This window comes from Bidens hawaiensis, unplaced genomic scaffold (genome assembly GCF_021521415.1).
Source record: "Bidens hawaiensis isolate Kalapana, Puna unplaced genomic scaffold, B.hawaiensis_p1.1 tig00002839_1, whole genome shotgun sequence".
Taxonomy (NCBI): Eukaryota; Viridiplantae; Streptophyta; class Magnoliopsida; order Asterales; family Asteraceae; genus Bidens; species Bidens hawaiensis.
In genome coordinates this window covers 2,588,149-2,650,887 of record NW_027491153.1, presented here as the reverse complement: position 1 = coordinate 2,650,887, position 62,739 = coordinate 2,588,149, and the positions used below count along the sequence as shown (strand labels likewise).

The window sequence follows — 62,739 nt, the reverse complement described above, 5'->3', positions numbered from 1 at the left end:
GAAGAAACACTAGGTGAACCCACGGACAGATTATAGATAATCTGGGGGTTAAGTAATGTTTCCCACGAGGATGAGGTCCAGCAGAGAAGGTTGTTCTTCAGGGGACCTGCAAAACAGACACCGTAAGCTCGTCACTGAGAAGGGGGGGGGGTTCCTCCTTGTGACCACCCTCCGGCGTGAGAATCAGACTAGATTGCTCTGAATATAAGTGTATATTAAGAGATTGCTAGATAAGATTGAGATATCAGATGATGTCCTTACCATTCCAAGGTGTTGGAGTATTTATAGCCGAAGGTAGGTTTCCTAGAAGGTACAGCCGGCTGAATAGTATTCCTGTTCTACCAACAGTGGACTACGCACAGGCCATGCTGGTTGGTGGATAGGCTACGGCCAACAGTAAAGGTCGGCTGTATACTGTTCCTTTACTGCCGGCTACGCACTGTTCCACCAACTGTAGGCTGCGCGCGTCCCATCGTAAGGGTTGGTGAGTAGGCAGCGGCTAATAGTGACAAACAGTACTAGAGGGTGCTCCTCCTCGTATTGTTGTCGGTGAGCTGTCACCCTGTGATTGGTTCATGGGCTGCTCTGGTCAAATTGTCTGTTCCGCCCATACCTTAGTAGGTATAGTACGAAAGACCTTCCAGAAGCATACGGACTGGCTCATTTAGGCGGGAGTATTCCCGCCTTGCTCATTCCTTCATGTGACTACTGAAGTAGCGAATGCCTTGTGCGTGTAGCCTTGCTGTTAGTGCGGGTAGCCTTCCCTGATGGCTTGTATCCGCAGCTGCGGGAACAGGCGGGGTACTTCGCCATTGGGAGGCTTTCCCTGCGGGTACAGCTGGCGTACTGCGCGTAAGGTTCTCTGAGCATGGTGGGCCCTGCTGGAGCAGTTGGTTATTGCGCAGACGTCCCTATTCAAGGTGAGTCTTGCGGGTCCAACTGGGCTCTGCTGGGACCTACCTCTTCAAGTCCCCCCAGTCCAATGTTCTTCTCATGAATTATTAATAAGTGAGGTGAACTTTTGGACTTAGCAAGGAGTTTTTGAAAAGGGTTTAGTTTTTCGGTTTTCCGTGGTGATTCTTCCCGCGGTTTTCCTGATGTCACGCAGAAATTCCCGACTTTTCTGCTTGATCTTTGGGTGTGAAGCGGGTAGGTTTGTAACCTCCTCGTACGTCAGGAGCGTTGAGTCCTACTTGTGTGGATTCTCCGTGGGGTTTTGGTAGTTTTCAACATACTGATCAATTATGCTAAAACCACCAATCCCATCATGGAGTTTCGAACAATATAGTTCTCGACGTTCCCGTCATGCGGGGATGTTATTCCCGTTCCCGCCAGCATGGCCCAGAAGATCCTTCTTGGTTTGAATTCCCTGCAGAGTGCTAAGTATGTGAAGGGTTTTGCTTTGACACTGTACCCGCACTTGTCTTACGGTTACTTTACTTCCAAGGTATTCCTGGCGTCAATTCCCTGCGGGTGCTAAGTATGTGAAGGATTTTGCCTTAACACTGTACCCGCATCCGTCTTACGGTTACTTGGTTGCCGAGGAATTCTTGGCTTCAATTCCTTGCAGGTGCTAAGTTTGTGAAGGGTTTTGCATTAACACTGTACCCGCACCTGTCTTACAGTTACTTGGTTGCCAAGGTAAGGGGTATTTTCCCGCTTACTTTTGAATCTTTTTGAATTTTGAATTTTGAAATTCGAAGAGTTGGTGGAAGGATAAGAACAGTCCAAACCTCTGACACGTCGTGCGACGGTTTCTTCTGACTTTGTCAGGACGTGCAGGAAGTTATGGTGACGTGACAGTACATGGTCATTCCAGACGCTTTTTCAGGCGCGTGGGCGCGATTTTTCGGGCGCGTGGCCGCGAAATTAATGGTATGCGTCCTGTCAACAGCTGTTGCCAGCTTGCTTTTTGCCACGTGTCATAGTTTCATTGCACCTTCGTTTTCTCTCTCTTCCGCATTAATTTCATCGCATTAATTGCGATTAGTATATAAAGGGGGAGAGGGTTCTTTGTAATCCACACTTTCACTCTTCTCTTCATCTTCTTTGCGATTTCCGGCGAATACTCACCTTTTCAGGCAAGCATTCTCCCGAAATCGTTTTCTTCTTCTTTTACAAGATGTCTCGTGATCTCGAATCTGCAGTCGATGACAAGAGTACTGCTGGCGAGTGCCAGTGTGCTCTGCCTGGCGATCTGTATCGGTACGTCGTCAGGAAGTTCATGCTCGAGTCTCTCGAGCCTGAGTTTCCTGAACCCCACCAGACGGTGTACGATGCCCCCAGAGGCAAGATCGGGGTATATGCTGCATTCTTTGTCTATGGGAATCTTAGGTTCCCATTGACAAAGTTTGTTTACCGTGTCCTTGAGAGGCACGGTGTTCATTTGACCGAGTTGCACCCCATGGCGATCGCCAAGATTCGCCACTTCGAGTGGGTGTGCCGGATTTTGGGCGTTGAGCCCTATGTTGACCGCCTGATGGCCTTCTACACTTGGAGGTGCATCCAGGGGTGGTATACCCTGACAACCCGAATCAAGGGTTTAAAGATCTGCGCGACCGAGCGCAGTCTTCGCTCGTGGAAGCGGGAGTTCTTCTTCATATCCGCTCGCGCCATCCCCATTGCCATGAAATTCAAGAATGGGCAAGCACTTCCCAGCCTTCACGCCTCCAACTACCAGGAGGCGGAATGGTTTGCGAAGATATCTCGGGTCCAATCTCCGGTTTACCGGTTTGCGGAGTCCGGGATGGTGATGCTGGGGATGAGCCGGGTGTGGAAGGCTGCGGATGCGCATAAGATCCCAATCGTCCTCGAATACGGTTCGAACTCTGTTCCTTACGGTATGCTTTCTTTCTTTTTGTTGATTTAGAATTTCTTCTAACTTTTTTTCCTGTTTATTTCAGAGGGGAACGACTTGCAGTCGCTCCTGAACCCGCGGGAGGCTGACGGTCCCGCACGGATGGGTACTCGCGCTCTAGATGAGAACGAGTTGCCCATCCTAGAACAAACGGCGGATCGGTTCGTGGAGGTCTATCCGCTAGGCCATGAGATCCTTAGCGCCCGTCGGCCAGGTAAGGCGCTCTTCGACCCTCGACCCCTCAATGTTGAAACCTCTGCTGGAATTCCTCTAATCGTATGTTCTGATGAGGAATCCGCAGATGGTCCTCCGTTGGTGCGGAAGAAGAAGGCTGCCGGCGGGAAGGGGAAGGAGAAGGTGGCCTCCACAGCCGATCCAGCGCCTCGGTCTGACTCGGAGACCGAGAGCGAAGAGGTGGCGGGGAATCCCGGTGGTGACAAGATCACCATTCCGGAGGCTGTGACAACTGTCACCGAAGAGCCCAAGATGACAACGGTGACCGGCGTGAAGAGGCCGGCTCCATCGGGTTCATCCCCGCCCGTCCGTACTTTCAGGCTCAAGAAAACCCGTAAGTACAAATTTCCTTTAGCTTTTATCTTCATAGCTTAATATCATTTAACACTTTTCTTTGTGCAGGCGTGGATGTTGACGCATTCCAGGGTAGAGCGCAGAGGAGTACCTCCCCGCCAATGACGGTAGGCCCGGTCAGCCTACCTGAGGCGACGACCCAGGCGGCTGCGCCTGCGCCTGCTTCCACTGGTTCAGTTGCTCACTCCGTTGAGCCGACTGTTCCAGTTGTGATGACATCACCGCCGGCTGTGAGTGCTATTTTTACAGCATCTTTCACCGAGCCGGCGGTAACTTTTGCTGCGGATTCCGCGGCGGCGACCGCGGCGGCTGCTACCATGCCCCCGCCATCGGCAACGACGGCCGATCCATCAGGTACGCATGGGGCTTCTCGCCAATCTCTGCCACCTTCCCATCTGCCTGACCTCTTGGATGGATTTCCGTTGGGTTCAGGTGATGGGTTCGGCGGCTATCGGCCTGTAATTGACCCTACAGGTGCGTAGGGTTCTTTTGGCCCATTTATATATATTTTTTCTTTATCATCTTTTCCTAACTGCTTTATGTTTTTTGCAGTGTCGGATTCCAATGAAGTGTATGTTCCACGATGGAACATTCGCCGAGGAACAACCCTTCGCACCCCTGTGAAGTGCGTGGAGTGGGCTCGTCACGCTGCTCCTAGTGGTGCGTTGGGGGAAGCCATGGCTAGCTACCAGGAGGGTAGGCTAAGCAATGAGCTTCGGGTTCTCCTGGCCCGGATGCAGCCGCGCGTCGAGCTGCTTTGTCGTGAAAACGACAAGTTAAAAGCAGCTCGCCTTCAGGAAGTAGCTCAGGCGCGGGCTGTCCGGGAGGAGAATAGGAGGCTTTCCGCCGCGGCGGCGGAGAAGGAGAAGGCGTTCAAGGCCCTTGAAGTCGAGGTTCGGGCCCGTCTCGAGGCTCGCTCCAAGGCTGCCCAAGCTGTTAATGAACAGCTTCGGCTGGCTAAGGAGACTGCTAGGAACGCGACTGAAAGGGCCACCAAGGCTGAAGCTGTTGCCGAGCCTCTACGAGTGGAGAATGAAGAGCTTAAAGCCAAATTAGAGGCTCTCCAGCAGGCTCATGATGCTTTGGCGATGGAGGACGCGAAGAAGCTTCAAGAGATCCTGGACCAGAGGGGCGTGCTTGACCACACTGAGCGGAAGCTAAAGGGCGTCGAAGAGGCTGCTGCAAAGGAAGTGTTGCTTGCCAACCTTAATAAAAGTGAAGCCGAACGCGCCTGTACCCAAGCTCAAGCCGCCCTCCAAGAAGCTCTGGTTGCCAAGGAATGGCTTCTTCGAGAAGCGTTGTCTCGGGTAAGTCTAGCTTCATGTCTTCACGCTTTTCTTTATAAATAGAAAAGGTTCTGATACTTGTATTTTTTCTTTGTAGATTGTGCATCGGGTCTTCTCAGAGACGTCTTATGACGAAGCTATGAGCGCAGCCCTCAACGCTTCTCATGAGGATGGGGAAAAGGCCGGCTTCCTGCTTGGTCTAGGGTTCGTTGAGAAAGGCATCCCGCCTTCCAACTTCCCTTTGTACGATGTGGATACTGAAGCTATTTACGACAAAGCAGTGAACCAGTATGCCGCCTTCTCGCATCCTGTGGTGGAGAAGGTGAACGAAGTCGCTGCTGCTGATGATGGGCTAGCTATTCTTAAAGCCTTCCTTGAACCACCACGCTCTACTGATGGAGCGGGTCCAAGTGGAAGTGGTCCTGAAGCTTGATTCTGAAGATCCCTTTCCACCATTAGCATAGATTTTTGCTTTTGTATAGCTTTGTAATATTTGAATTTGGTGAAATAAAGATTGTGTTTGTTCTTTGCCTTGTTTATTTTACGCATGTTTTGATCTAACTTAGTAATTTCTTTAGTACTTAGATAAGTTAACTTTTTAACGTGGTAAATTATAAGTTTGTTTCGCTTCCTCTTTCATGATTGTGCGGGTATGACCGTCACTTACACTTAGTAGGATGGCTTAACTTTACTTATATCTGACATGCGTGGAAGTTTTCCTCATCTTTTCTGAGGATAAGTTAACCTTTGAACGTGGTAGATAATAGGTGTGAAGTTTTGCTTCCTCTTTCGTGATTGTGCGGGTAGGACCGTCACTTGCACTTAGTAGGATGGCTAAACTTTACCCATATCTGACCTGCGTGTAGGTTTTTCTCATCCTTTTTTGAAATTTCTAAGTGTTTAGGATAAGTTAACCTTTGAACGTGGTAGATAGGTTAAAGTTTTGCTTCCTTGCTCGTGATTGTGCGGGTAAGACCGTCACTTGCACTTACAAGGATGGCTAAACTTTACTTACATCTGACCTGCGTGTAGGTTTTCCTTATTTTTAGCGTTGTGTTTATGCGGGTTTTGCCGCCTTCCACACGTAACGACTTACTTCTTCCCCCATTTATGCGGTGAATACCGGCACCAGTATGGGAAGTTCATAAGTATAAAGGTAAGGCTATCAACACATTGTGAAAGGAGAATCATTTCCATTAGAAGTGGCTCTAGGCCTTTTCTTTACAAGTTTGGAATTGATCTACATATAACATTTGCGTAATTGAGCTCCGTTCCATGTTCTTGGGATGGGAGTGCCATCGAGCCTTTCGAGCCGGTATGCGCCCTTTCCCAGGACTTCTTTGATAATGTATGGCCCTTCCCAGACCGGGGCCAGCTTTCTTGGGCGTTCTTGGTTCGAAGCCTCGTTGTTACGCAGTATGTAGTCTCCTACATTGAAGTTGCAGAGTTTTACCCGCGTGTTGTAGTACTTTTGCATTTGTCGCTTGTAGTTCTCTTCACGCACTGCGGCTAAGTCTCTGCGTTCCTCGGTTAGCATAAGGTCCAACCGTCTTTCCGCATCATTGTCTTCTGGCTGAATCAAGACCCTTGGTGAGGGTAAACCAATTTCGACCGGGACCATGGCTTCAGTGCCATAAGTGAGGCTGAACGGGGTTTCTCCCGTACTGGCCTTCTTCAGCGTTCTGTTTGCCCAAAGGACGTGCGGAAGCTCGTCCACCCAGCCGGATCTGTGTTCCAAGAGTCTTTTCTTTATGCCTTCGACGATGCTCTTATTTGCTCTTTCCACCTCACCATTACCTTGCGGGTGTGCCACTGAGGTAAAGGTGTGGGTGATTTGAAGTTCTTTCAGCCACTGTTGTAGCTTCTTGTCAGCAAAGTTGGTGCCGTTATCGCTCACCAAATTCTGTGGAAGTCCAAAACGACAAATAATAAATTCCCAAATAAATTTTTTGATATGTTTCGCGGTTGTTTGGGCTAAAGGTTTTGCTTCTATCCACTTGGTGAAGTAGTCGATGGCTACCACTAGGAACTGAACATTTCCTGCTGCTGTAGGAAATGGGCCTGTCACATCGATGGCCCACTTCTGAAATGGCCATGAAGAAGTGACTGGAACAAGTTCATTCTTCGGTCGGTGCGTGTTGGGTGCGTAAAGCTGGCAAGACCTGCATTTTCTGATGTATGCCAGTGCATCCGTATGCATCCCCGGCCAAAAGTATCCCGCGTTGTTTAGCTTAGCTACAACAGCGCGGGGACCTGCGTGTACTCCACAGATGCCTTCGTGTACTTCCCTTAGGAGGTAGTCAGCATCTTGGTTGTCCACGCATCTTAAGAGTGGGCCAAGAAAGTTACGTCTGTAAAGGATGTCATCGATCAGTTGATAATTCAGTGCTTTACAGCGTAGTTTTCTTGCCTGTGTTTTGGACTCCGGTAGTGTACCTGTCGCAAGGTATTTTATTATTGGTGTCATCCACGTTTCCGTGCCGGTTTGGATGACACAAATTTCCTTGTGCGGGACCGAAGGTGTCTCGAGGAGTTCAATGCGGATATCCTTTCCTAAGTGGGTGAAGGCTAATGATGCAAGCTTGCTTAACGCATCCGCAGATTTGTTTTCACTTCGCTTGACGTGTATGACTTTGCAGTCATTGAAATCGCGCATAAGGGATTTTGCTTGTGCGAGGTACAGGGCCATTGTGTCGTTCACGGCCGTGTACGCCCCGTTGATTTGATTGGCTACTAACATGGAATCCACGTGGGCTTCCAAGTTTTTCACTCCCATCTTACGCGCAATTCTCAGCCCAGCCAAGAATGCCTCATACTCGGCTTCGTTATTCGTACTTGGAAAATTCAGTCGAATAGCGTAAGTGTATTCTTGGCCCGCTGGGTTGGTTAGCTTTAGCCCTGCGCCTGAACCCTCGTTATTGGCTGCCCCATCAGTGTAGAGTCGCCAGACATCATTGATGTCTTGTGCTGGAGAGGGTTGAGCCTCTTCCTGGCACTCTTTTTCCCGCGATGCAGGCACTTCTGCAATAAAGTCGGCCAGAACCTGGCCTTTTATGGCTGGTCTTGGCTTATACTTTATCGCGTATTCTCCCAACTCAATTGCCCATTTGGCTAGGCGTCCCGATAACTCGGGTTTACCTAGAACGTTTGCAAGTTTGAAGTTTGAGAGAATGGTGATTGGGTGACCCTGGAAATATCGTCTTAACCTGCGTGAAGCGTGTATAAGTGCTAAGACTAATTTTTCGAGGGTAGAGTACCGGGTTTCTACGTCTGTTAGGATACGGCTGACATAATAGATTGGCATCTGGATGCCTTTTCGCTCTACTAGCAGGACTGCCCCGGTTGCTCTATCAGTTGCGGAAAGGTATAGGATTAACTCCTCTCCCGCTTCTGGTGCTGTGAGTGTAGGGAGTTCGATCAAGCGTGACCGAATCTCCTGAAAAGCTGCTTCCGCTTCTGGTGTCCAGCGGAAGTGCGTTTTCTTCAAACAGTTTCTCAACGTTGACACGAAGGGAAACGACTTATCCGCGTGGTTTGCCAAAAAGCGATTAAGTGCCACTAGTCGTCCATTCAGTGTCTGAGCCTGTTTGATGGTAGTAGGTGATTCCATTTTGATAATGGCTTCGACCTTTTCAGGGTTCGCTCTGAAGCCATCTTTAGTGACGATGACCCCCAAGAACTTCCCTTCTTCCATTCCAAAGGCACACTTGCTCGAGTTGAGCTTCATGTTTATCTTCCTGAGCATGTTGAAAGTTTCTTCGATGTCTTTCAACATCGCTTCTGGGTCAGGGCTTTTGATGACCAAGTCATCCATGTAGACTTCCAAGTTCCTCCCAATTTGGGTATGAAACTGGATATCCATCAGGCGTTGGTATGTGGACCCGGCATTCTTAAGTCCGAATGGCATCATTTGGTAACAAAATGTGCCATCGGGCGTCCGTAAAGCGGTTTTGTCCTGATCATCAACGGCCATGTGGATCTGATGGTACCCCTTATACGCGTCCAGGAAGCATTTAAGGCGGAATGGTGCCAACGAGTCCACCTTAAGATCAATTTCAGGTAACGGATAACAATCTTTGGGGCATGTTTTGTTCAAGTCTTTGAAATCTATGCACATGCGCCATTGTTTGTTATTCTTCGGTACCATAACGGGATTTGCAACCCAAGTTTGATATCTACTAACGCGTACGATGCCTGCGTCAAGGAGTTCCTTGACTTGGGTTCTACACGCGTTAGTTTGTTCTGGCCCCATTACTCTGCGCTTTTGTACGATCGGCGTAACAGCCGGATCGCATTTGAGCTTATGCTCTGCCTTACTCCGGGGTACACCAGTCATGTCAGCTGGTGTCCACGCGAAGATGTCGGCGTTCCTTTGTAATAAGCGCTTAAGTAAGGTGCGTGTGGGATCAACAATTGTTGGGCCAATGGAGACGGCCTGGTCCGGGTACTTGCCGTTGAAGGCCCATCTTTCTGGTTCGGTGATGGTTGGTTTAGCCATCTTTGGTTTGGGTTTAGATGAGACAGATGCGATGCATACCTGGGGAATGCCGGTGATCATCGCTACACCCTCAGCTGTTGGCCATCCCATCATGCCGTGGACTGAGGATACCACGGCGTTGAATCTTGCCATCCCGTCTCTCCCGAAGAGAATGTCGTATGTGTGGTGTGGCTTCCTCATCACGACAAAGTCCACATCTTCTGTGCGGGAGTGTTTCCCATCTGTAAGAGTGACGGGGAAAGATAGGATACCCAGGGGGGTGTTTGTGCTGCCATCAAACCCTTCCATCGAGGCGCAGATCGTTTCCAGGCGTTCCTTGTCTTCGTCATCTAGCTTGTCGAAGAACTGCCTGTACATCACCGTTGACGAGGCGCCGTTGTCAGCAAGAGTGCGAGAAGTGATGTAGTGCCCCAGCTGGCTTTTGATGACGATAGGGCCTTCTTTGCTGGGTCCTCCTGGCACTCGCGGGAAGCGCACCTCAGCTTCCTTCCACGCACATGGTTCTGGCGTTCGCCTTTTTCTTCCTCTGATGTTACCATGAACCATGTTGATGCTGATGTCAACGGGCTTTCGTCCGTTGCCTCGGTACCGGTTGTCGTTCCGTCCTCCCTTCTTGATTGATGCCACCAGGTGTGCCAGTCTTCCATCCTTGACGAATGCTTCAACAATATCCTTCAAGGATGTACACTCTTCCGTACCATGACCTTTTGTCCCGTGGAAGTCACAGGATTTGCTCTGATCCGCATTAGGTCGGTGCCGGATCACTGGAGCTTTTGGCCACGGTAGCTTTTCAGTGGCAAATATCTCCGTGACGCTTTTGGTGAGTGGCGTCCACCGGTGCTTTTGGTTTGAAGGGTGTGTGTGATTTCTTCCGCCAACAAGAGGGTGAGAGCTGGATGAGGTGTCAAAGTTTACCCTTGACTGCCAGATACCTAGCTTCCTCTTTTTGTTCTGCCGGACGATCCGGACATTGTTCTCTCTTGTCCTCTGCGTGTAGAGGTGTGTACTCTGGGGAAGATCCCTTCCCAGTTGCTTCTCCGTCTCGGCAAAGCGCTTGGCCGTCGTCATGATGGCATCCCATGTTGATGGCATGCCATCCTTACCCGTCAATGTGCGGATAAGCTCCGGGTATTCGGCGCCTTGGATGAAAGCGGCGCGAACAAGATCTTCACTTACGTTGCCGAGACTTAGCTTTTTGGAGTTGAAGCGGGTGATGAAGTCTAATAAAGATTCATCCTCCTCTCTAACGCAGTTGAGGATCGTCCACTGTTCTTCAGTATATTTCCTCTGTTGGCTGAAGTGCTGGCTGAACTTGTTCTGAAAGTCCACCCAGTCATATATGTGGTGGACCGGTAAACGATCGAACCATGCCCTGGCCGCTCCAACCAGAGTCATCTGGAACATATAACACCACGTGGGTTCCGTCCAGTTACTGACGGTTGCCCCCGCAATGAATCTGTTCAAGTGGTCGTCTGGGTCGGATAGACCATCATAAGTGCCAATGTTGGACATTTGCTTGGCACTTCTCGGGGCGATTGCTTCCGCAATGTCCCTTGCGAACTTTGACTTTCCTGCATTTGTAGCAGTTGGCCTAAAGGTTTTTGAGAAGTCACGCGGGTTTCTCTCCGCATTTGTTGGTTTAAAAGCTTCCCCAAAATTCCTTTTTGGCTGGAAGTCCGTTTCCTTACGCTTCCCTTTCGCCTTATGGCGAGGGTTTGCGTCGGTATCGGATTCTTCTCTCTCCTCGTCTGAGTACTCGCACTCGCTGTTCATATTGAGCTGTTGGCGAGTACTGCCGAATTCGTCAGCCTGTTGAACTGAACGCAAGCGTTCATCCAATTCAGCTTGGAACTCTCTTTGACGTGCTTCGGCCCAAGCCTTCACTTGATCTAGTGTTTGGCGAGGGGCCCTCGTTCGTTTTTCCAACTGGGCATCAGTGAACCCCAGTGGAATATTTACTGCACTTGCCCCGGCTTGGGTAGTCGGGGTAGTGTTCGTAAGATTTGTATAACCGCCGGTGTTCCCCCCAGTTGCTGGGGTTGTGGTTACCGGGGTTTCTTGGTCGGTTACTGGCCTTGGGACCGGAGTAACGTTAACCATTTCTTCAGAAATTTTGAAAAAACTAAATTAGTTCTAGCTTTTATGCACGGATGGCGCCAATGAAGAAACACTAGGTGAACCCACGGGCAGATTATAGATAATCTGGGGGTTAAGTAATGTTTCCCACGAGGATGAGGTCCAGCAGAGAAGGTTGTTCTTCAGGGGACCTGCAAAACAGACACCGTAAGCTCGTCACTGAGAAGGGGGGGGTTCCTCCTTGTGACCACCCTCCGGCGTGAGAATCAGACTAGATTGCTCTGAATATAAGTGTATATTAAGAGATTGCTAGATAAGATTGAGATATCAGATGATGTCCTTACCATTCCAAGGTGTTGGAGTATTTATAGCCGAAGGTAGGTTTCCTAGAAGGTACAGCCGGCTGAATAGTATTCCTGTTCTACCAACAGTGGACTACGCACAGGCCATGCTGGTTGGTGGATAGGCTACGGCCAACAGTAAAGGTCGGCTGTATACTGTTCCTTTACTGCCGGCTACGCACTGTTCCACCAACTGTAGGCTGCGCGCGTCCCATCGTAAGGGTTGGTGAGTAGGCAGCGGCTAATAGTGACAAACAGTACTAGAGGGTGCTCCTCCTCGTATTGTTGTCGGTGAGCTGTCACCCTGTGATTGGTTCATGGGCTGCTCTGGTCAAATTGTCTGTTCCGCCCATACCTTAGTAGGTATAGTACGAAAGACCTTCCAGAAGCATACGGACTGGCTCATTTAGGCGGGAGTATTCCCGCCTTGCTCATTCCTTCATGTGACTACTGAAGTAGCGAATGCCTTGTGCGTGTAGCCTTGCTGTTAGTGCGGGTAGCCTTCCCTGATGGCTTGTATCCGCAGCTGCGGGAACAGGCGGGGTACTTCGCCATTGGGAGGCTTTCCCTGCGGGTACAGCTGGCGTACTGCGCGTAAGGTTCTCTGAGCATGGTGGGCCCTGCTGGAGCAGTTGGTTATTGCGCAGACGTCCCTATTCAAGGTGAGTCTTGCGGGTCCAACTGGGCTCTGCTGGGACCTACCTCTTCACTTCTTGATTTTGATCAAACTCTAAAATGAAAAAAAGTAGTAATTAAGTTTATGACTTGATGAAACGGATTGATATAGATTTAGCTTTAATTCACTGTTTGACACTAAAACAATTAGTTTTAGTTTGCATCTTAATTTTTAAGGTACAACAAAGAGAGGGATCTTCTTAAAAGGAATGATATGTTTGCCTATGAGGACACTCTATAATTTGGAACGACAACATGTCGTAACCGTAACAAATATCTCTGAGTGTCAACTTTTAATTCACTTGAGATTTTTTTTTGTTTCGTTGTATATTTCAAATGTTGAGTTTGTTGCACAGTTTCTAAGTAACCACCGAGTTCTCTACCCAGCGCAACGCGCGGGTCTAAGAACTAGTTATGTTTTAAAATTTAACTTAATATTTTATCCCCCCCCCAACCCAACCCGACGACTATATTTTAAAATTTCGAACTCCACCCAAAATGATATAGTTTCTATATTTATGCAAACATATTTCTAGGGGCAGATTTAAGGCTTAGGTACGGTGGTGCCCACCGTACAGTTGTAGGAGTGTCGGATTTACAGGTAGGAGTTAGTATATGAGGAGTTAACAATCAGTCAGTGTTGACCGGATATGCTGCTTTGGCATGTTTATTAATATAGCGTTGGATTGAGAATCGTAAATTTGGATCAACCTGCTGCAACTGCCGTGACGACAACGGATATATACATAATACACCTAGGGTTTAGATACTGGGAATATGAAAGTGCAACATGTTATAGCTTATTTCAGGCCCATTGGGCCTTTGTTGGACTAGTTCCAATGACACATTATAAATTACGTTTCCGTCAAAAGGCTAATGTGTGTGATCTTTTATTAATGTTTACTTTCATTTTAATATTTATTAAAAAAATGTATTTGTTATTTGTATTTAGATTACATGTATAATATTAAAATAAAAAAAATGGATGCGATAGTGTTATAAGTTAATAGGGGTTAAATCATCTCCTTGAGTGAGGTGGATGGGTTAAACTTTTATAGTAGGTGATGTGGAGCATAAGTGAAGTTAAGGAGGGTTAGAGTGTACCTCCTTACCGTCAATTACAGGACAATTTGAAGAGCAAACATATATAGTAGTTAATAATATATTTTTTGGCCGGTGAGTCAGTGAGATGCCTTTGAACTTTGAAGAGAAGTATAGTGTGACCATCGATTAAAAGTTTTTTAGCCTTACTCTCTTTGACCCAACTAATTTTTTTTATCGATCAATTTTTGTGCCCGCTATAGCAATAATTTCTAGATCCGCCTCTGCATATATCATTCATTATCATGTTCATTTTTTTATAATTTCATCCATCAATATATCTTATTTCTTTTATGCTTTTTACACAAAATGAGTTTAGCTGGTAATGGAACTTTGCCCATTTCACCTCGGGGGTTTGCCATTTATAAAATTCATGAATGTGGCTTAAAAAGAAATGATTAATGATGATGTCGACAAAGCATTTTTGGAAGTGATGAAGGCTCATGTTGCTCAAAGTTCTCAAAGCACCAAGAGAAAACTTAGAGCTATACAAAGGGATCGTGAAGATGGCGATAAGCGTCGTTGAACCGACTACTATTCTGGATCGGTGTATCCTGAAAGTTATTTTAGACGATGGTTTCGGATGAGCAAACAACTTCTCAATCGAATTGTGAAGGCATATCAATCATTCTCTATATTTTCAACAAAGATATGATTGTAAAGGAAGAAAAGGTCTTTCGCCTATACAAAAATGCACCGTTGCTAATGTATATAAAAATGTACATCTTTTTAGCATCAAATAATCCTTAAAAATTACAACTTATATAATAAAATATAGTTCAAATAACTACTTATCATGTTAAAATGTATTTTTAGGTGAATTCAAGCCTCAAACGAAAAAACAAATGAAAAGAAAAGGAAATATTTAAGAAAACCCAAGAAAACAGCAAAACACACCCGCATGTTTTCCCGTGCAAAACACACCCACACCCTATGGACTTTATCACCAAATTACCCACCCCATTCAAAAGAAAAATGATAGTATTTGGGTAGTCGTTGATCGATTAACCAAATCGGCTCACTTCATCCCGATCCGGGAGAAGTACTATGTCGAACAAATCGCTCATATCTATGTTTCTTAGGCCCATTCAAAATCCTTGAAAGGAGGTAGTTCGTTTTGGAAAGAAAGGAAAACTGGCCCCTCGTTTCGTAGGCCCATTCAAAATCCACGAAAGGATAGGAAAAGTGTCTTATAAGCTCGATTTACTGCAAGAACTTACCGGTGTTCATCCAACCTTTCATGTCTCAAACCTCAAAAAGTGCTTAGCCGAAGGTAATCTTCATATACCTCTCGACGAAGTGCTTAGCCGAAGGTAATCTTCATATACCTCTCGACGAAGTGCGTATCGATGAAACCTTGAAAATGATCGAAAAACCCGTTGAAGTCATCGACCGCAATGAGAAACGAACCAAGCGTAGCCACATCCGTTTAGTTAAAGTCCGTTGGGAATCACGGCGTGACGCTGAATATACTTGGAAACGAGAAGACAAGATGAAAGAAAAGTACCCGCATTTGTTTATTACGGATTCTTCCTAATTTCGGAAAGGAATTTCCTAAAGTAGGGAAGACTGTGACATTCGTCATTTTCGGTTTAACTTGTATTTGTTTTTGTATTGGAAACCCGACCCGTTTTGGTCTTTCAGATCCTTCGTTATTAATAAAATGTTGGGTTTTATGTTCGTTTATGTTACACAAATGTCGGATCAAGAAAACATCCTTTTTGGTATGTTAAAACACCTCTGTATGGCTAAAAACGACTTAAAACAAACTTAAAGGACTAATTGTGTCAAACACTTCTTGTTATTTTGTGCATTGTTTGACCATTTTTAACCAATGAAATGAAAGTATACCCCTTATGAGTAAACTATACTTTTTCCACTATAAAAACAAGTCCCATGCACCCATTTTGGTTTGCTCTTTCTTCTCCAAACTCTTTTCATCTAAGATCCAAGTATTCCATTCTTCAAGTTCTTATAGTTTGACTCTTCAAGGTCAAACTAATACTAATATTTGTTTCTAACTAATTCTTGTTAACTAAATCTTGTTATTATAACTTGTCTAAAACATACTCCCCTTGTTTCCTTGGCTTTCCCTTCTCCGTCCATGTCGGTTTAGGTGTATTGCTAGGCAAAGCTTCATGAAGGACTATTATAGTCTTTGTTAAACACTTTAATTTATGCAAGCTTACTAATGTTGTTTAGTTTCTAATTACTTTAGTTTCCAAATCATTTTAATGAGTTATATGGTATGGGGTATGTGGCCACCATTCTCGGTTTCATTCCGAGTCAAGAGCCGAACCAAAACCAAATTTTTGTTTAAATACTTTATTGTTAACATATTGTATGTAAGACTTGAGTATTATCATTTCTAAGTTTGTTCTAATGAGTTATATGGTATTGGGTATGTGGTAACCATCCTCGGTCTTATTCCGAGTCAAGGGCCGAACCAAGATCGAACTCTCGTTTAGATGCTTTATATTTAAAATGATTTAATAATATGTTACATGTAAGATTTATATATTATAAATTCTAAGTTCATTTTAATAAGTTATATGGTATTGAGTATGTGGTAACCATCCTTGGTCTTATTCCGAGTCAAGGACCGAACCAAGATCGAACTAAACCGAGTTCACTCGCTTAAGACACACTAGTTGTGTTTTGGGCCACCGAATCTCGTATATTTCTCGAAAACTATATTATAAACTAATTTTAATTATTTTCTCAAAATACTTGGCATGTCGGATCCATCTTGATCTCATAACAAGTTTGGACCGACAAATCCAAACACTCGCTTAATGGACTTCGAGGTTCTCCTTAATAGAACTACACACTTGGTAAGTTTCCTTTGATTTCATTGAGTTAGCTCATAACATTTGTTACTTTGGAATCTTGGCTTCGAGCTTGACCAATTATCAAGACTCGAACCGACAAATCCGAACACTCGTAAAATCTCGTTTTGGTATCTATCTAACAAGGATCTTGCAATATTTCAACCTTACCCAAATATTTACTTAACAAATGTTAATTAAAACTAATGAATAGAATACCAAGACTCGATTTCGAGTAAACTTACTTTTCTAAAACCATTACTTTAATTCTTATGTATTTACACTTTAACTCTCAAACTTTAATTATTTATTTTACCTGTCAATTTATTTTATAAAGCTTTTAAAACCATCTACTAACTCAAGACCCTTTTTAATCTAGGTCTTGCTCGTTGAACTTACCCTTCCCCGTTTTATCGCAAACTATCCTTCAAGTTACTTATTTCACATGAGTACATTTCATCCCCCGTTTTCTTTTTATACTTTGTGGGTAGAATGCATACTTATTCAAAACAAGAATGATTTATAACACTCTATCCTCAAACCACAAACTCTAGGGTGTATGATACTTAGAATACTTGCTTTATTGTGTGTTATATGTTTCATATGCTTTACGTGCACGAGTGTTTATTTTTATGTTGTTGTGGAGCCTCAATAAGTATGATCATACGCACCCCTAACTACTTTAGCCTTGTGCTAGTAGAATAGGGCCTCATTATCCGAGTATGTCAGTTGTTACCGATTAGAAAGGATCCTCATTTAGTTATGATTTATATACCACAATTGTTGCTTTTCTTTATAGTCTCATATACGTTTATGGATTTCGCCTCATATTATATATACTCAAAACTATGAAATTGCTCACCAACATTTATGTTGACAAATATTATTTTATGCATTGTTACAGGTTTAATTATTGGTTGATTGGAGTTTGAAGATGCTATCTTATTTGAGACCGTTTAGGTTATTAGAAGAATGAACAATTAAATTCTTATATTTGGTGTTATTTGTATGAACAAGATGTGTACTTTTGGTGATTGAATGAAATTAATGAGTTGTTTAAATATTGTCACTTTAATAGTGTCTTGTGTTCATGGGCAATCCGTTGCACCCCAACATGTTGCGCCGCCTTCGGTCGAGGTGTGACAAGTGGACACCTGGACACGGGGGCGTGCCTCATGGAATACGGGGCCGTGCCTGGGCTCCCAGATAAGTTATAAATATAGGAGCATGTTGTATTCACTTGGTGTGCTTGGAGAGAGTTCTATACGGGTTTTACTTATAAAAAACCCACTTTACACTCGTATTGAAGATATTGTGTGTCACACCTCAAATCACGGCCTAGGAGTATGACGCATATGTTGGTACCCCATTTGTAAATAAATCAGAGTTACGTTCAATTAGCGGAAGTCTTATAAACACGTGGATTTAACTTATAAATATTTACATACAAAAGACGGGATATAATAGTTTCCCGTTTAGTGTTTAAAAGATTACTTGTTTTATACAAAACCACCATTTTTAATATTTTAAGTTTATACAAAACAAATCCGAGCCATTGGATATTCATATCACTTCGTCACTCCAAGCGCTATCCTTGTTCACCTGCAAAATGCAAATAAAATACGTCAGCAACGAATGTTGGTGAACAAACTGACGTTAAAATATTTTCTTTTACTTTATTACCCCTCGAGACTACGCCTGCCTCGGCCCATCGTGGCTTAGGAATAACAAAGTTAAAACAACACATTTATAAACTCGAGTATCTACACTAGGTCACCTCAGCAAACACCGCAGCGTTCGACTTAGTTAAGTACCCGTATGTATACACATGGTCATGCTTCCTATAGGAAAGCGTCCTACGACCAAGCGCACATATGTAAGGATCCAGACAAACGTATACTACAGCCTGAGGGCTAGGCTTATACTCTTATTTATAATGGTTTTAGGAACACGTAGTCCCTTGTAAATAATTTTCATATAACACGTTTGACTTGTTTAAAATAAGTTTGTAAAAGTTAGGGGGCGTATTCACCTTTTCACTTTGGGATCGGCTTCAATCACCGTCCGAAGGTCTTTCCCTTTTTATCTCGCACCTATAGTACGAGTATAAACATTTGTTAGTCGGATATACAATCTAGCTTAAGACCTTTAGTCTTATTTTATAACCTCTACCCCGATGAACCTTTAGTTCATAAATCTCTTTTACTTGAAAACCTTTAGTTTAAAAGTAATTATAAAACTTTAGTTTATTTATAAAAACCCGATGTTTCTTCTTCTCTAAGAAACGTATTCTTTTCTTTTATAATTTAAGAATAATCATTATCACTTAAATAATATTTTCATAACAAAAAATATATACTTACACACATATAAATTTATAAATACTCATATTCTTATTTTTGTTTCTTTCTTTGTTATGTTTTCTTTTCTTTTATCGAGGTATCGAGTATAACCTCGACTTAAGGTTTAAGCCTTTATAATAATATTTTATTATATTCTTTTGTCGTTACGCCTTACCTTGTTGGTGTTTAGAAACCCTAAGAACTCGAGCATCACTCCAACGCCGCTTGGTCTCTTTTGTCGTTTTGATCAACGTCCCTTCTCGTCGCCAAACGATAATACCAATCTTCAACACTTGTTGGCACGCTTCTCGAGACTCATCGCCATGATAACAAACGCTTTCTTGGTTGTATGTGTGTGGAGGGTGGCACGAACTTCGAGGAAACGTCGGTACACAAAACGAGGAATCGGGGCACGCTTATCGAGGAATTATGGCACGTTTATCGAGGTGGATCGAGGGCACGAACTTCGAGGTGTAGAGAGATGTTAGAGAGATGATTTATATGTGTGAATTGGTGTGAAATCAGCTGAACCCGTGGCCTTCTATTTATAGCCAAATTTTGGAGCCCATCGCGATACGCGATGGCCTTCTAGGCACCCGTCGCGTATCGCGACGTAGGCCATCAGTGTCACCACGTAGGCCGTCGTGAACTTCGAGGAAACGTCGGTACACAAAACGAGGAATCGGGTCACGCTTATCGAGGAATTATGGAACGTTTATCGAGGTGGATCGAGGGCACGAACTTCGAGGTGTAGAGAGATGTTAGAGAGATGATTTGTATGTGTGAATTGGTGTGAAATCAGCTGAACCCGTGGCCTTCTATTTATAGCCAAATTTTGGAGCCCATCGCGATACGCGATGGCCTTCTAGGCACCCGTCGCGTATCACGACGTAGGCCATCAGTGTCACCATGTAGACCTGCCACGTGGCGACACGTGGCAGGCGTTGTGCCGCATGGCGACACGTGGCGGACGTGTGGCCACGTGGAGACACACTGTGCCACCGTCTGCCACGTGTCACATTGTGTCAGACCACATCATCGCGATACGCGATGACGTTGGTTCAATCAGCGATCGCGTATCGCTGTTGACCCCCTTCCAGAAGTTTTGACCAAGCCCTTCGCGATACGCGATGGGCTTGTGTTTTGTCTCGTCGTGTGACAAAACACAAGCCCATCGCGATACGCGACGGGGCAAAACACAAGCCCATCGCGTATCGCGAGAGGACAAAAAAACAAATTTTTCTTTTTAAACCCTAAAGTTTGGAATTTGACAAGTTTGGTCCCTATACTTTGGAAAGTTTGACATTTTGAACTCGAAATTATCATAATGTTACATACTCCCCACCTTGAAATAAATCTCGTCATCGAGATTGCTTTACAAGAACAAGTGGGGGTATTTCTTTCTCATTTCCGATTCGAGTTCCCATGTATACTTGGGCCCTCTTCGCGAGTCCCATTTTACTTTCACAATTTTCAATGTTTGTCTTTTAAGTTTCTTTAATTTTGAATCTTCGATTTGAATTGGTTTTTCAACAAATTTTAATTTTTCATTAATTTCAACATCTTTTAACGGCATCGAAAGAGATTCATCAGTCAAGCATTTTCCCATATTTGAAATATGGAATACGCCGTGTATCCCTTGCATATCCTCGGGCAGTCGCAATCGGTATGCAACAGTGTCGACTCGTTCAAGTACCTCGAAGGGTCCAACGAATCGAGGACTTAATTTTCCTTTCTTACCGAAGCGAACGACGCCTCTCCAAGGCGAGACTTTCAAAAGAACTTTGTCACCAACTTTGAATTCCAACGGCTTACGACGGATATCGGCGTAACTATTTTGGCGATCACGTGCCGTCTTAAGTCGTTCTCGGATTTGAAGAATTTTGTCGGTGGTTTCTTGTACTATTTCGGGTCCTATTAATTGATTATCTCTGGTTTCAGACCAACACACGGGTGTTCTACATTTTCGACCATATAACGCCTCGAATGGTGCGGCTTGAATACTTGTGTGATAGCTATTATTATACGAAAATTCTATTAGGGGTAAGTAGTCATCCTAACTTCCACCTAAGTCAATCACACTAGCCCGAAGCATGTCTTCCAAGGTTTGAATGGTCCTTTCGCTTTGCCCATCGGTTTGCGAATGATAGGCGGTGCTAAGGTTAAGCTTTGTGCCTAAGGCTTGTTGGAAGCTCTTCCAAAAATGAGACGTAAAACGACTTCAGAGATTATAGATAACGGTACTCCGTGCAAAGCAACGATTTTGTTCACATAAATACGCGCTAGTCCATCCATTGAGTATGATTCATTGATGGGTATAAAGTGTGCGGACTTTGTTAAGCGGTCCACAATTACCCAAATAGCATTATGTTGACGAGTCGTTTTAGGGAGTTTGGTAATGAAATCCATGGTTATTAACTCCCACTTCCATACGAGAAGTTCGGGTTATTGAAGCAATCCCGAAGGCTTTTGGTGTTCAGCCTTGACTTTCAAACATGTTAGACATTTCGCAACATGCAAAGCGACATCCTTTTTCATCCCATTCCACCAATAGTTAGATTTGAGATTATGATACATTTTGTCGCTCCCGGGATGCATCATATACTTGGACTTATGGGCTTCGTTTAAGATTTTCTCACGCAAGCCTCCAATGATTGGTACCCATATCCTATTACCGAGTCTAAGGATACCATCGTCACCTTTGACTAGCGAGTCAACGGTGCCGTTACGTTTTTCGTTGGAGATTTGATTTTCATCGATCGCTTGAGTTTGAGCCGATTTGATTTGTTCGAGTAGATCGATTTGGAGTTCTAGGCGCAACGCTCGGACTCTTATGGGCTTCTCATGTTCCTTGTGACTTAAGGCATCAGCTGCGACGTTGGCTTTGCCTTCATGGTAAACGATCTCACAATCGTAGTCATTGAGTGTCTCCATCCATCGCCGTTGGCGCATGTTAAGCTCTTTTTGATCGAAGATGTGTTTTAGACTTTTTTGATCGGTGTACACGGTAAATCTTACTCCATAGAGATAGTGCCTCCATATCTTTAGTGCGAAGATTATGGCGCCTAACTTTAGATCGTGAGCCATGTAGTTCTTTTCGTGTACTTTGAGTTGACGAGAGGCGTAATCGATTACTTTCTTACGTTGCATTAGTACACATCCCAAGCCGGAGTGAGATGCGTCACTAAATACCACAAAGTCCTCAGTACCTTCTGACAAGGCCAGTATAGGTGCTTGGGTGAGCTTTTGTTTGAGTATATCGAACGCCTCGTGTTGCTTTGTTCCCCATTCATATTTGATATTCTTGCGAGTTAAGGAGGTTAGGAGAACATCGATTCGAGAAAAGTTTTCAATGAACCTACGGTAATAGCCGGCCAAACCTAAGAAACTTCGGATCTCGGTTGGCGATTTTGGGATCTCCCACTTAGAGATAGCTTCAATCTTAGCGGGATCGACTTGAATACTGTTGACGTTGATGATGTGACCAAGAAATTGTACCTCATGTAACCAGAACTCGCATTTTGAGAATTTGGCATATAACTTCTCGGTTCTAAGAATTTCAAGCAAAGTTCGAATGTGGACTTCATGATCAGCCTTAGACTTAGAATAAATGAGTATGTCGTCGATGAATACGATAACAAATTTATCCAAGTAAGGCTTACAAATTCGGTTCATCAAGTCCATGAATGCGGCTGGAGCATTAGTAAGTCCAAACGGCATGACCGTGAACTCATAATGTCCATACCTTGTTCGAAACGCAGTTTTCGGAATATCCTCGGTTTGGACTTTTAGTTGGTGATAGCCGGAACTAAGATCGCTTTTAGAAAAGAAGCTAGCACCTTGAAGTTGGTCAAAGAGATCATCGATTCGAGGGAGTGGATAACGATTTTTGATTGTGACTTTGTTTAACGCACCCTTCTTCTTGACGAATAAGATTGGCGCTCCCCAAGGTGACGAACTCGGTCGAATAAAACCTTTCTCCAGTAGCTCATCGAGTTGTTTATTTAACTCCTTCATCTTAGTTGGCGCTAAGCGATACGGAGCTTTGGCGATCGGAGCAGTACCGGGAATAAGATCGATCCTAAACTCTACTTCGCGATCGGGAGGAATTCCGGTGAGTTAATCGGGAAAAACATCGGAAAAGTCGGAGACTATAGGTACGTCCTTTATCTCCTTTGGCTTTGATTCTTTAGTGACGTAGGCCATGAATGCAAAGCATCCTTGATTTAAACATTTGTTAGCCCTAATCATGGAAATTATGCTAACTTGGCCAGTGTCTTTATCCCCTTCAATTCGAATTGTTCGTTTATCGGGGGCTTGAAGTTCAACGGTTTTGCTATTGCAGATGATACGAGCATGGTTATCGGATAACCAATCCATACCAAGTACAATATCAAAACCAGCAAGTGCCATTGGTAAGAGTTGGATAGGCAGAATATAACCAGCTAAATGAATTTTTTCGTTTTCAAGGGCTTCGGAGATCTTAACGATTTCGCCACTAGTAGTCTCGACGCATAGAGTTTTATTTAACTTTGTTAAAGGTTCGTCACTCCAAGCGCTATCCTTGTTCACTTGCAAAATGTAATAAAATACGTCAGCAACGAATGCTGGTGAACACACTAACGCTAAAATATTTTCTTTTACTTTATTACCCCTCGGGACTACGCCTGCCTCGGCCCATCGTGGCTTAGGAATAACAAAGTTCATAAATCTCTTTTACTTGAAAACCTTTGATTTAAAAGTAATTATAAAACTTTAGTTTATTTATAAAAACCCGACGTTTCTTCTTCTCTAAGAAACGTATTCTTTTCTTTTATTATTTAAGAATAATCATTATCACTTAAAAAATAATTTCATAACAAAGAATATATACTTACACACATATGTATTTATCAATACTCATATTCTTATTTTTGTTTCTTTCTTTGTTATGTTTTCTTTTCTTTTATCGAGGTATCGAGTATAACCGCGACTTAAAGTTTAAGCCTTTATAATAATATTTTATTATATTCTTTTGTCGTTACGCCTTACCTTGTTGGCGTTTAGAAACCCTAAAAACTCGAGCAGCACTCCAACGCCGCTTGGTCTCTTTTGTCGTTTTGATCAACGTCCCTTCTCGTCGCCAAACGATAATACCAATCTTCAAAACTTGTTGGCACGCTTCTCGATACTCATCGGCATGATAACAAACGCTTTCTTGGTTGTATGTGGGTGGAGGATGGCACGAACTTCGAGGAAACGTCGGCACACAAAACGAGGAATCAGGGCACGCTTATCGAGGAATTATGGCACGTTTATCGAGGTGGATCTAGGGCACGAACTTCGAGGTGTAGAGAGATGTTAGAGAGATGATTTGCATGTGTGAATTGGTGTGAAATCAGCTGAACCCGTGGCCTTCTATTTATAGCCAAATTTTGGAGCCCATCGTGATACGCGATGGCCTCCTGGGCACCCGTCGCGTATCGCGACGTAGGCCATCAGTGTCACCACGTAGACCTACCACGTGGCGACATGTGGCAGGCGTTGTGCCGCGTGGCGGACGTGTTGCCACGTAGTGACACGTGGCGACACACTGTGCTACCGTCTGCCACGTGGCACACTTGTCACATTGTGTCAGACCATGTCATCGCGATACGTGATGACGTTGGTTCAATCAGCGATCGCGTATCGCTGTTGACCCCCTTCCAGAAGTTTTGACCAAGCCCTTCGCGATACTCTATTGGTTTGTTTTTTGTCCCATCGCGTATCGCGATAGGACAAGAGTACAGATTTTTCTTTTTAAACCCTAAAGTTTGGAATTTGACAAGTTGGTCCATATACTTTGGAAAGTTTGACATTTTGAACTCGAAATTTTCATAATGTTACATTGTGGAGAGTTTGAAGGATTGGAGGTCATCATCATCATCATCCATCACCGTTAAAGAAGGAAGATTCATCCATATTTGGTTCAGAGTTCATTGCACTTACTGCATCAACAATATTAAATGGTGCACATCTGACTCGCAACTTTTTGTTTATAAATTCAACAAAAGGTTTCCTTTGTATCCTCTCAGCTAGCTTCTTTCCTTTAACAACTTTCTTATTTGGTTAATGAAAGTTCAAGTCAGAGGTATTGTCTTCTACATCTTTCCGCTTCTTTGTTAACAACTTGTTGATTGGAGCTTCAAAGTCTGAATCAGAGTTTGCTTCAACATGTTTTGTTAACAACTTTCTTCTTTGGTTGTTGAAAGTCCGAGTTAGAGGTACTGTCTTCTACATCTTTCCGCTTCTTTGTTAACAACTTGTTGATTGGAGCTTCAAAGTCTGAATCAGGGTTTGTTTCAACATGTTTTGTTCTAACCTTTTTCACTCCGGCATCAACTTGTTCAGTATTCTTATCAACACATTTTCGTTTAACATCATTCTTTTTATCCCCTGCCTTCTTAGCTTTACATGAATCACACACGGAACGCTTAATAAACGCCTAAGACTACATTAATATTAATTGCATACATCAAGATGATATAATCATCCCAAACGCTAATAAAACGCTTACAAACATATCCAGAATTAACTCCATACATCAAGATGATATAATCATCCCAAATGCTTACAAACATATTCATAATTAACTCCATACATCAAGATGATATAATCATCCCAAACGCTTATAAAACCCTTACAAGCATATCCAGAATTAACACCATACATCAAGATGATATAATTATCCCAAACACTTATAAAACGCTTACAAGCATATCCAGAATTAACTCCATACATCAAGATGATATAACCATCCCAAATGCTTATAAAACGCTTACAAACATATCCAGACTTAATTGCATACAAGCAAATGATACAATTATAATAAAACGCTTTGTAGACGCTTAAGAATATATCAATATTAACACCATTATAAAACGCTTGTACCACGCTTAAGCCCAAAAATAAAACATAAATTCACTAGAAAAATATAGAATGATACAAAGCAATACAAACGCTTGTCAACACACTTACAAAATCAACGGTTACATTTTTTACAATGATTAAACCCTAAAACGATTACAAGAATCATAAAAACCACCCGATTTGTTAGTAATCCGAGGTCTATCTTTATTTTCTTTTGATCTTCTTTCCTTTCGCAAAACTGATGATTTAGGGTTCTTCGATTCCTCTATCTTCGTTCTTCGTCTAGTGTGGTTCAGTTTATTTTTAGGGTAGTTACTGAGTACGCTTAATCGTCGCCGAGTTCAGTTTGATTTATTTTAGAGTGATTTTAGGGATGTTTAGGGAGATTATTTGACAATATTACCATTTTAGAAAAATTCAGGCGCGTGTTTTGAAATTTTTGATCGAACGCTTGAAGTTCTCGCGTACCTATCGTACGATAAGACATTAGCGTACAATAACCGCTCTCTCTCTATATATAATTTAAAATGTAACTAAACCACAGGCTCTTGCATAATTCGCGGACGACGTTGATTTATTTGTTTTGCTTTCGCTATTGACTAAGGCACTCATTATGTTTTCTTTACTCTTAGTATTCCATTTTATATGTTCGGTGTCAGTCACTTTGTAGTGCAGACTTTTCGTTACTTCTAGTTATAGCTTGAGTTTATTTGGCATGTTATGCTTTATATTTATATTTTGTACTCGTTATTGCATGTTCCGTTGGTAGCATTTTTAGTTGCTTGTGGATTGTTTACATTACCTTAGCTTCTGTACTCTGTCACCCGAGCATGTCTGAATTGTTGTTGGGGCGTCAACGGCATTGCACTTATCGTGACAGTGCATAATGAAAGTTCACGTCGTCTCTAGGTCGTGCTTGCGTAGAACCTTGGCCCCTAGAGGCGTATAGATCGATCTTAGCTCCGAGTTTGCGTTTGTTGTGTGGAGATGGAATAATGGGTATACACCATACTCACCGTCTCATGGGTGCACATACTAGCTAATTGTGTACCGGTCTGTTTAGGGTCGTTGGTGCTTCCCTCTCACGTGACTTTGTTTCTTATTATATAGAGTCGCGTGGTTTGTTGTATGTATGTATGTGTTCAAATATTATATTGATGTGCTTCTATATGGGTCTGATCATGTCCTGATCAAGTATCGGGTTATGCATTAGGATACGTTTAGTATTTGTTTGCGTATAAGTTTGGTTTCGAGTTCGAAGCAAAGTTCGTAAATATATTTTCATTCGACCGTCGTTACTTGTACTATTGTTATTTTCGTTACTGGCAAATTTTTGGCTCAACCGTATTTTCTTTGTTATGTTTTCTTATTTGTTGACATGTAATCGCCGAAATCAGGGGAATCAGTGTGAGAGTGATTAATGAAGTTCAAGATTTTTAAAGACATTTTTTTAATTCTATTTAATAATTTGATTTAGGATATCTTTCGGTTCGTTTTAACTTACTGGTTATCCTTGGATTTTATTCTTTTTTTAATGGATTGTGTTTGGATTATGATATCTGTAATAGTGACACGTCAACCTATTTCGGGTTGGGGTGTTATAATTAACTCCACCTAAACATCATAATCAGGTATGTTATGTGCAAAAATTGTTGAGTTTCTACGCAGTTTGACTTTAATTGTTATGTTTTCACGTAGATTGGGAGGCCGAAGAAGAGAGTGAAGAAGGCACTGGGTGAGAAGAAAAAAATGGCAACTAACAAGAAGAGGAAATGAAAATAGATGAGGTCCAACAAGTGTTTTCAACAGGATGCAGACTAACTAAGGTGAGGCATTTCAAGAAATGTTAAAAATGTGGAGAATATGGACACAACATTAGGACTTGCAAGCCATAATCAGGTATATTATGTGTATAAAATTGTTGAGTTTCTAAGCAGTTAGACTTTAATAGTTATGTTTTCACATAGATTGGGAGGCAGAAGAAGAGAATGAAGAAGGCACTGGGTGAGAAGAAAAAAATGGCAACTAACAAGAAGAGGAAAATGAAAATAGACGAGGTCCAACAAGTGTTTTCTACAAGAGGCAGACTGTAACACCCTTGGCAAACAAAACATCGTCCCACTCTTAGGATATCCCACATCGGCCGTGGACAAAAGAGATCCTTGGTTCATAAGTAATGTCCTGCCTCTTAACATCACCAACGCATTTTGGGCAACTAAAAACAAATCCGTGAGCTCTTCGTGGGCAGAGCGGACAATATTGGTGGTACGAGAGGCCGGGGTGTTACAGGTGGTATCAGATCCACTCTTGTGCAGTTCGGGATGATGGGACATGCCTCATCGAGGAGGATGAGTCCAAAGGGGGGTTGTTTGTAACACCCTTGGCAAACACAACATCGTCCCACTCTTAGGATATCCCACATCGGCCGTGGACAAGAGAGATCATTGGTTCATAAGTAATGTCCTGTCTCTTAACATCACCAACGCGTTTTGGGCAACCAAAAACAAATCTGTGAGCTCTTCGTGGGCAGAGCGGACAATATTGGTGGTACGAGAGGCCGGGATGTTACATGTACTGTAACAACTCGGGTTTTTCTGGATTTATATTTTTTAATAAATATCCGACTCGTTTTGATGTTCGGATTATTTTATTAAAATAACGCGTTTATCGAGAAGATCAATTATTATTATATTACTATTTAATTAATTTTATAATGTATATTTATAACTTTCACTTTATGACAAATTTAGCCCAAAGTATAAAGTTTCTTCTTTTGTATCCAATTCCAAAATTTAGGGTCTAAACTGTAAATTTTATTTTAATCCTTATCCCCAATCTGGGTATCATTATACCAACCCGTATCCACTTATATTTTTCTTGAACCTTAATTCAAGAATTTGTTACTTGGACCTTAATTTTCGTTGTTAAGTTATAATTGATCTCGTATCTAGTCTCATATTGTTAATTTCGGCCTAAACCGACAACTAAACATGTTAATTATATCAAACTTGATCTGTTCTTCCCTAAATACCTAACCGGATCCTCTAACTCTTGATGAACACGAAATCTGTGATGATAATTCAATTAAATGTGCATATTGATTCCTTACATCATAGCCGACATTACCCCTATAAATAATTATATTAATTTATGCATTTACTGGCCCTTTCATAACCTTTTTGCGCCGACACCTTGTTGTCCGATTTACCCATCTCCGATCAGTGTACAAGGTAATTATCTATATGGTTTAGATCGAGATATAGTGCAGATCAAAAGCCCCAATATTGATTTGGTTAAAATCAACGGGATTAACCAAGTTGATTGTTAGGGTTTTTGATCAGTTTCTGTTAATTTTTGTGTGTGTTTATAAATAATGGAAGCAGGTTCTTAATGCACACGCTGGTTAGCCCAGCTGGTTAGACCCTTGTGTTGCGGGGTAGAGGTTGGGGTGTGACACAGACTAACTAGGGTGGGGCATTTCAAGAAATGTTAAAAATACGGAGAATATGGACACAACATCAGGACTTGCAAGCCAACACCAGTTGAACAAATCCGGTCTTCTCAAGGAGCTCCACAACCAAGTCAACCCTAATAAAGTCAACAAGGTGTGTGTTGAGACTATTAAAAGCTGTGTTATGGATGTGTTTGAGACAATTTGATGTTGTGTGTTATGATGGTTTGTGTTTGAGACAATTTAAAACTTGTAGCATGTGTTATGATGGTTTGTGTTTAAGACGATTTAAAACTTGTAGCATGTTTGACAATTATGGTTTGTATGATATTTTGATTGGGATGGTTTTTTGACAAATGTTTTCAATTCAAAATCAAGTTAAATTAAAGTAACACATCACACTATAATTAAAATGCAAACAATGCAAACAATATTAGAAACCAAGTACAATACTACTTCTAATGACAATCATCATTTGACTAGTCAGATTTCCACACGGGGTCGGCTTCATATGGATCATAATAGTAATCTTACTTCAGCTCAATAGTACAATCGTAAGCTGTTTTCAAAACCTCAGGGTCATAATCATCACCAGCTCCATTTCATGTTCTTCATATGGTCTAAATAATTCATTGTCAACTTCTTGCACCAAATAAGCCATCATATCATCTTCTTCCAATTGACCCTCCTTATCTTCCAATTGACTTGCTTCATTGTCAAACTGCTCTACATCCTTTTCCAACTCATGCTTTCCCAAATGTACATTATCCTTCTCAATTTCATCATGGCTGCAACATGACTGATAATTTGCAACAATAATCATGTAGATAGATCAAACAACAAACTTTAAACATTTAACATAAATTAGAATCACAACAACAAAGATTACATTACCCATACTACAAATACAATCTAAACAACTAATCAATAAACACAAACATACACAAAGAACAACAACCAACTAATTACTAACGACATCTTCAAGCTTGTTACTTCTTTGGTTTTCATTCTTGCAAATTCATATTTCTTGTTCATCATCTTTACCATTGCTTGAATTACTTTTTCACAACTAGGGTATGTGGGATCATCAGCCCATTTTAGCCATCCACAACTCCTATTCTGTAATGAACTTAACATATCAACAAAGAAACAACCTAAACAACTACAAGATGAATATCACATAAACATACAATTAGCCCTAAAATTGACCTAAGCCAAATTAACAGAATCAAGATCGATTAACACACAAGAACCCTAATTCGTGACTAATTAAACACTTACACGACACAAGAATCGAAGACCCGGGTTTGCCCCGGTCCTCGATAAATGGTAACAAGTCCCTGCACCACACGAGTATCGCACACAAGAATCGCCGACCCGGGACGGCTTGGAAGGTGACCCCCGAGGAGTATTGACTTGACTTGGATTGAGATATCACCGATGAAGAGATGAAGAAGTGAATCGATGAAGAGATGAAGGAGATGAATATGTGATCGATTAAACGGGTGAACGGTAATGTTGGTGATGTTATAATAATTATATGAGGGTAATAAAGTAATTTCGTCAAATTTTAACGGGTCAACCAGGGCCGGCCTTGAGGCAGGGTAGTCGATGGCCACAGGCCCGACACCCCGTTAGGCCCGATTTTTTTTTAAATTATATGTATTTTTATCAAAAAAATATGTATAAACAATGTTTCAACACAATTACATAACCACTAGCTTGGTCAAGTAGTAAATGGGTATATCTAAACAAAAGGTTGTGAGTTTTAGTCTTATTTGAGACAATTTTAAGCTTCTTTATATAAAAAAAGTTTTTTACACAACTCAAATCATAATCAAGTAAGCCCATTTAAAATTAAATTGTTTAAACCCAACAAAATGTTTCTTTTTACTTAAGACCCAAAAAAAATTCGCATTTGGACCAAAATTTTTTCGCCTTCTCGGAGCTGGTCCTGGGGTCAACTGACGTTTGACTAATGGTAGGGGACAGACTGAGCCCGTCAGAAAAAGAGTGGTACAATATGCGCAATTTCATAATCAGTGGTTCAACGTGCTCCCACCAAATTACACATGAAGACAAATCATTATTTCTATTGAATTTTTTGGACCGATAATTGTTAAAAAGTCAAAGCTTTCAAATTGCTAAAATTTTGAGGACTCGACAAGAGGCGGGAAAGTGAACGCTCCTCCAGTCACTCCCCTCAAAACCCTACCAGACACACACAACTTCAATCCGATCGACGGCAATGGAGAGAATCAACGTGTCAGTGAGACCACGGCCTCTCTCGCCGGAAGATCTCAAAACCAGCCCCTGGAGAATCCAAGGCAACTCCATATTATTCGCTAATCCACCTAACAAGTTCGATTTCGGTACCATTTCATCTCCTTCTATTCAATTTGATTACGCCTTCGTCCGTTGCGTGTTATTATTCTGTTTCCGATATGAAGTCTGGTACTACTGATGCCTAACTCACTACTCTCTAGGTTTTTAATTGACGCTTTCTAGATGTTTTACTTGACGTCATTCGGTTTCAGTATTTGATTTTTTTAATAATAAATGTGTGCGATAGTTATGCCTATGGAATGGATGTCAAAATTTGAGCTGTACTGAGGTTGAATTTGAAAATTGAGTACGAATTGGAGCTTATAAATATGCAGTCAATATCGATGATATAGCAGCTTATAACTAGCACCGCAATATTGATTGATATTGGACTGAAATATCACTGATTTTCCCGATGTTAGTTTTTTAAGTCTTAATTGTCAGTTTTTTGTGTTTAATGTTAGTGTTTTAAGTCTTAGTCAGTTTCTACTTGCTACAATTGTTAGTGTTTTGTAAGTTGCAAAAGGTTAACATGTTAATGGTAGTAGAGTATACTGAATTGTTAGTGTTAAATTGCTATATATATATACATATATCAATTATACATTACGTTAAAATTACCGATATCCCACCGCGATAACTGCTATCTCAAATATTGGTCCTTGACCGACATCCAATATTTTTCCAGATTAACTGCATAGGCTTATAAGGACTTCTACTAGAATTATTTATGTATTTTCTGAGCCCTATATATGTTTATGTATTTAGTGGCACTTACTAGTTAGATTTAATAGTTAAGTTTTGATGTATACTGTTGGATTGAGCAGAGTTAGCTTTGCATACAGCTCTATGCCAAACTGAGAACATATATTAATTCAAGTTGTTTGATATAAAATGCTGATTTTGTTGAACAAAGTAATAAGTTTTGTAAGTTAAATGATATTTGCATTAAATCCGAGCCAAAGTTGCAATTGTTTTATACTTTTTAAGGATTAATATGCAGCTCTTTGGGAAAAGGAGTGACCGGTGAGTATCTTTTTTAATTTCTAACATTTTGCCTTTATATTATATCGGTTAGACCGGATTTTCAGGGAGGATTGTAGAACTGTGGATGTTTATGAATCAAGAACGAAGGCTATTGTTGCAGCAGCTATAGGTGGTTTTAACGGTATGCTCTAAATAATCAGTAATCTAATGACGTGGTTTCTTATTCAGTATCTTTTTTTTAGTTTCAACACATTCAAGTCTGATAAGCACATATCATTTGATGTCAACAACATGCTTTATATTTGGAATAAATATGATCACATGTTGAAAACTTGGATCTAGAGGCTGATATTGCACTGTTTTAGGTTGATCTAGTGCTCCTTTCTTAACGGTTAACAAGGGACTGTAATTTAATACATGATATGAAGCTTAACACCTTTCATGTGCAAACTATAGCGGCTTTGAATTAACACCATTTTCATTTTGTTTGAATCTAAAATGTGCTCTAATTTGTTGGGTCTCCATACTATTCACAGCCGTCATATCATTTTGTAATATTCTCTTTCACTATTAATGGAAAGCATTTATTGATTGAATCTCGTATTTTGCATTTATTATATTCTGTTTGCTAATTAATGATTAGCAGTGTAGATTCCGCATGCACTATTAGTTAGATCTTTGTTATTAATTGTTAGAAAAACCCGATCCTGACATAACTTTAAGTTCAAATGGCACCCAACATGTTCAATTTCCAAAAGTAATGCAATTTTTCGTGGAGGGAGTTGAGGATAAACTTCTTATCTAACTAGCAATATGAAGACCTAATGAGTCATGTGTAAAGATTGCTTTTGATAAATCTTGGTTGATACTTTCTTTGTATTTTCCAACCAAAAGATCTACATGCAGTACATTTACGTATTGATGATGTGATAAAGGGCAATATATGACTGTTTTAAACGTTTCTATAAACAAAAACAACACATTCAAGATTTTGTTATCTATATATTTTTTTCCCTTCAAACATCTCTATTGCAAATGGACAAATATCACACAATGCCTGTTGGGTTCGTAGGCCTTGTTGGCCCGGTTTATTATATGAAGTCAAAAGAGGAGACGGGTGTGGGCGGTCGGGCCCAAGCCCGGCCCGGTTTAGATTTCTTGCATAATAATTTACTAACCCTAGTTCAGTCTCTATATAAACAACATTATGTACTTGTAATATTTGGTCACTCAATAAAGATATACCTAGTTGCCACCCGTGGACGTAGGTCAGTTTAGACCGAACCACGTTAAATCCTCGTGTTCGTTTATTGCTTTCGTGTGTGTGTTCGGTTTCGTGTGTGCGTTTAATCCTAACAAGTGGTATCTAGAGCTTAGGTTCGGATCACACGAAGAACACGTGAACCAGCCGAGTCGCCGCCAAACCATCCAGCCGCCGCCACCCTACTGCGCTAGGGTTCCGCCGCCGCTACGGTTCTCCGATTGTCGTTAGGGTTTACGCCGCCGCTGTTTCGCCGCCACTAAACCCAGCCCGACGATCGCGACTAGGGTTCAGTCCACCGCCATACATCACCGTAAGCCAACGCTTGTTGTTTTTTGAGTTGCAGAAGATAGGGTTGATCTAGGGTTTCGTTTTTTGGCAGCCGCCAAATTAACCCAGCGGTCACCGGGTTCGTCTTGTTGGTCATCAGTTCGATTAGGGTTTGCCGGCAGTAGTGCCACCCTATTACCGATTTGTTCGATCGTCATTCAAGAAGCATCAACCGCTAAAAGTTGTGTCGGGCAGTCTAGCCGACAGAACTGAGTAACCAGCTGCCGTTACGGGTTTGTGGTCGAAGTATAAGTGTGGTAGCCGAGCAGTGAAGCCGGCCTGATTACCTGTTATCGCTGATCAGCCTAACCAAATCAAGAATAGTTGAATCAAGATCCTATTTTTCGTTGAAGAACAGTTTTAAGTCAGAAGAAGCGTTAAAGAAACGGAGAACCAGTGCCAACCGCGTTTGTCAGGTTTTATCGTTTCAGTTTAAAGTTTCAGTTTCTGATTTTCAGTTCGATATTCCGCTGCGTATAAATAGGTTGATTTTTTTAACAGAGTTCAGTAGAACAGTCGTTAAGTTCAGGCTCGTGTTGCTGTGTCTGTCTCTGTTTTTATCCAGTTTTTCGTTTTAGTCATTGTTATGGCAGAAGACGGAAAGTTTTCGATACAGAAGTTTGACGGACAGAAGTTCGGTTGGTGGAAGATGCAGATTGAGGCACTACTTTGTCAGAAAGACTTGGATGTAGTGTTTGAGGATGAAAAACCAGAAAAGTTGTCAGAAGCAGATTGGAAGAAGTTAGACAAGAAAGCTAGGGCTTGTATTACATTGTCGTTGTCGGAAGATGTGGCGTTTAACGTCATGAAAGAAACCACAGCCCGTGGTATGATGGACGCACTATCCAACATGTATGAGAAGCCTTCGGCAGCGAATAAGGTCTATCTTATCAGAGAGCTAGTGACAACTCGAATGAAAGAGGGTGGGTCAGTTACAACTCATATCAATAATCTTAATTCGATCTTGTCCCGCTTAGTGTCAGTTGACATTAAGTTTGATGATGAAGTTCAAGGCCTCTTGTTATTATCCTCTTTGCCCGACAGTTGGTCGCAAACAGTGACTGCAGTTTGTAGTTCGTCTACAAATATTACTTTCGATGGGATTCGAGATCTGATTCTGGGAGAAGATTCAAGACGCAGAAGTTCAGGTGAATCATCAGGCAATATGCTAGTCACAGAAGGTAGAGGTAGGGGAAAACAGCGAGGCAGTGGGAGCAGGAAGAGGAGTCAGTCTAAGACTCGTAAGGATATTGAATGTTGGGGTTGTAAAGAGAAAGGACACTTCAGGAATCAGTGTCCGAATGGTATGAACGAGGTGAACGTTACAGAAGACGACACAGATGACGGGGTCAGTAGTGATGAGGCTTTGGTTTGTAGTGTTGAGAGTAGCGTTGATGCTTGGGTGATGGATTCTGGTGCATCGTTTCATGCCACTCACTGTAGTGAAACGATGAAGAATCTTAAATTTGGGGATTTTGGAAAGGTTCGACTAGCGAATGATGATATTTTAGAGGTTACGGGTATGGGAGACGTTGATTTGATAACTTCAGCCGGTACTTCTTGGACTTTGAAAGACGTGAGGGTTATTCCAAGTTTGAAGAAACGTTTGATTTCAGTTGGGCAGTTGGATGACCAAGGGCACGATGTTAAGTTCGGGAATGGGCAGTGGAAAGTAGTCAAAGGGAATCTTGTGGTTGCTCGTGGCACGAAAATGGGTTCATTGTATATGGTCGGCATGTCATCGAAAGGAGTGGATCCAGTTTTGGTGAAAGACAAAATCCGGTTCACAGAATCTCGTGGGCAGAAGAAGGTTCGTTTTGCAAGTAACAAACCCAGAGCCAAAGTGAAGATTCAGGATGAACGAGCTAGGAAAGTTAAATCAGTTGGGGGACATCGTGACAGTGGGAGCACAGGTCGTGTTTCAGTTACAGTTCCAGGTCGACAGTGGATTAAGAAAACCAGTATTCCAGCTGTAAAAGTCTCTCCAGTGAATTACTTGCTGAATATGGAGAGTGTTTGTTCTCAGAGTATCTCGGGATCCGGTAGTTTGTTTCAGTGGGAGCCGGTAGGGACAGAGAACGGGTCAGGGGCAGTTTTAGCCGTGACTGACGTGTTGGAGCTCCGGGGAGCTTCAACGGGCCTTCAGGTTAATTGATGAGAAGGCGGTGGCAACTAGAAGAAGTTTAATGTTCAGATTACAGAAGTACAATCAGGAGTGCAGACGAGAGTACTCAAGGCCTCCGAGTGGGAGATTGTTGGGTTCGTAGGCCTTGTTGGCCCGGTTTATTATATGAAGTCAAAAGAGGAGACGGGTGTGGGCGGTCGGGCCCAAGCCCGGCCCGGTTTAGATTTCTTGCATAATAATTTACTAACCCTAGTTCAGTCTCTATATAAACAACATTATGTACTTGTAATATTTGGTCACTCAATAAAGATATACCTAGTTGCCACCCGTGGACGTAGGTCAGTTTAGACCGAACCACGTTAAATCCTCGTGTTCGTTTATTGCTTTCGTGTGTGTGTTCGGTTTCGTGTGTGCGTTTAATCCTAACAATGCCTGCATGGAAGGGCTATAATTTTGAAGACAGTATGTTATCACTCACTTTATAATAGGATGTGTGAAATGTAACCATGTTTGTTGGTTATTGACTTATTATAAGTCACTTAGTCACATGCATCACCTTGTTTCAATTTGTTCTTTATTGATTATCATGGGACCTAATATGAAAAATTAGCTTTGAAAACCATGATATTTCTATCTTCTTTTACTAAATTGAGCTTAGAAAAAAATACTGTCAGTTATCTAAATGTGTAATGCTTATTTATTAAATATTAATGCTTTTGTTTAGGCACTGTTTTTGCTTATGGACAAACTAACAGTGGCAAAACACATACTATGCGTGGGTCTAGTGCTGAACCTGGAGTCATCCCTCTAGCAGTGCATGATCTCTTTGACATGATACAACAGGTAGCTTTCTTTTAGTTTTATAGTATTAACTTTGTGAAACTTAAACATTCTTTTATAATATTGAAAACAAATATCGAGTACAAGAAATGGTACCCACACCGAGAACTGCCGGTGATTTAGTATTCTGCTTATTGGGTTCCTTTATTTTGTTTTTTTAAAGGAAATAGACCGGGAGTTTCTTTTGAGGATGTCCTACATGGAGATCTACAACGAGGAAATAAATGATTTGTTGGCCCCTGAACACCGAAAGCTACAAATTCATGAAAGCATTGAGGTACAAGTTTAAAAATGGCCATTTTCTTTTCTTTTCTTTTTAACCGCGATCTGTTTCATAGTTTTCTCTAATTATGTTGTTATATGTAGCGTGGCATATTTGTTGCCGGCTTAAAAGAAGAAATTGTTACTAGCCCCACGCAAGTGCTTGAATTTATGGAGTTCGGAGAAGGTAATTTTTATATAAGATCACACTTTTATGTGACATCATACTTTATCTCATTTTCAAAACAATCTTATTACTATATACTAAGTTTCTATCAGCTTTACTATTTTTGTCGAAAGTGTTTAGTCTCTTCCTCCTCTGATTAAATGGTTTTCTATTAATTTTAAAGATCTCATATTCTGCTTGGTTATTTATTTTTCTAATCTGTAGTCCATCGTCATATTGGGGAGACAAATATGAATTTACACAGCAGTAGGTCTCATACCATTTTCCGCATGGTATGGTTACTATTTATCTTATCTTTTTCTTTACATGAATTTGTGCTGGTCCATGATATAAAATATGGTATGTACAGATTATTGAGAGCAGGGATAAAGTTGAAGATGAAAATGCTGAGAATTCTTGTGATGCCGTTCGTGTATCGGTTTTGGTATCCGTTATGCAACAAACAAACATTCATTTTAATTCACATCAGACATAGCACACTCTTTTGCTGATATAGTTTTTTTGTTTGCATGTTATCTAAGAACTTGGTAGACCTTGCTGGTTCAGAACGAGCTGCTAAAACTGGTGCAGAAGGTGTTAGGTTAAAAGAGGGTTCCCACATCAACAAAAGCTTAATGACACTTGGAACTGTGATTAAAAAGCTAAGTGAAGGTGCTGAGAGCCAAGGGTAGGTTTGATATCCACATTTATAAATTTGTAACTCCTGACCCACTTTTATAAATAACTTACTGTTAATTACAGGGGTCATGTTCCTTACCGAGATAGCAAACTTACACGTATCTTGCAGCCTGCGCTGGGTGGGAATGCAAACACAGCCATCATTTGTAACATCACTCTAGCACAGGTGCACTTAAATTTTAGCATGAACTATTTAACAACATTACTGTTAGGTTTCACTAACATTTGTGAATTGAATTTTTGTATATCATCCTCAAGCTAAAGATATTTTATTTAATTATCTTTAGCATCATGGATCTCTTTTTTCATTGAATGACAGATTCATGCTGATGAGACTAAAAGCAGCCTTATGTTTGCAAGCCGAGCTTTACGCGTCACTAACTGTGTTCATGTGAACGAGGTCTGTGTTTAACAAATGTCATATATTTTTTGTCATGTAATTCACTCTTCTCTCAACTCTATACCATATTTCTTGTTATTTGACAGATTTTAACGGATGCCGCTTTATTAAAACGGCAAAAGAAAGAAATTGAGGAGCTTCGAGCAAAGTTACAGGTTCGCTATTCATGCCTGAAAAAAATTAATTTAAACTTGATTGCTAATTTTTTATTCATTGTTGGTATAATTTTTTTTTGGTACTATCTTTTAGGGTTCTCATTCAGATCACTTAGGAGAGGAGATACTCAACTTGAGGAATACTTTGTTACAGGTTGATAGATCTTAACTAGCTGTTTGCCATATTATGAACCTGTTGTATACTTGTATGTATGTATTGTTAAATACAATGTCGCCATGTAGAGTGAATTAGAGAGGGAGAGAATAGCTTTGGAACTAGAAGAGGAAAAGAAAGCTCAAGCTGAAAGAGATAGGGTGTTGCTTCAGCAAGAAAAAAAGATTCAGAACTTGAGTTCTATGGTTTTGTGCTCTAATAGAGATGAAGCTACCGGTCAGCGCAAAAAGGTTTGATTAAATAATTATTTTTTTTTCTGTTACAGATCTTTTAATGTTTTTGATGGAGTTTTTTGTTTGAGTAGTTTTGTCTTTAATTGGTGATCCCTTTTTCTTAATATTCTGCTTGAAATATTCCAGAGTTTATTTGTTGGATCACATTTTTTAACATTTTGTTTCCCAAATATTGTCTAAAAAGGAAAAGAGGCGTGAGACCTGGTGTCCAGGGAAACTTCCAGAAAAGATCGTGTACAAGGTAATAATAATATATTCTTCCACATGTTTCATTTGCATCATGTCATATTATGCACAGTTAGTTGTTTTTTCTCTATTCTTACTTAGTCTAAAATGTATCCATGGTCTCCAGTTACCTTCCACCATCCCAAGACAAGCTTCCGCAGTAAAACCTGTTATAAATGAACGTGAAAGAGGACCACTTTTACCTTTTGATGAGCTAGTATATGATAACACTTCGAATGCAATTAAGCAGGAGAGATATTGTAACAATGTGGGACCTGTTTACTTTGGCCTTCCAAATCCAAGATCATTGATACATGTTACAAGCAGAAAAAAAACAACTGCCAGAAAAAAGAGCTTACCTGTGGTTAGTTTTACATATCTTCCAAAATTATGTAGGAATGCATGTAATTGTTCTTTTTTTCTTTGCAGGAAAGTGCTGAATTAACAGAAATGCGAGAAGAATATGAGAACTTGCTTTTACAATTTGAAACTCAGGTCATTGTAGTTTCTGCTGCTTTTTATAAAAAAAGTACATTTCGTCTCATTATTGTTGATATTTTATTGTTAAAGAGAACAAGGAGTGAAATTGAAATTGATTACTTAACAAGAAGACTTGTGGAAACTGAAAAAACAAATGAAATCGAAGCAAGTCCTGTTATCAAGCAACTTCAGGTAAAGGTTGGTTGGTTATTTTTTAATATTTCTTAGTTGGGATTTGTTTTTATGCTGATGTCTAGTGAATCTTTTCTTCTTAATCTAATGTAGATGGCAATGTTGGAGATGGAAAGGTCTTCGGAGTCTGCTATTGTATTAGAAACAGACAAAAACATGCAGAGTTTGGAGTCTGTTATTTTATTAGAAACAGACAAAAATACATCAAAAACATCTAATGATGAGATTGCTCTGTTAACAGATGCAATGTCAAAGGTAATGGTCAAGTTTTCTTTTTTTTTTTCTGTTTTTATTTACACATTACATAACTTTCATTGGAATATTTTAATTTCCTAATTTCTAATAATTGATAATGCTTGCATTTCTTTAAGGTTAAGAAAGAATTGGAGGCCTGCAGAGAAGACTGCCAGGTCATCAGTGAAAAACTAGCTTTTGCAGAGGAGAGAGTGGAAGTGGAGAAGGCGTGCAGTGAGGAAAAATTACTTGAAATAGAGCAGTTAAAGAATGATATTAAGTTGCTTGATGTTCAAAAAAGAGCAATCGAAGATGTAAGTTTCAGACCGTATATATAATAGGGGGAGGTTAACGTACAAATGAAATTAACGTGCTAAACGTGAGAATCAAGTAGAGTAATTATATATACAAGTAGAGTAATTATGTAAGTACTCTATAATAATTACTCTATGATGTAATTACATAATTGCTCTACTTGTATTTATAATTGCTCTACTTGATTCTCACGTTTAGCACGTTAATTTCATTTGTATTTGATCCAAACCCTATATAATAATAGTGGTAGTGGTAGAAATATTGCAGTTGACACTAATCCTGTAATCTTATATTTATCTTTTGAGACTAGTTTTCATTTAAACGTCTAGTGAACCTTTTCTTCATGTTATAATGTAGATTACAATGTTGGAGATGGAAAAGGCTTCAAGCTTGCAGAATCTGGAATCTGCCAGGAATAAACAAGAAGAGGTTTGACTTCATGAATCATTGATTCAGTACTTTAGAAATTTATGTTTGTGATAAGAAGAAAATTTCATATTATTAATTTAGTTTTTAGCATAAAATATGTTACTTTTGTATTTATAAAAGGATGCATTATTATTAGCGTAAAAATCTCATGCAAGAAGAAACAAAAATGTTCTGGACTCTGGTTTAATCAGTTTATTTTGCATCTTGTAGCTGTACGCGGAGCTCCTGGCTGCACAAGAGGAAGCAAGTTTGACTTGTCAACAACTTACTTTAATGGTATCTATTATCACACTTAACCTAATCTCACGATAATGGTTGATATGCTAACATCATCTAAAGTGGGTATCTATCAATAAAACTATAAGAGTAAGAATGGAAGTAAATATTATAAAAGCTGAACAGAACCTCAACACCATTAGAAAGCAGCTGATAAATTCTGAATTTTTATTTTACTGTTACTCTTACCGCATGAAACTTACACAATGCCATGTAGGATGAGAAGTTGTCAGCAGACGTTCAAGAAATAACATTTGAAATTCAACATTCAAAAACTATTGTTGAGTCAATGATGGATGAACATATACAAAGCTGTTCTACAATGTCAGAACTTATCGCTGTGAGTCTTTTCAAGTTCATGATCTTTAAATTATACCCTGGTAATTGATGTTAATATCATGATGTATTACAGTTTGTTAATTTTTGCAGGGTGTTAGATCTTTCTCCGCCGTTGACTTTATTCAAATAAAAACACTACTCAGTGACTATGAAAAACTTCATTCTGGCATGAAAGCCAAAGCAGACGATCTTGAATGTGAAAAGGTATGATTCATTCTGGCATATAAATACTTTAAGTTTACATTTTTAGTTTTTTACAACAAAAAAGATGAATGCATATAACACAGTTACATATTAAGTACAAAGTCTTATGTCAATTTTTTTATTAAATTCTAGATTTTGGCATACATACCCAACCAATTTAATTCATGACATAAAACACATTTTTAAAATATATTATAAAAATTGCAAATCTGCGGGGTCAACACGAGGATCTGTTTAGCTAAAAGGGTTTGACCTGAAGCTGACCCAATCTCATTTATGCCAAACTCAAACCTGTGAATTTTGTGTTAGGTTTGTGTCATGTCAGAAATTCGCACCTGTAGTTGAATGTTGCTCAAAGTCTTAGATTGCATTTAATATTCATGAAACCTCCTAATTCACTATCTCCAAAGTGATCATCATTTGTAAACATACTTCGCAAAAAAGAAAATATTTATAATAAAATTATCTGGATTTTGTACAAAAAATGTTTATGGTCAACTCAACCCATTTTGACCGATACAAAATAATTACACATTTTGACCTGTTATCCAACTGGCACTTTCATCTTCACATTTCTGATGTTTTGTGGTTGTAGCTTCTTATGTACAATCAATCTGAGGACCTGCGGAAACAGATAGAAGAAGCATTACTAAATCATGAAAAATCTGCAAGGGATTTAACAGTATGTCAACCAGCAACTTCATGCTCTCACTTCCACCTAGCACCATCTGAATTTATTCATTTTTGTCTTCCAGGAACTTTCTGAACAATATGAAACAGAAAAAAATGAACATTTTTCTGACATTGAAACACTCCAATATGAAATATCACACCTGTCATCTTCTGCATTAGCTAAAGAAAAGGAAAGTATGAGAAAAGACCTTGAGAAAACAAAAACAAAACTCAAAGAAACCGAGTCTAAGTTAAGAAATACCCTTCAAGAGAAAACAAAGCTAGAGGTAAAATTTTCATTATTTAAGATTCAGTGCAATGATTAACCAAAAGCTTTGACTAATTGCATATTTAAATATCTTATATATAGAGTGAAAAAGCAGCTGCAGAGAGAGAAATTAAACGGTTACACAGTCAGAAGGCTGTTCTTGAACGTGACATGACAAAACGTGAGACAATTGCTGGGAGAAGGCGTGATTCGGTTATGGATAGAAGGCGTGATTCGGTTACGGATAGAAGGCGTGATTCGGTTATGGATAGAAGCTCAAATATCTTTGACTCGAGAAAAGTCAAAGGTCCCGCTGTTGTTGATCAGGTGATTTGAAGTTGGTTTATCATTGCATAAGATAATTTATTGATGCATGAAAATAAGGTCTGTTTAAGTGGACGTACGGGATAATTCTATAAATGATGCCACTTTTAGAACATCAACATCTCTTTTTAACATCAAAAGTAGGCTTTTAAACGAATACGAACGGAGCATGTTCTTGTTCGCTTGTATGTTTATTTTTAGTCGAACAAACGATCGAAGATGAACAATTAAACGAAAAAGGGTCTTCTTGTTCGTGTGTTTGCTTTTTAAGAAAATGAACGTGTTCGTGTTTGTTCTTGTTCATTCGTTAACAGTATAAAGAATGGTACTTGAACGTTGATGGACGAACATAACTGAAGTATTGAACATAGACGAACGGGTGTAACTGATCTAAAATCAGTTAAAAGTAATGTGAAGAACACTGTGTTGGGCCTAAAAAACTACTAAAAACTAGATTTGTAACGGGTCAAAAAAATTTAGACAAATATGTTTACAAAACCTAAATAAGCATAAACTAACGAACATAAATGAAAGTAAACGAATGCACTTTCACAAAAATAAATGAACGAACGGGACATGTTTTTATGTTCGTTCAATCGTTCATATAAATAATGAACAAAATTTTATTGTTCATGTTCGTTTGTTTATATAGTAAATAAACATAAACAAACTTTCTGCGAATGGTTTACTGAACTCGGTCCGTTTACAGGCTTAATCAAAATGCTTGCTAGCATGTAAGCTATCTGGATCTCATACCTAGTTATCAGCTTAATAATATAATTGATTTTCATTGTTCATTTTTCAGGAAGAGTGCAGAAAACTTGAAGTGCTTGCATTTGAGAGGGATATAACTATTGGTTCTCTAGAAGAACAACTAGCAATCGCTAATGACGACAATCAGCAGGCGATGTTAAGATCTGAAACACTAAACTTTGAAGTAGAAGAATTATCTGAAAAACTAAACTTTTCAAACTCAGAATTGCAAAGATTAGAGGATCTGGTTTCAAGTCTTGTAAGCTATCCTAATTTTCATTTGAGTCTTCAATATATTTTATATCTTCGATTTTATTATCAAAACTAATTATTTTTTATCGTTTTAGAGGGCCGAATTGGAAGAAACAAGACAATGCAATGAGAATACAAATAGTTCTATTAATAGGTTGTTGGAGGAAAAGGAAGAAATGGCTATGGTATTATTCTATTATTGGTTGGTTTTAAAGCTGAATTTCTATTCAGTTGATTTATTATAACACCTTGAGTAACATGCAGCAACTTACCGAAGCTCTTCTGGCAATTGAAGAAGAAAGGGCAATATGGTCCACAACAGAAAAAGCTTCAATTGAAGCCGTCGAAAATAAGTCAAAATCATATAAGGCTGAAATTGATTTGTTAACAGATGCAATGTCAAAGGTATTGGTCAAGTTCTCCTTTTTATTTACATATTACAATGATTGATGGTGTTTTGCGTTTCTGTAAGGCTAAGAAAGAATTGGAGGTCTGTAGAGAAGAATGCCAGGTTAACAGTGAAAAACTGGCTTCTGCTGAGGAGAAAGTGGAAGTGGAGAAGGCATGCAGTGTTGAAAAATCACTCGAACTTGAGCAGTTAAAGAATGATATTAAGCTGCTTGATGATCATAGGAGAGTAACCGAAGATGTAAGTTTTTCAAACCATATATATGTATGTGTGTGTGTTTCTTACATGCAATGATAATTCTTCAGGCTTTGGAGTCAAAACTAGAAGCTCTTTCTTCGGATAATCGAAATGCACGCGAAAAAGTTGATGTACTCACGACAGATTTGAATGCCCTTAAAAAGGAAAGAGATGGCCTGGCGCTCAAAGTGAAGGAGTTTGGTCAAACTTCAGTTCCTATAGATGATATCAAGGTTTCACTTTACTTTCTTAATTCTTATTATTAGTTCCCTATTGACAGTCATGCAAAAATATCACACTTAACAGTTAACACTAATTCTGTAATCTTATATTTATAGAAATTACAAAATCAGCTTCTTGAAATTACAAAAGAACGAGATCAAGTGCTGACTCAGATTAAAGTACTGCAAAAAGATAAAGCCGAGCAGCAATCGCTCATGGAAAAATATAATGAGAAGGTAAAAAACTTAAGCTTCATTGTTATCTAGAATTTCATTTGATTATTTGATGATATATTAATATTTTGGTGCTAACTCAGATTAAAGTACTGCAAAATCATAAAGCCGAGCAGCAATTGCTCATGGAAAAATATAAAGAAAAGGTAAAAAACTTAAGCTTCATTGTTGCTATCTAGAATTTTATTTGATTACTTGATGATATAATAATATTTTGGTTCTATTTTAATCAGCTCTTAAATGCAAAAGCTGAAGTTGAGGAGGATCTGAAAAAGAAACTATCCACTCTAGAACCCAAGAATCATAATGTAAGCTTCTTATTCTTGGTCAAACAACTCAGATATGACTTGTTTTAGATATTTATTATTATTATTATTTTTAATTTTCAAACAGGAGGATAAAACTAAAAACAACATGCAGTCGGCAAAACTGAGAATGAGGCTGCATGGGGCACAAACAAAGCTAGATAGCATTCGGGTGAAGTGCAAAGAACAAGCACAAGAGAGAGATTACATGCATAAGCAATTTGAAGAAGCTGCAGTGAAGTTAAAAAGAGAGCTGGCGTCACGTGGAAGTGAAATTCTCAACCTCAAGAAACAGCTCAGGAATGTCTCGTAAGTTTTGTTTGTGTACATAGTTTAACATAATATATCTGCTATCATTTTTGGAGGTAGATTATGGCAGGATAATAAGGGTGGGTCTAAAAGTTTATTTGTATTATGCATATTGTGATGTAAACATTGCTAGCATCAAATGTAGTCAAAATCAAGAAAGTGTAATGCTGTAGTTTTGCATGTTATAATCTGGTTATTTAGTTTTAGATAATTTTGATAAATTTAAATGGGCCCAAATTAATTCATAACTTCATTCTGTTTTGTGATGATAGTAAACCAACACAGCGGCCGGTTAGTTATCAAAACATCGATTAAAACTTTATTTTCTGATAGCTTTCCAAACTAAAAGGTTATTGCCACAAAAGCAGGTATTATTAATTGAAACTACTAAGCACAAAGTCATATGGTTGCTTGGTTATGACTTCCTAAGTCGTGAACCATAATGTTTGAGTGAGTTTGAAAATTGCTTATTGATTTATTGGCTTTTGTAAAAAGCTAGGATTTGAGGCTTTTAGAAAACTGCTTTTAAACCCTCTCAAAAAGCTAAAATACAAAAGATTTTTATGATTGCCAAACATATTTTAACTTTGATTATTTGAAAACACCAATAAGCCAATAAACATTTTCATAGGTGTTTGGGATTCCTTATTTTAACTTATAACTTATGGATTATAAGTTATAAGGTGTTTGGGAAAGTTAGGTTTTGTGAGTGTATAAGGTTGGGGCTGGCTCAACACTTTTTGTGGCCTTAAGCAGAGAAAAAAATTGAGCCCTTTCGTAATAAATATATTTTAAAAATTATTTGTGAAGTATACTAATAATATATATGTAATATAGATACAATTTAATTATAATTATAACAAGATTTCTATAAAAATATAGTACAAATAAATTGGTCAGTGGCCACGCCATTATGTATTGAACTTACTAATATTTTAAATACAAAACAATATTGAGAAAAAAAGTCTTTATGAAGCCCTGTACCCATAATTACTTTCGGTGAAAAAGTAAATTACAGTTACCAATGTTATCACCTATTCATAATCTTCTTTAACACTTCAACAACCAACAATACTTATTAGAAAAACCGAGCAAATAAAAATATTCTTAATATTTTGTAACAAAAGTTTATTTCTTCTTTCTTCATAGTCATGAATATCAAGTATCACAGTTACAAATATATATTCATCTTAGAAAATATGTTAGAGTATTAGTAGCCTCTTAAAATTGTAGGCCTTCAAAATATGAAGGCCTAAAGCCATTACCTCATTTGGATGACCCAAGAACTAGCCTGTATAGATATTACAACTTTATGCCTTAAATAAGTTAAAATAAATAAGTTATAAGGAAGTAAAATAAGGAATCCCAAACACCTTCAAACTCAATCCCAAACATGCTCTAAATACCCAACTCTAAACAACATTGTGGTTAAATTTTATAATCAAAGTAGATAACGAATCACGTTGTGAGAACCGAATAAAAGCGCATACTTGTTTTAAGTTTAATATGTAAGATGAGCATAACTGTTTATGCAATTTTCTGCTTATACTTAAAATTGATTTAGTATTGAATGGTGCTTTTTGGACCAAACTAAAACTAATAATTTATGACTTTTATAAGAAAACATCAAATGTAAAACATAAATTACAGTTAAATGCATGACAAAGCTAAAATCTTTCAGATTTTACACTCAAAATATCAAAAGTAACCAAACCTACATTGTTCTTAGGTTTTCAAAAAGTGATAGCCAAGATTTTACACTCAAAATATCAAAATGACCAAATATGGCATCCATTCTCAGATAGATCACAAATCAAGACATCAAAGTCATCTTAAAAATGTCATCTTTTAACCTAGTGATATCAAGATTACAAGTACACGTAAAAACGTGCTCATACAATCCCATGTTTGCGCTCCAAAGCATTGGTGATCTTTGTAATGCAATATGCTGCGCTCAATGGATATCCAGATACTGCAAAAAAAAAGTACAAGAATTAAAAAAAGACTAACAACAAAAAAATGGGGTCGACTGTATACAGATTGTAACATTACATGCATATATAAAAGAAACTTACTTGAAATAAAATCCTCTATGTAGTCACATTCAATCTTGCCATGGGCCATTGCACCAACCTGAGCATAAATATGTTAAAATATTGTTTTCTAACTACCCTTGACCAAACTCGGTTTTTTGTTGCAACCATAACATCTTTCTTTAAAATGCCAAAAGAATTAACGAGCAGGTTTGATAGGCGGTGAAATGCCAAATAAGATACTTTTCCTAAATATTATTTACTGATGTGTTCTTTTCAGAACCAATAGTATGCTGAATACGAATACTGTAAAGGTACCTATGAGAAACATATGTTTATTTATCTCTATCTGCTCTTTCTCTCCTGAATCTTTTTAAAATATATATAAAAATGAGCACACATGCGCAGTATGTTCATATATGCATTTAGGTAACAGACTATCAAAATTATAATTGTTATTCATTCTAGTCAATTTTACAATAAATAATACAAAATTTAATATATTTATGAAATTAACTCTCTCCTTTCATTAAAAATTTGTCTAAAATCACGTGTTATTACAAAACGAGTTTCTTTTAGCATTCTAACGATGATTTGTTTGCAACAAAAGATTGAACACAGCGATTCAAAGTGTCAAATATTTAATTTAAAATAAATGAATCCTATATTACTTGTAAAATTACATACCACAAACACAAGAGTTGCATCTTTGTCCACCGAAGCCACATAGTCATGCATATCAACCAACTTTACTGAACTATGTGAAAACCCTGCTCCACAAAACAATATCAGATATATTTTTTTTGTAATTTAAAAGTAAACATGTAAAATTGTAAAAAAAGGTTTTTGTGAAAGGAATATTGACAAAGTGTTTTGTGTAAACCATTTTAAAGTCTAACAAGACTGAGTCAAAATCACAAACCTATCTTGCGTGAGTTAACCGGAAGATACTGAGTTACAGGATTCTTAATCACACGCAAAAGCTTTTCCCGCTTTCCAACAGCAGAAATACTCAGTTTTTGAAGCAATTGCACTGTTAACATCAAGAAAGTCAACACAGTCAAAAGTCAAGAAAGTCAAACAAGTTATAAACATTTGTTTATATTAAAACCAGTCGAACTTACACATGATTCCAGCAAAACGTTTAAACGTCCTTGGAATACGAACGTGCGGTTTGATTTCAATAAGTACGCCTTTTTCGGTTCTCACATATAAAGCTCTTAGTTTACCAGCTTTATTCAGTGGGCTATCTAAAATATTCAGTATTGCTTGATGAGAAATGTCGGGTCGGTACTCAGCAGGGTTTCGGTTGTTTTTCTTTAAAAAATTGGCATGGTCCTCCGAATTCAACAATTGATAACTCTGAAGAAACACATATACAAATAAAATGCATCAATAAATGACTAGAAATAAGACAACTACAAGATAACCTCATAAAAGTAAAAACTATAAAAATCGACCATTACAATACAGTCAGTATCGGGTTGAACCCACAAATTCGTTCAGCTAAATGACGTGTCCGTGTCAACCAGACGGGTTCGCGGGTTGACCCATTTAACCCGATTCTTTTTTCAGTTTAGTTTTTAAATTGCTTTTATGTTTGTTTTATGTCATAAATTAATTTGGTTGATTAATTTATGGCAAATTTTTAAACTTAAAAGAGAAATTGGATATGAGAATTTATAAGTATGATGTAGTCATGTAACTGTTTTATATACATTTGTATTTTTTTCTGCTAAAATTATAAATTTAAAGTACAAAGCAGCAAAAAAAAATTGAATTCAAGTTAAGTGGGCCGTGTTCGTGTCAACCAGTAGATATTCGGTTCGTGTTGGGTTGGACCCGCGAACACAACCCGTTTAACACCCTTATGTTCAATACAAAACTAATTTAAAGCAGAAAAAACCACATAAACAGTTGTACATATTATTGAACCTTAAGATAGTAAGTTTTGTAACTGCATAACCGCCTCAGTTTCTTGCACTACACCCTAATTATTCAAAAATGTTTAAATTATCACTTAAATCTCCTAAGTACCTTCCAACAAAGGCCAACTAAAGAAACAACTAAAAAGATTTAATCTTCTAATATTGGGAAAAAAAAATCAAATTCATGTTAAACATGATGTGTTCGTGTGAACCCATGAATATTTGTGTCGTGTTCGGGTCCTTATATCTGACACGAATTTTCAAGTTCTTGTGTGTTAAACCTGCGAACACGACCTGTTTAGCATGCCTATATTCATTACAAATTACAAACCTGATTTTAAGCATCTCTCTTTCTATCTCCCCCTATATGTAGCATGCGCCTATATGTATATGTGTCTCTATGTAGTTAATGTGGTAAAAATCGGATATCGGTCAAGGACCGATATTTGAGATGATGAGATATAGGTTGTCGCGGTGGGATATCGGTAATTTTAGTATCATGCAGAATTTATATACATAATAGCAATTTAACTTTTTTTGCAGCTTACAAAACACTAACAATTGTAGCAAGTAGGAAGTGATTTAAGACTTAAAAAACACTTAAACAGTTAACAATTAAGACTTAAAACACTAATAGCAGCAATAAGAAGAAAGACGAATGGAAGAACTAAGAAGAAAGATACTGATATATGAAAATCGGTCAATATTGCCGATAATATCAATACCGAAATTTCACATGGAGACCGATAACCGATATTGATAGCGTAGGTGTGTCTATTGTAGACCCTAATTTTACAGCAATGTATGAATTATCAGTAAAAGCTTAACGACCCTCCAACAGAGACCAACAATTAAGGTGGTGCATAATTGATTCATCTAAACTCAATACCATCAAGATTTACCCAAAAGAAAAAAAAATGTAATCTTGCAATCCCAATTAGAATTATCACAACTTTCATCAATGAAATCATAATAAAGCAGCAAACTTTAACCGAAAAAAATAAAAGAGAAAATGTAACCTTGCCAACTTTAGCAACTTCCAAAGAAGCCTTTTCAAGAATGAAGATAACACCAGGACCGTTCTTATCACTCCCCTGTTGCTCACTCAAACTAACCGGAATACCCGCGAGTTCTTGAGCAGCTTCTTCTGCCTTTTCTTCATCTGTAACCCCAGCCTTCAATTTCTTCTGGGTACCCTCTTCTTCTTCTTCTTCAACGAACACTGTATTTTGTTCTTCTTCATCTGAATCTTTATCGTACCTTTCGGATTTTGATTTCTTTCTTTTGTGACCTTTAGCTGCATATGGGCTCACCATGTTCTACTGATAATGGGTATTCAGATTAGTGCATATATTATAGGTGGGTAATTAATTTAGCAACCCAATATGTATAATTGTGAAGAACGGTAAGTGGGTTTACCTTAGCGGCGGAGATTGGAGTATGCTGGTGGCGGCTGCGAGGTTTAAGATGGGTTTTGAGCAATTGAACACGACGCCCTCAAGTTTATTTCAATTGTTTATTTACCCCTATAAATAAAAAGAAAAATATATAAATGTATGGGGTGATCAAATAATAATAAAAAATAATAATAATAAATAATCGTCAGCTTAGCTTAACCCAATCATACATAGTATTTAAGTGTTTCCAAGTTATCCCATGTTTCGAGAAAAAAATATACTTACCCGAAGGTCCATTGGAATGTTCTTAGGATTAAACCAGATATCACAAAGATCCTGATATTTCTTTATTGAGCCGTTCATGCCATTTCAAAGCATTGTTTGTGAGGATCAAACCTTGATCTCCATTATAAAATCAGGTTTTCTACCACTAACACTTCTTTGAAAAAGGATTCCAATTTCAATTGTTTATTTACACCTAGAAAAGTAATATATATATGTATATATATATATAAATGTTTGGTATTAACCTTTTATAAACTTTCTTCTACCTTTTATTTAAAAATAAACTTGCAAAAAATAAATTACTTTATAAAAAAACTAGCTTTAAAACTTATGTAGTATACAGGACGATACAAATCATAGAAATACAAATAAATTTAAATGATAAGTACATGATATATGTGAGAAAAATATATTATATAATATATACTTTTATTTATACTGTTTTTTTCATCTTTATCCAATATTAATAATTTTAGGTCGCGTCTGATCTATACTTCATATAACGCAACATACATGTAATAGTGGAATGAATCGGTGATTACAAAAATTAGTTTATCACAATTTGACGATAATGCTAGATTTTGTTCATTTTTTTTGTACGACGTTGGTTAGCTGACAATCGTGTCTATTTCAAATGGTCATAACAATTTCTAACATATCTTTACCCAAGTTCGATCTTAAAATAATGGCGTTCTTCTCTTGTTGATAGCATACACTTGTTGGATTCAAATATGGGGCCTTTTAGGAGGAAAAGCTTATGACAAAACCCATGACCACCTGGATGAACCTGCGATGATCGATAATGCTAGATGGTTTTACATGATGTAAAGGTTAAATGCGAATTTTGAAAAGAGTAAAAACTTTGATGTTGGTACTGAGTCGGATAATATTTCAAAGTTGGTTAGTGTTTTAAATGTTAAAAAGGTTCCTTCCCATTCACATACTTAGGTTTAACAATTTAACCACGGGTGTGAACACGAACCAATTAAAAATGGAATCCGGTTATGGACTCGTTTGAATCAAAGTAGCTATCATGGAAGACGAAACACACTCATTTGGTTGTAAATTTTTGCTCATCAAATAGGGTATCGGGAAGCCTCCCAATATACTAATTTTCTCTATTCAATACTTCTATTAAGCATTGGAAGAATTAGATAAATATGAGAAAAGTTAGCTCTTTTTTAGATTAATATATCTTACTGTTATTAAAAAGAAGATCCTTAATAACTATTTGATTGACACTCTCAACTTTTACTTCGATGGAAAATGGCGATTCCACAATACTATGATTGAATCAAATTCATTTAAATGTTATTAAGAGAACAATGGATTAGTTTTGGTTAGAGTAGGGACGAGTTCAGTTTCATATCGGTACCAATCCATATCAACTATCTTAATAACTTGGCACCAAATACCAAATCGAAAATGCTCAGTACAATTTTGATACCGAAGACAAAAATTTAATAATTCAGTAATGTACCAAACCGACTGATCTGAATCCTCAACAAGGTGATACCGATAGTACTAATTCGATTGCAGTCCGGGTTCGATACCGGCACATCTACTCATCCCTAGATTGAATGAAACGAAAGTAATTGTGTCTGTGAATTATTGTCGGTGGTCATAGATTAGATTTTGGATTTAAAAATAACAAGATTCACCAATGTGCGTTTAAAAAACATAAGACAAACAAACATCTATACGTGTCGAGTGCGTCACATGAGACGTATAACACAATAGGGCCCAAATTGTCCAATGACAATCGCCCCTCTAATCCATCTTTTTTTTTTTATATATATTTTTAATCGATGATGATCCATTGACCCCCAATTCTCCCGTATGTTTAGGGTTTCTTTCTTTCTTTCTTTCTTTCTTTCACACTCCTTAATTTACTTTCAACACAAAGAAACATTCAAATCCCACGCCACAAGTCAAACCCAATTCCCCAAATTTCACCTCTTTGCTTTCTGCCTCACAGACATCGAACCTTGTTTATGCTGCAATTGAACTCGATTCCATCCACAGGTGTGTTCAGTCTCTCGATTGCTAACTGGGTTTTCATTTATTAGGTCTTATGTGTCGAGTTGAAGCTGATTGAGTTTTCTTAGGGTTAGGGTTTCGTAATTTGGGGGAAAAAAGGTTTGATTTTTATCTGAAGAGATGGATAACGATTCGGATTATTCGAGGAGTAGGAGTAGTAATGATTATTTAGGGGTGAATAAAGTTGGCAAGAATATCAGGAAGAGTCCTTTGCATCAACCCAATTTCGCTAGTCCGGCTAGACAACAGCCTCAGCCTCAAGTGTATAACATCAACAAGAATGATTTTCAGAGTATTGTTCAACAGCTTACGGGTTCGCCTTCCCGACAGTCCCAGGAAGCCATTCCTAGGCCGCCTCAGAACGCGTCTAAACCGCCTAGTATGCGCTTGCAAAGAAACCGCCCGTCGCCTTTGACACCGCTAAATGTTGCTAGACCGCGAATGGCCATTCACCATGCACCGCCGCCACAGGAACAGAGGCCACCTTACCGCCCGCCAAACGGGGCGGTTCCGTTTAATGGTGGTGGTAATCTTGTTAGGCCGCCGTATCCTGGTCAGCACTGCCTGCAGCCACCGCCTATGGCTCCGCCACCGGGTCCTGTTGATCATACAGGGTGGTCGAACACTGCAGAGTCACCGATCTCTGCTTATATGCGGTACCTACAGCATTCCATCATTGATCCAGCTCAAGGACCGCCTCAGAATCATCAAGGGCAAAGTCAAATGCAAGGTCAAAGTCAACATCAGCAGCAATCGTCTGGATTGGTTCCTTACCCACAAGTGCCGCCACTACCATCTCCTCGGATGAATGGCGGCCCACCGCCTTTTCCCTCACATCGGATGAATGGCGGCCCGCTACCACCATCTTTACCATCACCAAGAATGAACGGGCCGCCACCTCCTTTGCCGCCACCAAGAATGAATGGGCCACCACCGCCTTTGCCGTCACCAAGAATGAATGGGCCGCCACCGGCTTTACCATCACCAAGAAATTACGGGCCGCCTCCGCCTCTACCATCACCAACTTCTCAGTTTCTCCTGCCATCACCGACTGGTTACCTAAACTTATTATCTCCCCGATCACCATACCCGTTATTATCTCCCGGATATCAACATCCGCCACCATTAACACCAAACTTTTCATTTTCACCCATGACTCAACCGGGAATGTATGGGCCTGGGCCTCAATCGCCACCTTCACCTGGATTAGGGTTTCCGTCACCCGGGTTTTTCTCAATACCAAGTCCAAGATGGAGGGATTGATGAATAACAGCATAAAGATGCTAACTTTTTATGGATTCAAGATTTCAAGATCACAGCACTTTAACATAAGGTAAATTGGCTGTAAGATAGTCACTTTGAAGTTGTTTTGTTTTTCTGTTGTTGATTTCTGTTTATAGACTTTGAATGTTTCTTTAGACTATATAGTTGGTGACAGTCACGGTGATCATCCGTTTATTTCTTGAAAAAGTTTTACATTAGGTAGTTGACTGAAAATGTGGTTCGAGTCAACTTTGAATTTATTATGTAGGTTGTTTGCTAAGAGATTCATCTCTGTTTAGTAAAATTCATATTTTTTTTTTCAGTTTGTAGACTTGTTGCAAGATATGTTTTTGGTTTATCGAAATTTGTTTTTTTATGTGATGCTTAATGGTTTGTTAGGCCTGTAAATGATTGAATGTTCAATGAACTGTTTGTGGATTGTTTGGTGGGAAGTTCTTCTATGTTCGTTTATTACAAACGAACAAACATGGACAAATATTTTTAATTTCAAACTGGCCGGTGTGGGGACCAGTTCTTTGAAGAGAACTCTCATGCCTCTTGACCTCAAGACTTGCTTGGCTACATCTATTGACTATTGGACAACTGTACTTCACTGCAGGGGTTAATGACTTAATGGTGCACTTGGACATTTTTGATAGTATAGCGCTTGAGTGTGATTTTGTTGTTAGAAGTTGTAAAATCATATAGTAAGTGGAGTCTGTCAAATTCTTATTATTAAAGTAATTAAAATATTAAATATCCAAAAAGATATTTTTCACTAATTTTAGTGAAGGAGACAAGTCACATGAAATGAAACTTTAGTTGGGTTAAAAGAAAGGGTAAGTAAGTAATATTCTTTTTGATAGTATGCTTAGCAACTAGTCAAGTTGGATAGTATACAAAATCCAGAGCTTGGCTCATTTCGAGTTCAATTTCTAAAGCTCAACATTGACTTGTGGGTAGCTTTTAAAGCTCAAACTTGGCTTGTTTTTTAATTTATTAGTTAACTTTTATACATGCCTATTTCTTTTTTAATATGATTTAATTATAACTTTTAATCACAAAATACATTATTTAGTTATTTTTATATATAACAAAGTTATATATATAGGGCCATATATAAAATCTAAAATTATATAAATGATAGGTTCGTTTAAGCTAGCGAGCTAGCTCGAGCCCTAACAGTGAAGCTTGAGCTTGTCTATTCAACAATATATTTTTGAGTTTGGCTTGTTATTAAACAACTTATTTTCAGGCTTGGGGGTTGTGTAAGCACGACTTAGTTTGAGCTTTTAGCGAGCTGATCTTATATGTAACCTGATGCGCCCGTTTATCCTAATTAGACAATTAATTAAACATTCTGAGTTTCTGACCTTGAGGGCAAACTTATTTGGACAATTTCATGAGAAGACATATCTAAACAACACAAACCACCATAATGTGATCCACCTCTTGCATCCATATACAAAGCTGCGATATTTGACTTGTTAAAAAGTCAAATTTGTGAGAAAAATCACTGACCTGCACTTAATTAACTCAGCTGGTGCAGCCAAAACTGCAACAGCAACCCCAGCCTTGGCTCCAGCTACCACCTGCTGGCTCATGGTGAGTGGTGCACCTGGTTCAGACCTCAAAAGTGCTTAATTTGACCCTTTAACTGTAAACAAGACAGCATTCAATGCTGCCAGAGTGGTAACTAAGTGGCCCTCATTCCTTTATATAGACCCCTTGGACCTTCTGCTGCTAATGTTTGTTTAACCGAATCTATCACCCCAGAATATCTAGGGAGTTGACTGGGTGGCGGGATTGGTTGACTTTGGATTTTGACTTTAATAGCGTCGAAAGGGTGTCCAACTATTAACTGCGCAGCCCCTCCAATTGTTTCTGCAGTCAAGTCCTATGCTACTGCTGTCATCCACAAATTCATACAAAAATAAATAGGAAAAATGTGTTATATACTTATACACAACTATTAATCTTTAATCTACCTATACTATTAAAGAATACAATATGGACACATGACGCAATTTTAGCATATCCACATAAAATTCCACATAGACGGTTACCATTTTTATATTTCACATAATTAACAGTTAATAAAAATAAAATTGAATAGTCATTGACATTTCATTTACCAAAATCATATATCACAACAGTTAACATAATTATAACATTTAACATAATTATAATGGTTTATTTATGGATTAATTAAAACCTATAATTGTGTTTGTATTTAAAAGATTAACCTATCTATCAATTTTAATAACTCATAAAATGTTTTTCTTTTACTTATGTTAGTTACTCGATATTGATAAAACATATATTTTTAGCGGAATGATAATGGAGTGTAATAATATGATTTTGTTGATTGCAGGCCACATTGCCATTTTACGTTGTCGCTAAAGTGCCATTTGCAATTTTTATATACTTTTTACTTAGTGTTAACTTTAAACACTTTTATATAGAACCACATGACCCGTAAACATTTTGACCTGTTATTAACACAATTTGTTTAACCACCCGTGTATCACACGGGCTCTTTCACAGTAATTTCATTGAAACAAATTAAAGTAACCATCTTTCTTGACATTTATCACCTCTGCAAAATATCAGATGAACCCAATAGAGAAGAGTTATTACAGAGATTTAAAGAACCCATCTAAAATTATTATAAGATGGTCAACTTTTATTGATTAAAGAAATAAATATACAATTTTTCACACGTAGCAATTTGTTAGTTTTTTGATATAATTTTTTTAAACTATTATTTTCTTAATGAGTTCCGGCCCATTACTCTAGTTGGGATCATTAGCAAAGTTATATCTAAGGTGTTAGCTAACCGGTTAAAAAATGTGTTAAAAGTCAGTTATGTCGGACACTCAATCAGCCTTTCTAATAGGCAATTGCATTTTTGACAGACCATTGATAGTTAACGAGATTATGACATGGGCGGTTAAATCTTTTTTCTAATATCGACTTTGAAAGGCATATGACAAATGTGAACTGGGGTTTCAGTTTTTCCATTTTAGATCAGATGGGGGTTTATAGTGTAAATGGGGTCACGGGATCTTGTTGTCGGCAAGGTCTTTGGTTCTAGTAAATGGCTCTCCCACGTTCGAGTTTCAATGCTTTAAAGGAATAAAACAAGGTTTCATGTTTAATCAATAAGGTGTGTGAGTTGGGGATCTTGAGTGCGATCCAAATTCTGAACGAGGGTCCAATCGTCTCCCACCTTTTATACGTGGACGATGCAATGATTTCGGGGGAACAGTCTATTTTGATTTTAAAAACGTCGCTAGGATCTTTAAGGTGCTTTCTTATGTGTTCGGAGCTTAAAATTAATTTGAATAAGTTGTATATCTTCGGTTGTGGTGTCAATAGGGAGGAGACAGTTAGTATGGCTCGGTTTCTTGAGTGCAAATCAGGTTCTTTCCTTATGGAAAGCCTACTCGTTGTCAATTGGGGTTCGTGTCACTTTAGTTAAGCTGGTAAGATCGTTGGGTTTGGAAGAGGGATCCTTTGGGTGAGGTGCAGGTTAAATCGATTAAGAGGATCTTTGTGCATAGTAGGACACGAGTAACCATTTTGTTATGAGATGGATTAAGTGGGTTCCGGCTAAGTGCAATGTACATGCTTAGAGGGATGAGATGGAGAGGATCCCTACGCAGGTGGAGTTGAGCAGAAGAAATATTTTGACTTCACAGAGTTTTTTTAAGCTTTGCAACTCAGAAGAAGAATAAGTTCATCATATCCTTATGGGTTGTTTGTGGTATCAGATTTTGTTAGCTCATGGTGTAAGGTTCCTCCTATGTGTGCCTTTTCGGTTAGAGATTTGTTGGAGCTGCATAAAAACGTGGGTTTAGACACTTGGATGAAGACTATTTTTCACGGAAATCGCGAATATAGTTTGTTGGGGATTATAGAAAGCCTGAAACGAGAAGGTTTTTGAAGGTAAAGAAGTCATGATATGAGATATTATTGGGACATCAAGTCCTGGGTAAAGTTAAAATACAAAGGGAGATAAAAATGAGAAGTGTGAGAAAGATTTGTGACCAAACAAAAAACCCCTTTAAAAAATAAATTAAAAAAAATAATAAAAAAATCATAACTCAAAATATAAATAAAAAACGAAAAAATATAAAGTAAATATGACACAATGCCGAGATCAAAGACACAATGACGAAAATGAACAAAAGACACAATTATAACTAAGAAAAGACACAATAAATCGCAAAATATAACACAATGACAAACAAAATATAGCACAATGCTGAGTAATATAACACAATATAAAGTAAAAATGACACAATGTCAAGGGAAAAAGATACAATCAATGACGAAAACAAACCCAAAACACAATGATAAACAAAAGACACAATGACTTTTTTCACTCACCATTGTGTGTGTTTTTTTAGTACGAGAAATACGGTGGAAACATTTTTGTGCTTTTACTTTTTTTGTTTTCTTATTAAATTTTGAGTTATGATTTTTTTATTAATTTTATTTTCAAATTTTTTTGAGGGGTTTTTTTATTTGGCTAAAAATCCTTCTCATCATTTTCATTTTTTTTGTTCCCCTTTGTAGAATAACTTGACCCTCAAGTCCTAATGTTTTTTGTGGTTTAAAAACACGTCGAATTATAAATCTTGAGTGGATAGAGTGGTGTAAATTCAAGGTGATGTAAGTTTTTTGGTGGGGTCCCTTTTTGTTTTGTGTGGGTGGGTGGGTGGGGTTTGGGTTTGTAGTGTGTTACATATTAATTTGATAAAAAAGAGCATACCCAACCAATGATTAGACATTAGAAGACCGGCGGAGGGAAGAGACTGAATCCACAAAGTTACAAGGGGGAGTTATTTAAGGAGAGATCAAATCATAATTATTAAGCTGTTGACAAATTAGCCTCCCACGTCAATCAAAATATTAAATGCATGTAACTACACTTTGAATATTTAATCACATAAAATCCTCACTCATCAATAATTCAAAACCATTAAATACGGGTGTACACGGATCGAACCGGACTGGACGAGAGCATGTCCATGTCCGTCCATTAAGCTTTTGACGGACAAACGGACGGTTCATGAACACTCTACCGAACAGAAGTTCATGTCCGTATCCACCCATTAAGAAATTTTGTTTGTCTATGGTCGTACGTTAATATTGTAAACGAACGTTAACGGACAATAATAGACAAACTGACACCGATAGGACAAATAAACACGTGAACATTAATGGACAACAGATACTAATAGACAAACATAAACGGTTACATATTAATTCTAAACATAAATTTAAACAATTTCACCTACAAATTTGGAATTACACCATATAACATCCAAATATACTATCTATTACTCCCTCCGCCCCTCTACAAGTGTCATGGTGTGAAAAACACAAAATTTAAGAAAGTTTGAATGATTGTCTTTTTTGCTTATCAAATGACTATAATGCCCTTTAACATATATAAAAAGACAAAATTTAAGAAAGTGAATGATTGTTTTTGTGCAAGGGTAAACTTCGAAATTTAAAGATAAATTTTGAAAGTAAACATTTATAATGGGACAACCTTAAAAGGAAATGTGGACAATTTCAAAGAGACGGAGGGAGTAACATAAAGTGGATCAATATAAGATACATCAAACATATGTAGTAATACAAAAGTGTGATTAATAATACTAGAAATTCTACAATTAAATTACAGTACTGGATAGATCTAACACTTACAATAACGGACGAACGTTACCGGACGTTCACGAACACAATCGAACAGACTTAGCCTTTGTCCGTGTTCATCCGCTAAGCTTACCAAATGAAATTTTGTTGTCCATGTCTGGTTCGTTTAGTAATCGGACGAACATAAACGAATTTCTTGCCGAACGAACTGCACGTCCGGTTCGCTTGCAACCTACTATTAAATGCTCTAAAACCAATCCCACCTTGTTCCCTATAAACAGTGTTTTAGATATTGGTTTGTACTGGCTGGTTGAATTGGTAATACCGGATTTTACATATTAGGTCGGTATTTTGATCCCAGTATTTTTGAGCCGTTTGCTAGAAAATCGAATTGAAGGTTTTTTCTAAATACTAGTTTAAACCGATAAACCGGTTTTAAGCCTAAGAGAAATTTGATATTTTTGGCCATATTTTTTAAAATTTACTTTTTACCTAGAAACTAACACCGAAACGAGTAATTTTAGATTATTTTTTGAAAATCTAGTACTTTTGTATCATTTTTTTTAATTATGGGTTAAATTTTGGATTGTATTTTATTATGGAACAATATATACTTTTGGATTATATTTTGAGTTGAAATTGCATTTATATGAAATTACAAGGTAAACTATTCAATATGGTAACCTTTTGGTACAACCGCATTCAACCGGTTTATGATTATGTTAGCCCAATCGATACGAGTAAAAAACCAGTTTTTAAAACATTGCTTATAAGTATGTGAGTGAGTTTTATACATTACTAGCTTTTGACCCGCGTGTTATGCGAGTTACTTTTGTTTTTTTTTTAATAATTGTTTTCTTTTAATTACTGTTTATGTATATTTTTTATGTAGGATGTATTTAGGTATTAAACTTAAAAGTTACATGAACTTATAAAATATGTTATATTTATTAGCTGTAGTTAAAGTATAGTTTGCTTTGTTTTTTGTTTATATCTCAAATGGGTCTCATTGGTCTAGTAGTTAACGCGACCCAACATTTTGTTATTTAAGATGCGAATTTTCGTTTTAATATACATGAATGCATAAAGAAATTTATAAGGTTTGTGTTATTTTCGTCTGTATTGAGTTGTTACGGTTCGTTGGTGAAGTAGAACGTATCTGTCAATTAATGTAGCCCAACATTTTATTTTTTGTTGTTTAAAATATGAATTTTGTGCTTGATAATAAATTGAAATTTTAATAAGTTTATGTATTTGAATTTCTATAGGCCAATTCTAGTTCCACGTCTATCTGAAATGGGTACGTCATGTGTTATCATTTCATTTTTTGGTGAATTATTATTTTATTATATTTTTTAGTATGATGTTTAGTTTGTGATTCTCTTATTATTTTGTATGTATTTGTTGTATTTATAGATTTTGTAGTTTAGTTATTGTTATATATTAAAAGAACATTTAATTTGTTGATTAGTTTTTATTCTTATAAAAAATAATAGAAGTTATATTAGTTTATGAATTATATTAACGCAAATTTTATGATCATATGTATAAACTAAGTTTTTAAAAAATTATTTTTTATTAATAATGTATATGTTTTTAATATTTTATACACAAATTTTTGTATTATGAAGTTTTGCAGATTTATTTCTTTTTTATATTTTAAAATGAGTAATAATTGGAAGCCGTCGTTTGAAAGTGACGCTATAATGATAATACATCGTCTTGAGAAACTCTTTTCTCGCATTCTTTATCAAATCTTTCATTTCATCTAACAGTTAGAAACCCTAAGTTAATATTCCCCTTAATTAGGACGAATTTTGTTGTTTAGTGAAAGTTTTGTAGGTTGTTGAAGGGATTTGTTTTATTCTTAGTTTATTTAATCAAACATTGTGTCAATAAAAATTTACAACCACTTTTAAAATAATATATTGGTTTTAAAAAATCTCAACTATCACATTTTGGCCACTGCCGGTCATAACTAATGAAATGATTAATGACAGTCCCACATTTTATCAAATTTTTTTCTACCAATTAACCCTGACTAACGAAATCTTAACGTCGTTAGTTTTCATGATGTGACATTCTTATTTGGCATATATGTGACATATTGCACTACCACCACCACCACCAGTTTCCTAAAAATATTTTATTGGGTGAATGTTGACTTTTGAAGTCAAGCCAAGAAGTTTAAAAATAAGATAAATTATTAATATGAATCTTGTTTCATAACTTCTAGAGTTCACATGGTAATGAAGCAAATGATAATACAAGCTTTAACCTTGATGGCTCCTCCTGCCAAATATGAAGTTGATATTATGACTCATTTATAAACAGTCCATTACAAAGCATGATCACAAATAAATTATGTATACATGTTATATCTTATTTATCAGAAGAATTATCTTTTTAGGATACAACGGAGCTAAAACACCATTCATTTTCTGTCAAGGTATTTATAAAATTCTGTCAAGGTTAGGTCGGACTGCGCGAACCCGTTAGCATGATTACAAAAACACAATGCAATAATTTTAGACGACTTTTAACCCGTGTGACC

At 38.4% G+C, this 62,739-nt stretch overlaps 3 protein-coding genes across 4 annotated transcripts; 2 read left to right on the top strand and 1 right to left on the bottom strand.

The window, feature by feature from the left end:
• The first annotated feature begins 31,152 nt into the window (after positions 1-31,152).
• LOC143621321 (kinesin-like protein KIN-7O) lies at positions 31,153-45,570 on the top strand. Its single transcript, XM_077092779.1, has 35 exons — positions 31,153-31,303; positions 32,335-32,424; positions 36,684-36,802; positions 36,963-37,076; positions 37,166-37,247; positions 37,452-37,519; positions 37,597-37,671; positions 37,769-37,914; positions 37,989-38,091; positions 38,245-38,325; positions 38,412-38,480; positions 38,575-38,634; positions 38,724-38,885; positions 39,073-39,129; positions 39,241-39,477; positions 39,543-39,608; positions 39,684-39,820; positions 39,950-40,040; positions 40,157-40,333; positions 40,692-40,763; positions 40,974-41,039; positions 41,257-41,379; positions 41,469-41,582; positions 42,178-42,264; positions 42,338-42,541; positions 42,625-42,849; positions 43,652-43,858; positions 43,947-44,036; positions 44,116-44,256; positions 44,324-44,500; positions 44,566-44,730; positions 44,836-44,955; positions 45,036-45,098; positions 45,186-45,260; positions 45,346-45,570. Exons 1-35 carry the CDS (start codon positions 31,180-31,182, stop codon positions 45,568-45,570), a joined length of 4,212 nt encoding a protein of 1,403 aa, XP_076948894.1. The 5' UTR covers positions 31,153-31,179.
• A 1,767-nt stretch (positions 45,571-47,337) lies between these two features.
• On the bottom strand, positions 47,338-51,028 carry LOC143621360 (uncharacterized). Of its 2 annotated transcripts, none has more exons than XM_077092804.1 (7): positions 50,947-51,028; positions 50,547-50,849; positions 48,724-48,961; positions 48,522-48,632; positions 48,287-48,369; positions 47,642-47,699; positions 47,338-47,538 (listed from the first exon to the last, which is right to left on the bottom strand). In XM_077092804.1, the coding sequence occupies exons 2-7, from the start codon at positions 50,841-50,843 to the stop codon at positions 47,459-47,461; spliced, it is 867 nt and encodes a 288-aa protein (XP_076948919.1). In that variant the 5' UTR covers positions 50,844-50,849; positions 50,947-51,028; the 3' UTR covers positions 47,338-47,458. The 2 variants fall into 2 exon arrangements, with proteins under 2 accessions (XP_076948919.1, XP_076948920.1); XM_077092805.1 differs by having other exon boundaries at positions 50,547-50,846; positions 50,947-51,005.
• Positions 51,029-53,084: 2,056 nt separating this feature from the next.
• Positions 53,085-54,832, top strand: LOC143621396 (uncharacterized). The gene has a single exon (XM_077092831.1). It carries the CDS (start codon positions 53,370-53,372, stop codon positions 54,510-54,512), a length of 1,143 nt encoding a protein of 380 aa, XP_076948946.1. The 5' UTR covers positions 53,085-53,369; the 3' UTR covers positions 54,513-54,832.
• Positions 54,833-62,739: the final 7,907 nt, after the last annotated feature.

Bases quoted from the DNA above. Each gene is read 5' to 3' on its own strand.
- LOC143621321 (XM_077092779.1), top strand. From the start codon at position 31,180: ATGGAGAGAATCAACGTGTCAGTGAGACCACGGCCTCTCTCGCCGGAA. The intron at 37,915-37,988 runs GTAGGTTTGATA...TGTTAATTACAG, and splicing joins GAAGGTGCTGAGAGCCAAGG to GGGTCATGTTCCTTACCGAG. The intron at 38,481-38,574 runs GTTCGCTATTCA...ACTATCTTTTAG, and splicing joins AGCTTCGAGCAAAGTTACAG to GGTTCTCATTCAGATCACTT.
- LOC143621360 (XM_077092804.1), bottom strand. From the start codon at position 50,843: ATGGTGAGCCCATATGCAGCTAAAGGTCACAAAAGAAAGAAATCAAAA. The intron at 47,700-48,286 runs GTATGTAATTTT...ATTTATGCTCAG, and splicing joins ATGCAACTCTTGTGTTTGTG to GTTGGTGCAATGGCCCATGG. The intron at 47,539-47,641 runs GTAAGTTTCTTT...TTTTTTTTGCAG, and splicing joins CATAGAGGATTTTATTTCAA to TATCTGGATATCCATTGAGC.
- LOC143621396 (XM_077092831.1), top strand. From the start codon at position 53,370: ATGGATAACGATTCGGATTATTCGAGGAGTAGGAGTAGTAATGATTAT.